A 71,410-nucleotide genomic window follows, 5' to 3' on the forward strand; every position below is an offset into this window, starting at 1 on the left:
TCTGCAACGATCATCCTTGAGGAGATGGTTTCTCATCTGGGATTCTCAGTTCCCTCATCTATGTTGGGGAAGTGGAGATAGTGACAGCGCCTCCTTGGGTTGATGTGAGAATTTACTGAGAAAATAGTTCTAAAGCACTTAGCATAGTGCCTGGCACATAGTCCGCAATACGTAAGAAGACATTCCTAATATTAGCTTTACATAATATAGTTACTATATAACATGTGTGATATATAATTACTATCAGAAATATATGATATTATAATAATATCCTATATTATTTACATATATTATAATTTTATGTACATAATTATATCTTGCCTATCTGGCATGGCCATAGAGCCCGAAAGACGCAATAAATGTAAAGGAGCTCACACAAACTAGTCTCTCTAGTCCTGCTCATTGCCCATTTCCTGAGTCAGTAACAGATTTAAAAATTTATTGGTGCACTGTCTTATGCCCCTCCCCACTTGCTGACCACCTCATCTCCCCTGCCTAGTATTACAGGCGTGGGTCCTATTTTGTCTGATGCTGACCACTCCCCCTTTCCTGAAATCCCACCACTCCTGGTTTTCTTCCCCGCTCCCTGCATAGTCCTTCTCGGTCTTCTTTGCAGGCTCCTTCCTCCTCAAATGCTGGTGTTCCTTGAAGCTCTGCTCAGACCTTCTTCCTCCATCTGAGCATCCTCGCCCCCCGCCTAACTACCACCCACAGACCCAGGGCTCTCAAATCTGTATCTCCCACCCAGTCTCCGTCTCAGTCTCAGACCTGTGGGTCTGCTGGACATCTCCACTTCTGTTTCCCATGAGCAGCTCAAATGGCACCAATCCTGAATTGTACACATCCTTTCCACCATGTAAATCTGTCACCCACCCCGATGCTCCATCCTGAACCTGGGATCTTTCTTTGTTTATTTTTTAGTTCAAAGATATATTTTAAGTGTACAATTAGTGATTTTTAGTGTATTCATGAATTTGTGCAACTGTCATCATCATCTAATCCCAGAACATTTTCATCACCCACAAAAGAAATCCCATACTCATTAGCTGTCATTCCTTATTTCCCCTCTTTCCAGCCTCTGGCAACCACCAATCAGCATTGTCACTACAGATTTGCCTATTCTGGACATTTCGTATAAAGGAGATCACACAATATGTGGTCTCTAATGACAGGTTTTTTTCACTTAGCTTAATGTTTCAAGGCTTATCCACGTGGGATAATTAATCACTACTTCATTCTTTTTTTAAGGCTGAATAATATTCTATTGTATGGATACACCACTTTTGTTTACCCATTCATCAGCAGATGGACATTTAGGCTTTGATCTTTTGGCTATTATGACTAAGCTGCTATAGATATTCACATACAAGCTTTTATATTGACATGTGTTTTCATTTCTCTTGGGTATATTCCTAGGAGTGGAATTATTGGGTCATATGATAACTCTATGTTTAACATTTTGAGGAACTGCCAAACTATTTTCCAAAGCAGTTGTACCATTTTCTAGTCCCACTAGCAGTGTAGGAGGGTTCCAGTTTCTCCGTATCCTCACCAACACTTGCTATTGTCTGTCTTGGGGTGTGAAGTGGTATCTCATTGTAGTTTTTATTTGCATTTCCTTAATGACCAATGATGTTGAACATCTTTTAATGTGCTCATTGGCCATTTGTGTCACTCCTTTGGAGAAACGTCTCTTCATATCTTTTGCTAATTTTTAAATTGGGTTACTTGCCTTTTTATTGTTAAGTTTTAAGACTTTTTAAAAATGTATTCTGGATACTACATCCTTATCAGATATATATGATTTGCCCATACTTTCTCTATTATGAGTATTGTCTTCACTTGTGGTGCCCTTTGAATCACAAAAATCTTTAATTTTGATGAAGTCCAATTTATACATTTTTTTCTTTTGTCACCTCTGCTTCTTGCATTATATCTAAGAAATCATTGCTTAATCCAAGGTCATGAAGATGTATGCCTGTGTTTTCCTCTAAGAGTAACTAACTCTTACATTCATGTCTGTGATCCATTTTGAGTTAATTTTTGTATATGGTGTGAGGTAGGGGTTCACCTTTACTCTTTTGCATGTGCCATTCAATTGCTCTATCAACATTTGTTGAAAAGATTATTCTTTCCCCATTGAACTGTCTTGGCACCCTTGTTGAAAGTCATTTGACCGTAAGCGTGAGTGTTTATTTCTGGACTTTCAATTCTATTCCATTGATCTATACTTTTGCCAGTCCCACCTTCCTTGTACCCTGCATCCGTCCATTCAACAGAATGAATTGTGTGTCTGTCTGAGACTGGTGCTGTGCTTCTTGGAGCTGGGCATACATGGTGAGCAAGATGGACACTGTCCCTGCCCTCATGGACCTGACATTCTTCTAGGAGAGGATAGAAAATGGATGAGTAAACAAGTTAATGGAAAAGGCAATTTCAGATAGTGGTTAGTGTTATGGAAAACAAAGAAGGTTGTGTGACATAGAGTAACCAGTGGAGGGTTACAGAGGGGTGCTTTTCTACAATGGGATGCTGGGGAAGGCCTCTCTGAGTGGGTAACATTGGAGGTCTGAATGAGAATTTAGTCATGCAGAATTTGGAGTAGGGAGTGCCAGGCAGAAGGGCAAAATTTGTCTGAAGATGAAACTGATATACAAAGAAGGGCAAAATAGAGACATGCAGAGCTATAGAGCCATAGCTTTGATTAAACCAAACCTGAATTCCATCTTTATCTGGACTCTAGTCATGAAACCTTTTCTTTTCCTCTGTTGTTCAAGCCTATTTGAATTGGCTTTTCTGTTGCTAACAACCAATAGCAACCACACTGAAGTAAGTGCTTGTCTCCCATACTAGACTTTAAGCTCCACAGGGCTGGGAGATATTTATCTAGTTCAAGTTTGCACCCAGATAGCTCTTATATGTCACATTTTTTTATTGCCAAAGTTTAAGAATAAGAGATCTCACATAGATCCAGATTTTTTGCTTTTCTTAAAGAATTGGAAGGCTTGGCACTACCATGCATGGCAACTGGGGTGGAGCTGAGAACCAATGGCCCTCTTTGGATCGGGAAACGGTTCTGAAGATGAAACTGACACACAGAGGAAGGCAGAACAGAGCAGGTTACCTTTTCCAGAAAAGTTTTATTACTTACCGTATGCTTGGCTCATTTATATTACCTGCCTGCCCCCTACAGGCAAGTGAGTTTGTGACCCCCCCCCCTTGGACACAAAATAGGCCCAGTGCCAGGAATGGGGGGGGGAGGGAGGGAGGAAAGGAAAGAATGATTTGTACCACTTCCCCAATTCTTAAGCCAGTACATAGCAAGCATGTAGTGTCAAATATTCGATTTCTCTTCTAAAGAAACATGAGTAGAATTAGATCGTTTTTAATATTGTGTGGATCTCAATTTAAACAAATATTTATGCACTAATTATTTCTGGTGTGCCGTTTATTTTTCTGCCTTAGCTGGGCAAATGGACAGCAAGGTGCTCAAAATCAGGGTTCTCTTTAAAACCAACCCTTTACATTTTCAGTCCAGCAGAGGGCAGGCGCAACAATGAATAGGAGAACTGTTACAGGGGAAATGAAGGTGGGATTCCCAGCAGTCAGCGCTTTCCTGGTATTCCTCCAGCAATGCCCAACCATGAAGACACAGGCTCAAATTCACGATGGGAGCCAATTTTCTTTTTTGTTGGTAATTTAATATTCTGAATAGATAATCCATTCACGTTGTTCAAAAATAAAATAATGAAATAAAAATATTTATAGTGAGATCTCCCTACCACTGCACTCCTTGTTTTGCCTGGCTTTCTGCTTCACCTCCTCCACAGGTACCGCTGTTGTATTTCTCTTATGTGCTCTTCCAGAGAGTTTTATGCATATATAAACAGATATGAATATCTACTTATACTCTCCCCCCATTTCACCCGTAAGGTAGTACTTTTCTGAACACATTGTTCTGTACCTTGCTTTGTTTACTCATGAAATATCTTGTAGAACGTTCCATATCAGTATATAGAGAGGGTCCTCATTCTTTCTTCTACAGCTGCATAGTCTTCTACGATGCACCGTTATCATTACCCATTTACCCAGCTCCCTTTCGATGGGTGCTCAGGTATTCCTAGCCTTGTATTGGAAATAAAGCTCAATGAATAGCCTTGAACATATTTTTGCACACGTGCAAGTGTATCTATAGCAGCGACTCTCAGCCCCAACTGTGCATGAGAATCAGCTTGGGGACTTTTAAAAATCCCAACACCCAGGGCGCACCTCAAACCAATTACATCAGAATCTCTGAGCATGGGACTAAAGCATCCTGGTGAGCCCAGTGCTCAGCCAGGCTGGGCACCACTGACTCTACGGGGGAAATTGATTGGTGAAGGGCACATAGATTTGTAAATTTGCTGGCTATTGCCATAGGGAATTGTGTCAACTTACACTCCCATCAGCAATGTATAAGAGAGCCTGGGTCTTCATAGCCTTACCAGCAATAGAAGTTTGTCAAAGTTTTTGATTTTTGCCAAACTGCTAGATTTTTTTTTTTTTTTTTTTTTGAAAGTATCTCAGTCTTGCTTTAATTTGCGTTTCTCTTATTAGGGGTTCGGGGTGAGCATCTTTTCATATGTTTAGAGCCATTTGATCTGTCCATATCTTGTATCCATTTTTTTCATTTTCTTTTTTTAGGTTGACTTTTCTATATGGTAGCAAGACTAATTCTTTGTTATTTGAGTTGCAAGTACTTTTTACTGCTTTGTCTTTTATTTTTACACTTTTCATGATGTGGTATGTCTTTTTTTTTTTTTTTGAAGAGGCTTTATATATTTGAATGTGTACATTTTTTTTAAATTGCTTCTGGATATTGAGTTACGGTTTGAAAGACCTTTCCTATTCCAGGCTTATTCAGGAAGCTTCCCATGTTTTCTTCTGTTACTGTCCTGGTTTTCTTTATTTACCTTTCAATCTTTGATCCTCTTGGCATTTACGCTGAGGAATAAATCCATCCTTGTTTTTCTTTCCAATGACCAATTGTCCCATTACCTTTATCAAGGAGAAAGATAGGAACCACTTTGGGCTGCATCAAACAAGAATTTCTTTGTTTTTGTCTTTTTATTTACAGCAACATCTGCTCTTATTTTTCTGAAACTGTAGTCCTGTCCACCCACCCATTCATCCACTCATTGATTGATGGATTCATTCATTCATGTTTTTGTTTTTGCTTGCTGAGAATTCTAATATTAATTGGACATTGTCCCTGACTTTTGGGCTTCTATTTAGGATTTGTTTTAATTACTTAATAACCAATGATGATAACCTTTTATTGAATGTCTAATATATTTGTTTACATGTATCATTTCAATCAAACCTTAAATCAAACTAGTGATGTCGCTCCTATTATTATTTCCATTTCAGGAAAGTAATCTCAGAGGGGTTTTGAGCCTTGCCCAATGGCCCACAGCTGGAAAGTGGCAGCGCTGGATGCAATTCAAGAGCCTGGTCTCCAGGGTCCCGCCTCAACACCCTAACTGGTCTTCGTGGAATGGCTGGACGAGGGAATGAATGAATGAGTCAGTGAAGGAATGAGGCAGACAGAATGAGTCAGCTCCTGCTCTCAGAGGAGCCCAAAGGGGTTGGTAAGATGTGGATGCAGATAACGAGGACACAAAGTGAACAGTGGTCCCACCAGCGTTCTGGGAGCCCTCCACTTTCTACCCCCTCCGATTTAAAGTGTTTAATTCTCTCCAATTCCTCCCCACTTCGAATCCACGGAGCCAAACACTGGGGTGGGGGTGGTGACCAGCCCATCTCCTCCGTTTTGATGCATTACGTCATCCGCTTGGAGGTCCCCAGTGGAGACCCGCAGCCCTGGGGGGGGGGAGAGAATGAGGGGGGGAGAGGCGGCCTAAGGAGAAGGGAGGAGGGGGCAGGGAGGAGGGGACAGGGAGGAGGGAGATGCAACGAGAGGGAGGGAGGAGGTGGGAAGAGGAAAGTAGGGGAGAGGGGAAAGGAGGAGAAGGGAGGAAGAGAGCTGGGGGAGAAGAGAATAGGGAGGAGGGAGAAGGGGTTAGGGAGGTGGGAGGAGAAGAGGGGGCGATGGGGGAGAGGGAGAAGAGATGAGGAGGGAACAGTGGGGGAGGGGAGGAGAGCGGGAGGGAGGAGGAGAAAGCGCCTTCTCCAGCCCCGCCCCCGTGGAGTTGCGCAACTCTCCCGGGCTTGGATTGGCCACCGGCGAGTGTGGACGCCCCGTCCCCGAGACCCGGTGGCCAATGGCGAGAGGGGGCGGGGCGTGCCAGGCCTGGGTCCCCGCGCGCGCCGGGTGCGCAGTCGGATCCGCGCTGCGCTCGGAGCTCGTGGTGGCCGCGCTCCGCCCGCGCGCCCGCTGCCCGCCTCGGCGCGTCCCCGTCGGCTCCGATCCCTGCAGCCCTCCCGAGGCGCGCTCGCTCGCTCCGGGCAGTGTCCCCGCTGCGGCCCCACGGCCATGGCCACCAAGATCGACAAAGAGGCTTGCCGGGAGGCGTACAACCTGGTGCGCGACGACGGCTCGGCCGTCATCTGGTGAGGAACTTTTCATTGATCTCCAAGCCCCGCTCCCCCAGCTCGCCAGGGGCCTAGTGCACCGAGCCGTTTTCCAAACGGGACGGACTAAGGGTCATCCCTCGCTGTCTTCTGCATCCTTATTCCAGGACAGCGTGGAAAGCCAGCGCTGGCTTCTCCTTAGCCAGAGCATCTGTTAGATTGTCCTGCTGGAAGCGCCGCACCGTGCGCCCACCAACGCTCATGTGTGTGTGTTTTTTCTTCTTCCAATCCAAAGGGTGACTTTTAAATATGACGGCTCCACCATCGTCCCGGGCGAGCAGGGAGCGGAATACGAGCACTTCATCCAACAGTGCACAGGTAGGGAGGCTTGCCTTCTAGGCGGGCTCAAGATCTTTTGGGAGATGGTCACACCCCGGGGAGGAGCAGCGGAGGCCAAAGTAGGAAGAACCGGTGGCCACGCTGGGCGCCACTGGTGCTGGGCGATGGAGGAACCAGATTTGAGCGTTCTAAAGGCTTCTCCCCTCTGGACGTTCTGAGCAGCGGCAGGGGCCAACCTGACTTCCTCGTTTGCACAGTCCCCTGTCCAGGCGGGACAGCTCCTTTGCTTCCTGTGGTTCACTGGTTTTCCACGGTCAACTCATGCAGTTCCAAGCTCCAGTGTTCAGCTCTTCCCATCTTCCCCTTTGATGGGTCAGTGAGCCCAAATAAAAACAACCTAGGGGTCTGCTTGTGACAAAGCCACACCCTCCTTTCTCCCACAATCACTGTCTGTGTGCTGATTACAGGAGTTTTTTTTTTTTTTAATTTCAAGAATAGAGCCAAATACAAAACAGTACACACTATCTGATTTCATTTATATGAAATTCTAGAAAAGGCAAAGCTTAATCTATGGTGTGAAAAGTCAGAATGGCGGTTGCTTTGTAGGATGGATAGCCACTGACTGGGAGGGGCATACAGGAGGCTGCTGGAAGCTGGAAATGTCCCATATTTTGGTCTGGGAGGGGGTTACATAGGTGTGCACATAACGGAAGAATCATCAAGCTGTATACATAAGATATGTGTACCTTGTGCACTTCCTTGTGGAGTGTTGCACCATGGAAAGAAAGAACACGTGGCATGAATAGCCATAAACCCTCAACAGAGGCAAAAGGCTCAGCATCCTTGGTAATGAGACCCTTTAAAGATACTGGATAACCTGACTCCCTCCCAGTCTCTGGTCTTTAGCTTGGATGCAAACTTTCAGACAAAGGCAGCACAGCCTGGAGGTTAGGGTGTGGACTGTGAGCCAGATGGTGTGGGTTTGAATCCTGGAGTGGCTATTTTCAGTCTGCGTGGTTTGGGGCGAGTTGCTTGATCTATGGGGGCCTTGGTTTCCTCCTCTGTAATCTCACAGGGCTGTTGTGAGGATGAGCAGTCAGTTTGGGCAAAATGCTCAGGAAAGTGCCTGTACAAGCCACATGATCATTTGTGAAGTAGATAGAAAGAACAAAGTTATGCCAGGGATAATGTGGGTACTTCTTTCTTTAACTGAATTATATTTTTCATTTAGTTCAATTCAAAGGATATTTGTGAAGGGTCTACTATGGGCTCGGTTATTAAAATTTTGTACCCAACTAAAATTTCTCCTTGAAAACTGCCTCTAGACATCCATTCATTGCTTTTCTAATTGGCTTAAAATATCAGCAGCATAAAGTACTACAACAACTCACTTTGAAATGTGCACAGGGCCATGGTGTGGCGAGGAGGTGGGCTCAGAACTTGAATCCAGGCTTCTGGCTCAGGAGCCCTGTCCCTCAGCCACCGTCTATCCTTTTGCCTCTGTGGCAAATGCTTTTGCAAGTGTAATATGTGCAGACTTTTAACTTCCCCATCCCCCCCCCCCTCAGTTTGGTGCACAACCAGGAAATTCAGCAGTATTTTTGCTTTGCCGGCTCTGAGCCTATGCTCTGCAGGCCAGCTTCCAGCCTCCCTAAATTCCCGGCTCCTCTCTTCCTGCTGGTCACCAATCACTCCCCCATCCCCCGTCAGACCCTGTTCTCCCTCTGAAGCTATTGTTCTCTCCACCAAGTAGGAGAAGGTGACCAAGGAAGAAAGATAGCATCCCGTCAGTAGATTCCTAACAGATGCTCTTGGCCTTTGGGCGTCTGGCCCACTCTAGTGTGGTCAGAGAACACTTCCTTCCTTCAGCAGGCTTTGTGGTTTTTCTGCCCAGACTTCCACCGCCCCACAACACACACACACAGGGGTGGGAGTGGGGAGTGTCTGGCTGGAGGGGAGCTAAAAGCGCTTCCTCCGCTGCTTGCTGATCCTCGCGAATGGGCTGAATGGGCCGTGGGATCCGAAGGCTCCGTGGGCTTCAGCTGGAGTCTGCTGTCTCTCCCCAGCCATCTGCTGTACAAACACATAGGTGAGCTAAGGTCGCTGTGTCTGCTCTTGTTCATCTCAAACAAGTGTGTTCTTGCCCACTGCCATGTCCTCATGACCCAGCGACAAAGGACTCAGAACACTGACTTGTGAGTTTGTCTGGCACTTGCTGTACACCAGCTGCTGCGGTTGACATGCCTTACCTTGGTTACACTTTAAAACAGCGCTGTGTGGCAGGCACTGAGATTGTCCCTCTATGGATGAGGAAACAAAGGAAGTGATTCACCCGAGATTCACCTGAGAGCTAGGAAGTGGCAGAGCTGGGCTGTGAACCTGGGCAGGCTGGCTCTGGGCCATGCCCTTGTCCTCTAAGGAAGTGGTTGAGGTTCTCACCTCTTGTGGGACTGTGTGCAGGTTAAGAATGACATGTTTACTCACTTGTGATGCAGGGAGGGCTCTTTTGTGGCCTTAATTCCCCGCCAGGTGTCCTGCCAGGCCTGAGAAGAGAAGCTCCCACTCTGGTACGGGCTGCCCTTTTCCAAACATCTTGCAAGGTGCACAGCATACCGGGGAGCCCAGAAACAGCAGCCACTCTCTTCCCCTGTAAACTGGGAGTGGGGGGGCCTTCCTCCAGGGCTTTCTCTGGTACTCAGGCACCCTTCCTCCTAAACGCTTCCTTCCCCTCCCCCCTCCCTTCAGGCTACTGTCTTCTCTCCTTCCCCTCCTGGTGTTTTCCAGAAGGTCACCGAGGTGTCACCGAGCTGCCATACCACCTCCCCTGTCCTCATCTTCCTGTTCCTGATGGCAGGATTTGGAGCCCCCTGCCCTGCCTGGCTCTCCCTGGCACTAGACTTGCCTGCTTCCCTTCCTTCTTCACTGACTTTCTCCTTTTGTCACTGCCTCTATGGTGGCTTCCTGCCCCATGGCACAGTTCGCGTGGGGTGGTTAGAGATCATTCGGGTGCATTGAGAGAAGCCCAATGCAGATTAGCAAAAACTCCATCAGTAGCTCAGAGCTGGAGACTCCAGGGGCTGCAGTGAGGCTGCCCAGACTCCGAATGGCCACCTCCTGCCCTGCCCCTCCTCATCTCCCTTCTTTGGGGCGGTAGGGGAGTTCTCGGGTGGTGATGTGGATGGCCATCACCTGCCCTTGCCTCAGTCCGTAGGCAGGGCTGTCCCTGTGCAGAGACAGACGAGCCTTTTTGCCAGTGATTTCAGGGATCCCTGACTGACTGCCCTTGGCCTGGCTGAGGTCCTCTGCCCATCCCCAAACCAATCGCTGGGACTATGGGTGGCCAGGCCTGGATCACATGCCTACCCCTGGACAATGGGGGAGGGGCAGCCTCACCCAAACCAGGAGATAAAATGGGGGAGGGTGGCAACCTAAGGGAAAAGGGGGGTGCTGCTTCCTTAAGAGGGGTAAACCAAAAACAGGCCCACTGCTCCCCTGCCCCCACCCCAGTCTCTTCCTCTTTACGGTAACAGTCTCTTAGCCCTTGATCTTTCTTGTTTTGTACGCATTCTGCCCCCATTGCTGGACTAAATCTTCCTAAAGCGCATCTCAAATCAATTTACTCTTCTGCTCCCTAACCTTCTAGGGACCCCCTCTGTCCACTGAATTAAGCACAGGTTATCTGATTGGCTTTCCAGCTGGTTTGTCCCCACTGACGTCTTGTGCACAATAGCTCTGAAACGCTTCTTTGTCACCTGCAGCCTGACACTGTAACACTCCCACTCTTGCTGCCTTTGATTTTGGAGGTTCCCTCCACATGGAATCCCTCCTCCCCATCTCAGGATTCGGCTGCCCACCCAGCTTAGCGTGACCCTTTCTTTATTTTAACTGCCAGGACACTTTGGAATCAGGAACATTGTAGATTCACATCCCAACTCTGCCTCTCACTCATTGTGTGGCCTTGGGCAAGTGCATCCCTTCCTCTGTGCCTTAGTTCTTTGGTTTGTAAAACGGGAATCCTGACAGTGGCTATCTCTGAGGGCGATTGGGAGGATTAACTGAAATAATACATCCAAAATGACAGCAAAAGCCCCAATACGTGTTGGCTGTTGCTCCCACTAGTTTTTATATAATTATTTTTACTCTGATGATGACATTGTGCTTTCTATTCCGAAGCTTTCAGTGCATGCCCCAGCTCAGCACACAGTAGGCGCCTGACCCCAGGCTGGCACGCAGTAGGCATTGCACCCCATGGGGGCACACATTTGACTGTAGGCCTAGGTCTGCATGCAGTAGCTGCTCCGTACATGCTGAGAGGTGGTCAGCACTGTGGTTAAGGGTTTGGGCTGCAGCGGGTGGCCTGGGTTCCAATACTTACCAGTCATGTGACCTGGAGCAGGTGAGTTGCCTGTCTGGTAACCCTTCTGCTACAACGTGGTCATTAGGAGGATTAAGGAAGCGAGCCCATGGTGCCTGGAACATAGTAAGTGCTCCATAAGTGTCAATCCTTGTGATCATTTTGTTTGTGGAATTTACTTATTTATTTATTTTTTTGACCTGTAAGGGTATCGCAACCCCTGGCACTGTGTGGTCTGCGCCACGCTCAGCCAGTGAGCGCACCAGCCATCCCTATATAGGATCCGAACCTGCGGCCTCAGTGCTACCAGCGCCACACTCTCCCGAGTGAGCTATGGAGCCGACCCTATTTGTGGAATTTAAGTCATGTAGAAGTAGGTAATTGTCTGAGAGCACCAGAAAGGTGGGAGGGTGAAGAAATGATGGGGGGAAACTGGGTGTCGAGATGGAATAAAGGGTGTCTGGTTCACCTGACAGAGCCACGGGGAGGCAGGAGGAAACAGGGCTCAGCAGCAGAGGTCGAGAGAAAGTGGCCATTTGCCAGACTGACTGGACTTGTGATCTATCTGACTGCAGCAGGAAGGGCTCACAGATCGTGAATATGTGATGAGGTAGTGGCTTGGGCTATCTGTGAAATCACATTTTCTTTTGCAACTTAGGAATAATACATATTTGTTATGGAATATTCAGAGACCAAGACAAAACAAAAAGAAAATAAAACCCAGATATAGTTCAGATATAATTTGTTCAGAGATTTCATTCATTCAGAGATTCATTCATTCATTCATCGATTCATTCATTCATTCAATGTACATGAATAGCTACTATGTGGGGCCCTGTTCTAAGGACTGAGGATAAATATAGAAACAGAGAAGGCTCTGTTTTCAGGGAGCTGACGTTTCATTGTCATCCCATGGGATGACAATGAAACGTCTCTTAACTGTGACTCCTGAACATCTTTCCAAACTTCCACTCTTCTGCTGCTGCACCCTTTAAAATGGTTACATAGTGTTCTCTCTTATAAATGTGACATTGTTTAACCAACCTTCTATTGATGAACCCGAAAGTACTTTGTTGCAAGCAGTTTTATTTTGGAAAGAATCCAGGCATCTGGGAATGAATTCAGTTTTCTGTTGGTGCAAATTTTAGAGCCAATCAGTTAAGAACATCATGGCAGAGCCAGTGTCTTGCCTTGAACAGTGGCCTTGCTGTGCTGTGTGAACTTGGGCAGGTCTTCCAGGTTCTCTGTCTCCTCATTTGTAAGATGGGGATAATGATTGCACATTATACTTAGGGCTGTTGTGAGGATAAACTGACATAGCACATAGAAAGCTTGTAGAGTAAATGCTCAATAAATAGTAAAAGTAGTTATTGCTAACGTAGCACCTTCTTGGAAGGTGTTGCACATCAATGGTTAGGTTGAAATAAACTTGGTGTGTGGGTTGGTTACTGGAAAATGTATGTTCATGGAAGGCAGGGTCAGCACAGTGAAGTTTCCTTTGGGGTAGGTGTCCTGTGATACTGGCTGGATGTGTTCTGGGAGCAGGTGATACTCTTGCAATGCTCTAGTCACTCTGTAGTGCTCAGCTCAAAGCATCACTCATGGAGAGATGTAGGGATTGATGTTTTTGTCTGTTTAGCATCCTGTCCTTTGCAGGAACTTCTCCCTTCCATTTCATAGTAACCTTGCTCAGCCATTGTAGTTCCCATAGGGCTGACCCTGCCCCTCCCCACTGGATGGACATATGACCCAGACGTGGCCAATCAGAGTAAGCCACCCCTTCCACTAACTGATTGGTTTGAGGTTGGGCTCATGTGTTACAAGTCAAGCCAGTCAAATTTCTCCCTGAGACTTTGGACAGAGTTGTTGGGAAAGAGTCCTTTTATCTTTTTCTGGAATTAGGACTGGTAAGAATAATGAAGGCTTGGACCTAACAGGGCTTATCTGCCATTTGTAGAGAGAACCTGTCTGAGAAGTCAGGAACAGCCAAAGGTGGAGGGTAGAGACAAGATGACATGGCTTAAACTCCTGCATCCAGCCATGCCTGAATCCAGGCTGGGCAAGGAATTCAAAATCTGTCATGTGGGAATTGACTGAGGATATTGGGCACGTTTCACCTGGAGGAGAGACATTTTGGGGGGACATGAGGGTTGTCTTCAAATGTTTACAGGGCTGTCATGTGGACAATGTGGATTTCTTCAGTGTTCCTACCCTCACCCCAACCCTATGTAGTAAAGAGGACCAAACAGGAGAAATTTCAAGGATAGATATTGGGTTGACCTGGAGAAGGATTGTCCTCAAGTTAGAATGGGCTGTCTCAGGAGCTGGTGACTCCCCTATAATGGGAGGTTTGTTAGGAGAGACTGACTAACCATGTGGCATAGATGTTTCAGAAAGGGATTGGAAGAGGTCCTCCTTGACCGTATGTTCTCCTCTCTCACAGCCCCATTCTCTGGTCCGTATGCCTCCAGGAAGAGTGACAAAATGTGCACTAGCAGAGGCCTGGGTGATGCTGATCCAAGCTGGGGTCTGCCCTACATGGATGACAGAGACTGAAAGTGGCAGAGGGGTGGTTCCCAGAAGGCGGGAGACGGAACACAAAGGAGACAACTGCTCTGGCTGTCCATGGCCCCGCACAGTAGCAGCACAGCACACATGGAACGGGCAATCTGTTTATTGTGCTGATTTACACTTGAATATTTTCCCCCTAGCTGCATGTGCACATGGATTTCAGAAGTTTGGGTGAGAAGGGAAGGAGAGAAATTGTCCCGTGGGTCGAATGGAATACGAAATCCAAAGGAAGCTTTATTTATTTTTAATTGTTTATTGAAACGTATTGATTGTACATATTTATGGGGTGCAGTTACATTTCAATACCTGTACACAATGTGTGATGATCTACTCAGGGTAATTAGCATATTCATCATTGCAAAACTTAATTATTTCTTTGTGATGCGAACATTTGATATCCTCTCTTCTAGTCATCTGATAACATCAAGTAGATCACTGTTAATTATAGATTCCTGTGTTGACTGTACCCCGATAGGACTTATTTTTCCTTTCTAGCTGTAATTTTGTGTCCATTAACCAGCCTCTCGGTATCTTCCCTCCCTCCCGCTTCCCCACCTGGAGTAACCACAGTTCTCTCTCCCAAAAGGAAGCTTTAAATCTGTGACAAGCTTTGGCTCCTGTAAAGTACTAAACAGTGTATCAATCATGCATTCAACAAACATTTATTAAACACCTATTAAGCACCAGAAACAACATTGGATTGTCATTCCGAGGGGTGCCCTGAAGGGCTCTGGGGCCCTTGCCCTTGCAGTCTGAAGCAGAGCTCAGTTTCCCATTTCCTTCTTTTCCTGTTGCTGAGTGTCCCAGAGCCACGTGCATGGCTTTTTTTGTGTGCTAAGGTGCACGGGCTTTGTGACAGTTCTTTTGGTCTGCGGCTTGGTGATGTTTGTGCTTGCTTTTATGCTTATGGCCGCGTCTCTCATGAGGAAGTTTGATTCATGTCCATTTTCTTGATGAGTAGGATGTCCCTTGTTCAGGAAAGGTGTTCCTTCAACACTGATTGAATTGAATGGAGTTTTGCTCTTTGAAGATCCTCAGGAGTTAGCGCAAACTGTTTGAAAGCATTACTTGTGGATTTTATAGATGTTGTAAGAACCTCGCCCTCTCCCAGCCCTTCCTCACCCTATTACATTCTGGTGCCCACCCACACCTGGAGCATGGGACCCCATGCCTAGGTCTTTGGTATCTTCTGGTTGCCGAATGGCCATTTTGTTGTCTTTGTCCCACGTCACCTCCCTACAGCATTGGTCAGTGCCATCACCTGCTGAACGTCCCCCCCACCCCCCACGGTCGCATGGCTGAGCCTTCACAGTTCTCCTTTTATGTCTCCTCTCACTCTCACTTCCTTCTGCTGGTTCTCCTTCCCCTTTCTACCCTGAAAGTGCGGGTATTTTCTAGGACTCCACCCTTGATCATGGCCTTGTCTTCTCTAGGACACTTGTTGAGTACCTACTATGTGCCAAACCCTTTGTCACATACTGAGCCGGACCTCACCCTAACCCAGTGAACCTGCGATAGTGGCCCTCTCTATTGCACTCCAGGTCACGTTGCCCCTGGAAGAATGTGCTGTAGCTTTCGCCTGTGAGGTCCAAATGCTTAGACGTGACATGAGATGCCTTATATGACAGATGCTGGCCAGCTAATCCCTCCAATGCTTGTCCCCAACACATAGGACTCTAACCTCATGGATGCCCCAAAGCCAAGCATGATGTGGGTGCTTTGTACGTATTAGCTCATCCTATTTCCCTTATCTATGAGGGAGAGATGAGAACAGGAACTCCTGCAAGTAGGAGTTATCTCATGACCCACGACGAACCTGACGTTTTCCTTGAAGAGCCCAGATCCCTTGCTGAGATGGTGCAGTAAATGGAGAATGGACTCTGGCCTCAGACCTGTGTCCGAGGCTCCCAGCTTTTTCCTTGCTCTGTGCTGCCCTGCCCCTGCCATCCTGTCCCTGGGGATGGTCTCCTGCCACCTGCGCTGTCTCCTTCTGTTTTGCTTTCCCGGAGGACTTCTGCACACCTGTCAAGGCACAGCGTGAGTGCCCCTCTGCTCACATGCCCTCCTTGTCTTCATGGCACTGACCGCATTGTGCAGTGGTTGTGTACATGTCTGTTTCTCCAACTCCATGGCAAGGTCCTACAGAGAGGCCTTTGTCTCTTTGGTGGTTGTATCCTCGGTGGAGAATCCCCACCTTCTTGGTTAGCCAGCTCCTAATTTCTTTTTTCCACACGAGTGTCACTCCCTTGAGTGGGCCCAAGTCATAGACTGTAGCCTGGGCTTTTCCCAGCAAGTGCTGGTTCTCTACCCCTTTGTCCCTTGCTTAGAGAAGAGAACCTATAACATCTGGCTTCAAATCTCAGCCCCTTTACTTATGAGCTGTGTGACCTTGGGCAAGTCATTTAATCTGTCTGTGCCTCAGTGTCCTCAACTGGAAAATGGCAAGTGTCCTCATAGTAAGAGTAGACCTCTGCTCAGAAAGCCCCTCTCTGATGGCCCTGTCTAAACCAGCAGCCCCAGCCACCCTCTCTGTCCACCTGCTCTGTTTTTCTTCCTGGCACTGGTCTTGGGTTGGGGTTCTCGCAAAGCCTACCCTGAGAGCAGGAGTTGGGTGCAGTAGGGCGTTTGGGAGGTGGACCCAAGAAGAAGGAGTGGGGTGCAGGGGGAGCGAGGTGGGAAGTAGGAAAAGCAGTAAAGTGTGTATCATCAAGCTGGTCACTGCTGTGGGCACCTGGGATGCAATCCCCCTGCCACCCTTGGAGGAGTATGTGGAGTACAGCCCCAGGAGGCTGGGGCATGTTGCCTCCACTCTTGTCCTCCGTTGGTTGAGGGGTCCTCCGGGGACTTTCAGGCCCCTGAACTCCAGGCTGGGCCTCTCTGGGGTCGAGCAGCTTCCAAGGTTTCAGAGAAAGGCCACAAACAGCAAAGCAGAGCCCTGAGAGATGGGATGTCATGGTATGTCCAACTGGCTACTCCCACGGCATTGAAACCAGAGGTGGTCTGTAGAGAGGTGATGCAGGGCCTGGAAACATCTCCTTGCAGCACTTAACAGTACACAAAATCATATCCACGTGTATATTCATGTACCTGTTTATGGTGTGACTCTCTTGCTAGAATCTGAGCTCTGTGGGGCAGAAACCTGGCCTGTTTTGTTCTCTGCTACATGGCCAGCACCTGGAACGGTCCCTGGTGTTCTGCAGCAAGGTTTGTTGAATAGATGAATGAATGACAGCCCCCTGAAGTGTTTGAGAGCTGAGCTTACACAGGAAGGCCCGCTGTCCCCTCTGCTGAAATAACAGTGCAGTGGCCCGTACGGAGAGTCTGCAGGCGCCACGCTCCCTGGCAGCCACTACTAGCCATGTGATTGCTCTGGCCCAGGTCCAGGTCTCTTCCTCCAGAGCCCTGTATCCTGCATTCCTCTACCACTTCATTGTATGCATCTTGCTTTTCAGATTCAGCTCAGTGGCCCCAGCAGTGGCAGGTCCCCAGAAACTTGTTTCAGAAGGCAGGGATGTCACTTCAGCATTTATATTTTATTTCATCAGTGCATTTTGAAATTAACCTGCCATAGGTACTGTTTTTACTTCTGTTCTTAGTTTCTGATGATCTTACTTTTTCTCATGCACTTATTTTATCTTCTATGCATTTATATAAGCTTCCTTGCAAATAATAAATAAACTAATTAATAGCAATAATAATAATAATGACTAACAATGGACCTTAACTATGCCAGACATTGTGCAAGGTCATTGTATTAATTTTCTATGGCTGCTGTAACAAATTACCACAAATGCAGTGGCTTAAAACAATGTAAATTTATCATCTGACAGTTCTGGAAGTTGGAAGTCTGACATGGGTCTCACTGGGTTAAAATCAAGATATGGTCAAGGCCATATTCCTCCCAGAGGTTCTAAGGGGGATCTGTTCTCTCCCTTTTCCAGCCTCTCAAGGTCACCTGCATCCCGTGGCTGGTGGCCGCTTCCTCCATTTTCAAGGCCAGCGATGGCTGGTGGAGCCCCTCTCATGCTGCCATCCCTCTGGCTCTGACTCTTCTGCCTCCCTCTTCCCCATTTAAGGACCCTTGTGATGACATTGGGCCCACACAGATAATCCAGGATAATATCCCCATCTCAAGATCCTCAACTTAATCGCACGTGCAAAGTCCCTTTTGCCATGTGAGGTCACATATTCACAGTCTCTGGGGTTAGGATGTTGATGTTTTGGGGGAGCCATTGTTTTGCCCGCACAGACATCTGCTGGTGATTTCATTTAGTCTACACCATGACCCAGTGTCATAGGCCCTGTTGTTATCCCCATTTCATAGGTGGGGAAACTGAGGCTCAGAGATGGGAAGGCACTTACCCAAGGCAGCACAGAAGCTGAGCTGCATTTCTTACCTAGCTCCTGGGCTCCTGACCCTCACTGCTTCCTGACACTTGCAACTTAAAATGTTTGTGAAACAGGAAGGGAAGGCGATGGGAGGCTCTTTTCTTGAACCATGAGGGACAGACCTAGTTCCTGGCTTCTGCAATGCTTAGAGGCAGTTCTTCTGCTTTTGTTGAAGTGGACAACCTGTGAGGGTCTCTGTGGAGCAAGGCTCCTTAATTCAAATGCTCCATCCTTCCCAGAATAAAATTCTGTCTTCGCTACTTTTGCCTGAAAGGATGTTCCTTGGAGGTCATCTGGTCTGACCTGGAAGTAGTTTTCTTCTCTTTTTTTGGCTACATCTCTGCCCTGTATGTATGAAATGGAGCATATTTTTTCATGGTTTGCGAATAAACCAGCTGCTGCCCGGCAGGCCAGGGGTCAGCTGGGGCTTTGGGGGAGGGCTGGAAAGAACTCATCATGAATGTAGGAGCCAGCCTTCGGGTGGCCCCTGTGTGACCCCCCGCGGCTCCCCACCCTACAGAGGGACAGATGAGGGCCTGTGCTCACTCGAGCTCCTGCAGCCTGACCTGAGAAGCCACTTGCTCTGCTCTTGATTTGACCAAACCCAGCTGCTGAGTGCCCAATTCTGGGAAACGATCTTCCTCTTTTCTTTGGTGATTTTGATCTGCTCATCTGTCCAACAAATACAAATGAGGACCTACTGTGCGCTGCATGCTCTGGTACCAGGAGGTTCTGTGGTGCGTCATGGAGCACAGCTTGTGAATATTCTAAAGCCACTGAATTGTACACTAGGAAAAGGTGACCTTTATGGTATTTAAATGATATCTCAGGTTTTAAAAATGTAAAGAAAAAAGGGGAGGAGGACACCCCGAGGTGGGTAGGAGGAGGGAGATAAAGCCAGGCATGGGGTGGGAGGTGGGCGGGGGGGCCACAGGGAGGATTCTGGATTCACTTGAGTAGCATACGTATTATTCCAGCTCCTTTTGTTCTAAGTCCTTCCAGAATTTTGCGTTGGCCTTTTCTGTGGCTAATTCCCAGCTCAGCAGTTTTCGTTTCACCACTTTTCCCTCCGGGTCTGAGCTGCCTTCCCTGCAGTGACTCGCCAGCCCTTCTGGCCCTCGGAACCCAGCCCTGCCTCCTCGCGCCTGCCCACTCCCCTTTGGAATGGCCTCTCCTGTTCTTTTTTCCCCCGCTGCCTCCGTTTGCTTCATGATCGTGGCCATTGTCATGGTTGGTCTCATTGTCCCCCCATGCTCATCATCATCATCATCATCATCATCATCATGTAATACTTTCTAACCCTTGTTATGTGCCGGACCTGATTCTGAGACTTTATAATATCCCCTGATTCTGTCGAGGATGAACTTGCATGTTACTGATGAGGAGACCATGAAGGGGAGCCCATCACATCCCCCGTGGCTTTCAGTGGCTCCCTCTCTCTTCCCGCTGGAGTGAGGGCTGTGATGAGCATCCTGTGGTACCCACGGCTGTTTCCATCTTCCTGATGCATAGGCTGGCTCAGAGATGCTGCTGCTGAGTGCATGTTTCATTGCTTTAAACACTTGGGTCACAGATGAGTACTTAGGAAAAGTGGAGGTTCTCTCGTGCATATTTGCATGGGTTAATAAGTGAGTGAGTCAGTACGGGAGTAAGATGAGTCAGCTGTAGGTGTGTGGGCTGGTGCTGGTGAGCTTGCAGGCTGGGAGTGTTGTTAACATCCATGGGGAAGGAAAACAGTCCATGGGTTCTGCCCCCCCCCCAGGGGCTCCAAGGCAGAGATGGAGAGGCTGTCCCCCAGTCGAGAGAACTGGGATCAGAGAGGGGAAGCCACTGGGCCATCCTTGCACAGCAGGAAAGAGGCAGAGCGGGAACTGGAACCCAGGTCTCCTGGTTGTCATCATGCTGCTGAGGTTTAGAATCAGCTTTGCTCCTCTCTGGTCCTTGGAGTTGTGTGTAAAGCTTAGAGAAGGAGCTCCCCCATTAGGCAGGCACCACTAATCCAGCAACATTGCATGCTGGTCTGTCCTTTCTGTGCACTTTTATTAAAGGGCAAATTTGTCAGAACCAATCGATTGTTATGTCTGTCCACGTGGGATCATTTCTGCCTGCCATGCATTCCTGCTCTCTGGGGGTGGAAGTCACACTTTTACAATCCCAAGAAGGGAATTGCAAAAGTTTTAGTTTTAGTTTTAGTTTTAGTTGGTTTTAGTCTTATAATAAAGTGGAAACCTCTTACTGAACTACAACACAGCTGAGACTTGGGAACTGAAAAGCCTCTGAGAAGTCAAAGATGATGTGCAAAGGCTCTTCATTTATTCAAGAGATACTGTACTTATTGATCATGTACAGTGTGTCAGGGGCCCTCTGGGTGCTTGGGATATAGGAGGGAACGAGCCATAGGAGCCCTCAGGGAAGCCAATCTGAGCCTTTAAACTCTTTTTTGACATGCAGTTATAATCCTAATTATGTGCCCTTCTGGCAGTGGCCAAGTCAGAGAGAGAGGAAGGGCTGGTAGAGGAAGGCATTTTGAATTTGCCAGCAGGAGCGGTTTCTTTTATCTGTGAAGTTCTATCAGAATCGATCCCTCAAATTGTTAACGTGAGTCCCCTTCATTCCTACCCTGTTAGCTGTATGAACTCTAAGTCAGCCTTCAAGACCCATATCAAACATCACCTCCTCTGTGAAGACTGCCTTGATCATGACCCCCCAGGCAGAGTTAATTTCCTTCTGTCTTTGCTGTTCCTGTAAGGCCCAGCAATAACTCTTTGCTATACCATTAATTTCATTGTATAAACACACTGTTTTTGTTTGTCCTGCTGGATTGTGTATTTTTTTTTTTTTTTTTTTTTTTTGGAGGGTAGGGGATGTGTCTTATTCAGCAAGGTCCTTGGATTATGAATTGTCAATAAGTGTTTGTCAAATGACTAACTTACGGCAGTGGCTGTGGAAGGCACAGCAAAAGTATAAAAAAACAGATACAAGAATACAGAGCAGTATGCGCCAGGGCTGTTCAAGGCTGGGGCAGTCAGATGCTGACTCTTTCGGGGCCCCAGAGTGTCTCACTGTAGATGCTGTGATCATGTACTCAGAGCCTCCAGACACTGATTAGAGCTGCTGTTCTCTAAGTCAGAGGTGGAGTCAGGTGTAACACACTGACTTCCATTTAAGGTAGTAAAAAACAACCATTTGAAAAAACACTGGTGCTTTGTCATAGGGGGAAAACCTTTAGCTCTCCTTATAATTTGGGTATCCAGATCAACTTATTCCCTGGTGGTTATACTGAAGTAATAATCTTTCTTTTCCTCTGGCTATCCTGTACTCCACTTTCCTGTGTTCTCTAACTCAGAAAGCTGGGTCATTTGCATTTAATGAAAACTCAGTCAGGAATCATTTGCAGAGTCTACTGCTTTGGGGAACAGGCAAAACAAAGTGTCAAACTGCATTTGAGTGTGATCTCAGATGCAGAAACTATGCATGTGCATAGATACACACACAGCATAGATCACATGCATATGTAAAGTCTCCATTTGCCTTCTATACGGAATAATCCAAAATGTAAACAGGGGTTTTACTTCTGGGGTAGTGGGTTTTCTTTATGTTTTATACTGTTTAATATTTTCTAAAATTTTTTTGAGTGGAACTGGGGTTTTTTCCTCCATTTTGTTTTTAATCAAAACCCAATTTTGTTTTTAATCAAAACCAAAGTGGCTATAAAAACCTCTTTTCCTGGGGTCTTTTTTTGGGCCCCTGGCAGGTAGAGGGATCCGAACCCTTGACCTTGGTGTTATCAGCACCGTGCTCTAACTAGCTGAGCTAACTGGCCAGCCCCAGGGACTTTTTAGTAATCAGAGCTCTCCCTTCAACTTCATGGGAGGAATCTGCCTCCTTCCAGCCTCGGCCTCAGTCCCCCTCCTTCCTGTACACATGGGCACCCACCGAGGCTTCTTCCTCTTTGGTGCAGAGAGGACATTTTCCCCTTCTCAAGGCCTTGCCCCATCCCTGCCTGAGCCCTTCAAATCAGCAGCCTGCCTGAAGCAGCAGCTGCCATGGCTACTGTCCAGCTGTCTCTTGCCCTGGGCAACAGGATGTTAGAATTCTTCCCATTTCCTTTCATACCCGCTCCAGCTCCGGCTCCAGCTCCCCCGGTGGGAGCTGACAGCTCAGCTTTTTGGTGTGTGGGTTGTTTTTTCCCTTACTGAACCTTGTTTGCATAACTTCTTAGGAGTCTATATAAGGTAAGGTCAGCTTTAGAGTGAGCTGCAATCTTGTCGGGCTCTGGGGCAATTTCCTCCTGTCTTCTCCTTCCTCCTTTCTTTTGTCTTGCTCTGAAGTTCAGTGATGGGTGGAAATTATGAAACCATTTTCTCTTTTTTTTCTTTGTGTTGGCTCACAGATAATTCATAGGGTGCCTGTGACATGCCTGGTGCTGTGATCGGTGCTGGGTTAAGAAGATCAAAAGGACTTGTGCCAAAATGTTCATAGGGCTTACTTAGGTGATGGGATCCTTATTTCTGCTTATTTTATCTCTCATGATTCTATACCTAGTATGTGTTTTGTGTGGAATGAAAAAAATCGTTCAAAGCATTTGCAAAAGTGTAGACAAATTGCATAGAGTTTGGCCCATAGCGGATCCTTATTCCTTGGGGTTTTTTGGTCCAGCCAGGACTTGTTTGGGAGAAAGGTGGAGGAGACTGGAATCCCTTTTGGGAGAAGGCAGATGTGGATTGGTGTCAGGGACGCCCTGGTGAGAACACTGCGTGAGATTGGTCAGAATCGGCTCCTCAATGACCTGAACGTCATGAGATTTCAAGTTTGGGTGGGAGGGGCAGGAGAGGGTATGGGGAGTCCTTGGGAACTTGGTGGGGGTTATATGCCATTCGTAGCTTTTGGGAAATTATTAGAGCAGCTCATCCTGGTGGATTTGGTGATTCCAAAGAATTCTGACTTCCCCCTTTTTTCTTTATGTCTCTTCTGATCCTTGTGTGGTCACTCCCCGATCCTTGCTGCCATTCTTTCATCTCCCGCATCCCAGTCACTCCCACTGCTCAGCAACTCCCACCTGGTCCCCCGGCTTGCTTCTCTTCTTTGCATCCTCTGGAGAGATCAGGAAGTGGGAAGAAATGGAAGGAGGAGACAGATGGGGAGGAGGTACTAGACAGGAGAGAAAGAAGGCAAACTGAGACCCAGGAGGTGGATTTGGAGAGAGCCTCAGGGAGGAAGGGGCTGCAGGGGAGAGGATGTAAAAGCGATGATGGCCGACCTTGCTCTGCATCCAGCAGTGTCTGGAGAACTTGACATGTGGTGATTCATCAATGGATATGACCCTACTCAGTAAGCAAAGGCCAGGAACTACAGCAGATGTTGCGACTGGTGTGGCCCAGGAGCTATTTCACAAAGATAACCCATCACTGGCCTGTGATGAGGCTTCATAGACGAACCAAAGGGTCAAATTCTTTTGAGGGTTGAGGTTTGTTAACGCTGTGTGAGGACCGTCTTTTCATGAATAAGTCTCACTGGGCACCTGCAATCCCTGAATCGGGAATGGGCAATGCACTATCAGCCTGGACTTAGCGCACACGGTGAGGCCAGAAGGAAAGGAGCAGCGGCACCAACAGTCCTCAAGGGTGGAGCTCTTGACCCTGCTTTGTCGTTGGTGACATGGGGCTGTATCTGATTTTATGGTGCATGTCTGAATCCTCATCGGGGATGGCTTATGTCAAATAAAGTGGTTTGAGGCAGCACAGAAAGAACTCAGTGTCATGCAGTACCATTGTGCAGTAGCTCTTTTTCTAACCTCGGCTCTTCCCCTTCTTCGGGTGTGGGAGTTGAGGGGAGGGAGAGTCACTGGGGGGACAGTCCCAGTGGTCTTCGATGGTGCAATGCTCAGGAACCACACCTAGATGCCTCTAATTCTGTAAATTATAATGTTGAAAAGACAGGCCATACAGGAAGCTTCTTTACATGATCACTTCCTCAAAATCAGAGGGGTGCGGGTGGGAAGGAAGGGGGTGGGGGCCGACCTTTGAGCACTTCAGCTTTTCTGCCCTCGAGGCTTGTTATCCTCCCCACCCCACCCCTCTGAAGGCCCCGCTGTTTCCTCCTCTTGCCTCTTTCTCTCTCTGAATCGCTGGTTCTCGAGCTTTGGCAGCATAAAGATCACCCAGGGTTTGTTGAAACACAAGTTCCAGGCCCCATTCCCAGAGTTTATGAGTCAGTAGGCCTGGGTGGACCCCAAGAATTCACATTTCTCTTGAGTTCCTGAGTGCTGCTGGGCTGCTGGTCTGAGGATCACCCTTTAGGAACTGCTGCTCTAGACTTAACCAATTCTCTAATAGGTGGGCAGGCTTCTTATCACTTCACCTCCCCGAGCCTCAGTTTCCTCATCTGTAACATGGGACTGTGAGCAGTGTGACCATAGAGAGAAGTGTGGATGAGGAAATGTACACATACATGTGGGTGCATTGCATATTGTAAGCGCTCAATAAGCTTTGGCCTCTGTTACTCCCAGGACCCTTGCTGTCTTATCTGTTTCGCCCGTGCTTAGCCTTGTGCTTGGCAGGTAATAAGCCGTCAAGAAATACTTGTGAATGAGTGACTCAGTGACTCTGTGTGTTCTGAGGAGTGCCCCCACTCTGAAACCCAGAGCATACAGCAAGTTGTCCCCATTCTACAGCTGGAACAACTGAGGTTCAGAGCATAAAGATACTTATCTGATGTTACATAGCCAGAAAGGAAGCCACTGGGATTCAATCCTGGCTGGCGAGTCTCTGGAATTTGTGCTCTTCTCAATACACCAGGTTGCCGCAGCAAACATTTATGTGGGAGGTGTGGGGGGTGCTAGGACATGGAGAGAAATGGGGGGCAGACTCTGTCTCACTGGGGAGATAGATAGTGATGACTTGGAAGCTGTGAGGACAGGGACTGTGACATCTAAATGCCCCAGTATTCTGGAGTTGGGGCTGAGATCTCCTGGGAGAGAGTGTAGGGGGAGGAGGGACGGGTTGGAACTTTGGGGAGTGCTTGTGTGGAGGCAGAGGGGTTGGGGAGCGAGCAACCAAGGTAGAAAGTGGGACCAGAGCTCTGAGAGCCAAGATGGCACCATGTCCCAGCTGCCATGGGAAGAGAGCATTTCCTGAAGGACCGAAAACGGCATGAGATGCCACAGAGCACTCCAGTGAGAATGAGCACAGAGAAGACACCCTCTGTAGGGTTTGGCAATTAGGAGGCCACTCTGGGCTCTGTGGGCAGTTTCACTGGGGAGGTGTGGTTCAAAGAACAGCGGTCATCCCCATCAGCCAAGCCCTTCACGTCCATTTTTTGTTTAATTCTCACAATCACCTTATGAGGTAGGTATTTGACCCATTTTGCAGATGAGGAAACCGAGGCTTAGAGACATTCAGGAATTTGGTCTAGGTCACAGAGCTGGTATGCAGAGGGGCTAAGTTTCTAATGGATTCCGGAACTTGATCTCTTAACCTGGACACCGGAGAGCAGAAGGTTGAGGTGAGCAACCGAGGAAGCAGCAGGTGTAGACTGCTCTGCTCTGCCTCCTGGTGCTTGCGTTTGGGTGAAGTCCAAGTTTCAGTTTCCCCACTGGGGTTGCTCAGCTTCCCTGTCTCCTTTGCACAGAGCTGTACCCTCAACCTCAGTCTGAAAAGATGTACCATGGGCCCCACTGGGGACCGAGTAGCACAGTGGGGTGGCGGCAAGGCCTAGTCCCAAGCTCCTTTGGCCAGTTTTGCCATCTCGTTGCGCATGCTCACACCGATGCAGGCACGTGCGTGAGGCGTTCAGCTGTGCTTTCCAGCCTGTGCGCAGAGCGATGTTAGCTGGAGGTGAGATGGGGTGGGACCCCTCCCCTGCTGTGTGGCGCTGTGGCTGCCCGTTGCGTTTGCCCCGCCCGGTTTGTTCCAAAGCGGCTCAAGTAGCCTCGCTGGGCACGGAGCACTCGCTTTTCCTCCTGCTCTGGCCAGCGGGAGGGTAAAAGGGCAGAACCTCCTTCAGCGTGGGCAGGGGAGAGGCCTCAGGCCTGCCGGGCCACCGTGGTGCTGGGACAGCAGGATTTGTGTCTCAACCTCAGCTGACTTCTCACTGTCGTGCCAAATCTCCAGCGGCAAACATTTGTAAGCATGGCGTGACTGTTGGATTTTCAAAAACATGTCCGTCAGCAATCTTGTTGACTAAATCATGGTCAGATAAGCACCGAACAGTCACCCAGGAAACCATGTCCCTCCTCCCCTCACCCCCATGATAATCTAAATGACATCAGCCTGTGTTTCTGAAAGGTTCCCGATGTCCTTGGGGTGGGGAGTTGTGACTTATCGTGAATCTATCTTGTGCCAGGTCCTGGGCTGGTCCTTGGGACATGGGGTTTAGTTGTGAGGATGCTTGAAGGACTCAGAGGGGGACGGTGCTGCCCAAGAAAAAACTGGGAAGACCTGAAAGAAGCGAGGAATGAATTTGGAGAGCTGGAGGTTGCCCGAGGCTGACCGACCGAGTGGAGACATCTGGCAGCCAGCAGAGAGGGCAAACCCTGGAAAAGGCATAGCGTTGCCTAGAGAAGAAAGCCAGAACCGTGGGAGGGGGTCATCGAGAAGAGAGCAAGAGGCTGGGAGAGCTGGCTGGACCAGAAGGCTCAGCCCATGGCTGAACACATGGTTGGGGTTTCCAAAGAAATGCATCAATCCAGAGTAGCCGGCAGCTCTCCCACATGTGGCTCTGGCCAGGGATGGGCGGTTTGGAACCAGATGCTGTCACTGGAGCCCGAGTGCTCAGGCTGACCAGTGTGGAAATGGGAAATAGAGTGGTTACCATGGAAACAGACTCATTTCTTTTTTATTTATTTATTTGCTTATGAAGTCCAGCTGGAGCCATCTCCGATGCGTGGCCCTGCCTCCCCCTCAGGTCGGGGCTGCAGTTTAATTAAACACTTTGGTGCTTTTTCTCTGACAACACTACTCAGAACAGTGCACTGGTTTATCACACATGATTGGGAATGCTAAGAAATGCTCTTGAACCAAAGGGTTTCTCCCCCAGGCTCTGGTCTGTGCCTGCCACGTGTGGCTGTGTACATTTCAACGGAAAAGTTCAGTGCCTCCGTTGTACCAGCCTCCTTTCCTGTGTACAGGAGCCACCTGGCAGCTCCACCCCATGGCAGTAGCTTCAGGTAGAAGGTTCTACCATGTTCGGCCAGGTGGGTTTTGTAGCTTTCATATTTGATCTTCATGGTCGACTGGTGAGAGAGGTGTGAAATCACTCCATTTTGGAAGCGACTCAAGATTCCATCCAACGATGAATGGATACACAAAATGCGGTCCATCCATACAATGGAATGTTATTCACCGTAAAAAGGAGTGACGTTCTGATACATATTACAACATGGATGAACCTTGAAAACGTGATGCTACATGAAAGAACCTAGTCACAAAGGGTCACATATTGTATGATTTCATTCCTATGAAATATCCGAATACGCAAATCCTTAGACACAGAAAGTAGATTACTGTTTGCCAAGAGCTGGGGTGTATGGCGGAGAAGGGGGTGGAGAACAGGGATTGACTGCTAATGGGGATGGAGTTTCTTTCTGGGATAATGAAAATGTTCTGGAATTAGATAGTGTTGATCGTTGCACAGCACTGTGAGTGTACCTAAAGCCACTGAATTGCATACTTTGGTAAAAATGGCAAATTTTATGTTATGTGACTTTTATCTCAATCAAGAAAAAACGGGAAGGACAAATGAAACACCCCGTCTTACAGATGGGGCAGCTGAGGGTCAGATATTTGGGAATGAAGTCAGTTCTTGGGGGTGTAAGGGATGGGACGTCTCACCCCTACATGGCCTCCTGTCCCCCGACACTCTTTCCTTACTTCTGATGTCCATTCGGTCACTGAGCCCCATCGATTTGCCTGTGAGGGGTCTCTGAGACCATCCTTTCTTTTGTCCCTGCTGCTTGTCACCCACTGACCCCTGGGTGTCACAGGGGGTGCCCACCAGATTCGCATGGCCACGTGGGGGCAGTCCCTAAAGGAAGGGGGCTGAGCGTGCAAACCCTGATGTCCAGGTCCTTGGCTGCTGGCCTTGCTGTGCCATTAGGTGCGACCATCACGTGACCCCCTGAGCCTCCAGCTGGTGGTGATTTGGATGGTGATGATGACGTCCCTATCTCGCCCACCTCACAGGATTGTTGTGAAGATGAGATGTGATAAAATATAAACATGTCTTATAAACTGAAAAGTGCTGTGCCCATGTGAGTGGTGACGATGGTCTATTTCCCTTAAGAAATAAATGCTGTGGAGTCACCTCACCCCGGGCTGCAGAGTGTAGGTCAGAGGTTCATGTCTGCTGAGAACTATGTTTCTTTGCTCCCCTGGGACATATGGGTTACTCGGTAGACAGAGCAGCGTGTTGTCGAAGGTGTGCTGCCAATCACTCCTTAGGCTTTGAGATAACCATCAGGAAGTGGACTTTATCAGCTCCAGGCCTGTGTGTCTCCTTTAGACAGATGGTTTGTGGCCTTTGGTTTTGGTGTTAACTTTGTGTGGGATTCAGCATGGAAGTACCTAAAAAGATTCTAGGAAGAAAAGCATCTTGGTTTTTTTTTCTTTTTCACTCCAAATGTCGTTCTTTGACCACCAGCAGCAGCAGCATCTGGGAGCTTCTTAGAAGCACAGACCCCAGTGCTCCATTGCAGACCTGCTGAAGCAGAATTTACATTTTAGGATGATCCCCCAGTGATTCCAATGCACGTGGTGTTTGAGAAGCAAACATTGCTCTATAATATCATTGCATACCTGAGAAATCCTGAAGCCAGCAGCTAAAAGCCCTGTGTGAACAGAAGAGTTTATCAATGTGGCTGGCACTAGATGATTAACTGCAAACCAGTAGCAGTCCTTTGTACTAGCAATTACCAGTTAGGAAGTGTAATGAGATCTCATTGATAATGGCAATTAAAATATGAAACGTTTATGCATTAAGCTGAGTAAGGATATGTGATTTCCTCAAGGAAGCACAGAACTTAGGTGGGAAACTCAGAAAGGTACTGATTAAATGGAGACACAAACTATATGTAGACCAGAGGTTCTCATCCAGGGGTGGTTTTGCCCCTTGGAGACATCCGGCAATGTCTAGAGGTGTTTTTGATTATCACACTGTGGGGAGCTCCTGTCATCTAGTGGGCCAAGGTGAGGGATGCTGCTAAACACCCTACAGTGCACAGGACACCCCCTACCCCAGAGAATGGTCTGGCACCACATATCAGTTGTGCTGAGATTGAGCAATCCTGTTTGCCCTAGTGGTGTACACACACACATCACTTTAAAAACTCAAGAATATCAGGCCGGCCCATGGCTCACTCAGTAGAGTGCTGTGCTGATAACACCAAGGCCATGGGTTCGGATCCTATATAGGGATGGCCGGTATGCTCACTGGCTGAGCGTGGTGCTGACAACACCAAGCCAAGGGTTGAGATCCCCTTACCGGTCATCTTTAAAAAAAAAAAAAAAACCCTCAAGAATATCAACTAATAGTTTGATTACACAGAGCAGTGGAGGATGGGGAACTTAGCCTAGTGGATTGGGAAAGAGATTCCAAAGTGATGATAGTGAAAACAGTGTGATATTGAAACAAAACTTCAATGTAGATCAGTGGAGCAAATTAGTACTCAAAGTCATTTTAATAAAAGTGAGCATATAAAATATAACAAGCATAACATACCCAGTGGAAAAATATTCAGGATTTGTTTTTGGCCTAATTGTCCAGCCATAAGCTAAACATCCCTGGTGGGTCACGAGCTGTATCCCAGGCCAAAATAACAGCCACTTTCTCTTTGTTGCCGCCTCATCCCCCACCCCTTCACAGTGTGGCTTTCTCATTCCAAGTAGGACCTCGAAGACTGAGGATAAGCAGTAATCCCACTGCTGGGTATATACCCAAAGGAATGGAAATCATCATGGCTAAGGGACACCTGCACTCCTGTGTTTATTGCAGCTCTATTTACAGTAGCCAAGAGCTGGAATCAATCTAAACGTCCATTGACAGATGAGTGGATAAAGAAAATGTGGTATATATACACAATGAAACACTACTCTGCCATAAAAAAGAATGAAATTCTGCCATTCACAGCAACATGGATAGGCTTGGAGAAAATTATAAGTGAAATAAGTCAGGCACAGAAAGAGAAATACTGCATGTCCTTACTCATAAGCAGGAGCTAAAATAAAGAAGGAAAAGAAAGAGAGAAAGAAAGAATCACAATAATACATTGAACTTTCAAAAAAAAAAAGAACAGAAGTGTGGTTATAAGAGGCGGGAAAGGGGGAGGGGGAGGAGTGGTAGCAAGAAATTAGTTAAGGGTCACAAAGATTGATTACATTTTATAAACATCAGCATACTAATTATACTGATTCGATTACCGCATATTGTACACATGTATTGATATTTAAATCTGTGCCCCACAAATATATATAATCAATTATGTTTCAATAACAGAATGGTCAAAAAAAAAATTGAGAATAAGAAAGGTTTGACAAATTTCTGTTCCCTAAGATCCATAATTGGAGCCTTGGCCCTATGAAGGTCATAAGCATTGCAGCCAGAGGGGCTTGGGTTCAAGCCCCAGCATGACCTTGAACTGCCTGCACAGCCTCAGGAGTGTCACATGACCTTTCTGTGACATGGGCAGTAAAGCCTGCAGAGCTCTTGTTGGGATTAAAGAAGAGACTGTCGGCCAAGGTCAGCATACAAGAGCTTCCTTCCCACCCTCTGCACTTTGCTCCCAGGGACCACGTTCCCTCCTGCCGTGCTGCTCCAGGCTCACTGGTGACTCATGGCCTCTCCTCAGGGGACCTGGTTTTGGGTTGTTTTCACTGAGCACCGTGCTCTCTTTTTGCGTTGGCCACAGATGATGTCCGGCTGTTTGCCTTTGTGCGCTTCACCACGGGGGACGCCATGAGCAAGAGGTCCAAGTTCGCCCTCATCACGTGGATTGGCGAGAACGTCAGCGGGCTGCAGCGGGCTAAGACTGGGACGGACAAGACCCTGGTAAAGGAGGTTGTGCAGGTAATGCTTCTGTGTTCTGTTAGTCTGGGACATCACCCCCCAGAAAGGGTCACCATCCATCAGGGACAGAGAGGGCTAGGTCTGTGACTTGGCTGTGACTTTGCACAAGCCATGCCTCTGGACCAGTAGAGCCATTGGTGAAATGTCACCGAAGTTTCTTTTGGGATGCGGCTAGGAAGCAGGAGACTGTGTTTGTGACTGGCCATCACGTGGTAGAAACATAGCGGCAGGGTGTCTACCCCTGTGGGCGGGGCAGGGGGATGACCAAAATGTCAACCACTACCTGGTAACATCATGAAGGACTTCCGGGGGTGGCTGTGAGGATCTGGTGGGAGAATTCAAATGCATCCTCTCAACAGTACCTGGCACTTGCTGAACGAATATCTGTCAACCTTATGAGGGATGGCAGAGGTTTTATAATGATTTCAGTGACTGTAGAATGACAAAGGCTGTATCAGCAATGGTGCAGACACCTAGACTGGGTGATTGGGTACCATGTTATCCATGGCTGACTTATACCCGAGTTCCTGTTAGACTAAAGGGGAAAAGGCAGGTGTACCCTTGGTTTTGTCTTTGAGCTCCTGAACGTTTCTCCTTGCAAGAGTTCTCTATTTTAACGTCTTTTCCATTCTAGCCATTAAAGAAAATTGACACTGTTAGAAACTTCCAAGGTTATTCATTTGGGGTTAGGGTATGGGGTCATCCTGAGAAAAGGAAACCTGAATTCCAAGAAGGTAAACAAGGAAAGGGTTGCTGAGAGAGAAAGCTCTCTCCTTACCCAAGAAATCCATTTTGCAAAAGGATTTCTCACAACCCACGAACTGAGGAATCTCTCCCTCTTTCAGTGTGTTTAGGCTGTTGTTCAAGCGACCAGAATTATTGTGTTACATGTCCCTTCAGCGTCCTGTCTGCTGCAGAGGGCAAGGGACACTATCCCCCCTCTCCTACCAAACACATTGTTTTAAAGATACAGAACAGTATAAGTTGTCCACAATAAATAAATGTTTAAAAGTAATGGGCTAATGATGGGGGTGGGTAACAGCTAAATTTAGGGTACAGCGTTTCTTTCTGAGGCTATAAGAAAGCCCTGCAGTTGACCATCACAGTGGTTGTTGTGTGTGTCGGGGTGTGTTGGGGTGTATGTGTGTGTGTTGTGTGTGTGTGTGTGTCGTGTGTGTTGGGGTGTGTCACGTGTCGGTGTGTGTGTTGTGTGTGTTGGGGTGTGTGTGTATCATGTATGTTGGGGTGTATGTGTGTGTGTGTTGGGTTGTGTGTGTGTGTGTTGTTTGTGTGTTGGGGTGTGTGTGTGTGTTGTGTGTGTCGTGTATGTTGGGGTGTATGTGTGTGTTGTGTGTGTCTCGGGGTGTGTGTGTGTGTTGTGTGTGTCGTGTATGTTGGGATGTATGTATGTGTTGTGTGTGTGCTGGGGTGTGTGTGCGTGTTGCGTGTTGGTGTGTGTGTCGTGTGTGTTGGGGGATGTGTTTGTTGTGTGTGTGTGTCGTGTATGTGTGTGTGTCATGTATGTGTGTGTGTGTCGTGTGTGTTGGGGTGTGTGTGTGTGTTGGGGGAGGGCAGGTAATATGGAAACTCGATACTATCTCTCGCAACTTGTCTGTAAGCCTAAAACTCTTTCAAAATAAATCTTCTACTTAGAAAATAACAGTAGGAAGTAATAAATTCCTGCTGTCCCACTGTCAGTTCCGCTGTCACTGCTGTTCTGGGTCTCCCCAGCAGCTCCCCCGTGCCGGGCTCCCCGCCACCTTCTGCATCACCGTGGTCACGGCCTGCAGACCTTGCCCTAGTCTGCTGCTGCTGCTGCTGCTGCTGTTTTTTGGGCTAACATAATTTCACAAGTTATGTGGCTGCACAGACTTTGAATCAACGTCTCTCTGGTAGCGGAGGGCCCCATTTCACAAGTGGGCTGTAATGTACTGAATGTTCGCCTGTTCTTGGCCTCTTGAGTTGCTTCCAATTTTTCTTTTTATAAATAATGTTCCAACGAACATTTTAATACACACAGCTCTTTTCTCTTTTGCTGAATTAGTCCTTTAGAATACATTCTCAGGAGGTGGGGTTTCAGAATTAATAGGCGTGATAATGATTTCTAAAAGGTATGGGTTGTCAGATTGCCTGTTGAAAGGGTTAGCGCTATGCCTGGAACTGAGTGAGTGCTCAATTTTAAATGTCACTGATTTCACATCTCATTCAGCATTACTGTTAGCCCTCCTGTCTGCACCCTGTCTGGCACTGGAACCCTTCCTTTGGAAAGCTGCAGCCCTACAGGCTATTTTTCTCCCAGCCAATTGGGTTTTAGTGGTTAACTAGCTTTCAGAGGTCTCCCTGTGGCAGGAGAATGAAATCTGCAAATGAGTGCACTTCCCATGGCCAAAGCTCTCCTGCTGAGTTCCGCCCACCTATGCCGTCTTGGGCGTGCCCAGGAGCAGAGGGGACAATAAGGGGGAGGCTGCTTGTTAGGATGCATCCAGTGGACACAGTCTTTGAAATCTTCACTTCCTTTTTTCTTTCCATTTTTAAAATTGTGGTAAAGTACAATAACATAAAATGTACCATTTTAATTGTTGTAAAGTGTACAATTCCATGGCATTAAGCACATCCACAGTGTTGTGCAGCCATCCCCACTATCTAGTTTCAGAACTCTTTCATCACCCCAAAGGAAACCTTGTACCCGGTAAGCAGTCTGCAGGGTTTCTTCCAATTCAGAACTCTTTTCAGTTTGGTTAAGTGGGCCAGTGACTGAGGGTGGTTTGGGGAAATTGATTCTCTGGTGGGAATCTTTAGGTGGAAATAGTAGTTATAATATGTTCATTTGCAAGCTCACATACATTGAAGCAAACAGGGGAATTACCAGGCTCTGGGAACTGAGAAGCGCAGAGGTTTTGGCTGTAGGCGTGGCTGGATCCAGGCTCAAGCACTATTTTCATCTCATCTCCCAGTTCTGTTATCCTTTGGGTTTGGCCTCAGGCAGCCTCTGCACAGCACGAGAAATGGTCTAGGCCATGGTGGTCCTTCTGGATCTGGAGCCCAGAAGAAGAGGGAGGCCTCTTCCCTCAGTGTCAATCAGTCCCTCAAGAGGGCCCCGATTGGTCCAGCTTAGGTCACATGCAGGGAGGCAGGGTTTCATGATTGGCGGCTCCAGCGTGACCCCAGCAGTTGAAAGAAAGGGATGTGACTAGATGAAAAGCACAGATGTCCACTCCGGTGGGGGAGCCTGGACGCTGTCCTGAATTGCAGGTGCAGTATTATATGCTGCCCATTATCTTTGCATTTTCCACCGCTACGCTTAAACGTGTTCAATATCTGAAGCTGCTGCAAGACCGCCACGTTTATATGACAGCTGCAAATAGAGGCATTTGGGTTACAAAGATGCTGGTGGCATGGTATCTTTCTACATGCTGTGACTGGCACCTGTATCAGCTTTCCCCTCTGTTTAAGGGGGACTCGGGCCAAATGTTATTCAGGGACCTCTCACATAGGCCATTCTGGATTCCATGTCTTGGGGACAAGATCACTTCCCCAGCGGCCTTTTGCCACTATTTCCACGTGGACAATAAGTGGATTGACTTTTAGTTTAAGATTATTAATAAACCCTCAGCTTTTATGGTAATAAAAGTAATACACCCACATCCTCATATGAAACATGGAGAGTGTAAATTCATTGCTTCGTTGTTGATGTAGAGTAGACAGAATCAAGAAGGGAGACTTTCATGCCACTAACTACCTACCTGACCATGAGCAAGACCCTCCCCCACCCCCTGGGCCTCAGTTTCCCCATTTGTAAAATGAGGAATTAGATGAGTTGACTTACTGTGTCATATTCTGTTTTGGCATATTCTGAAAATTTTTCTTTTTGTTTTTCTTCTTTAAAATGGGGTGATTTATTTATAACAGAATTTTACCTTTAAAAGAACCTTATTTTACTTTGACAAAGGGGAATGTAGTGCAGTGGTCTGGAGTGTAGACTTTTGAACCAGATGGTGTGGGTTCAAATTTCAGCTTCATCACTTACTGCATGGCCTTGGGCACATTGCTTACTCTCTCTGGGCTTTAGGCACCTGGTATGTAAAATAGGGGTGATATAATATGTACCTCTTAGGGTTGTTGTGGGGATTAAATGAGCAAATATAGGGAAAGTGCTTAGAACAGTCTGGTAATGACCCTGAATATAGTAGCTGTCATTTCCAGTTTTCCCTTTTACAGGCAATACCGTGTTGTGCAGCTTGCGCAGAAAACATTTAAACATTTCTTCATTGTGGATCATTTCCGTAGGAGATGGTAGACTTGTTGTTGAGCCCAGGGCATGGGGCATGGATCTCGTTCACCTGTCTTGCCTGCTTGTCTTGCAAATGGCCCAGGCCAAGGTCAGAGCCATCAGCAACACAGGGAGATCCTGGCCTTACCCACACTTTCCAGTGCTGACAACTTGTGCTGTATCTGTGGCCTGCCACTTAGATGCATTGGCATACAGGGAAACTGAGGCCCAGAGCAGTGAGAGGACTTGTCCCAAACCCACAACTAACAGTGGCAGGGCTGGGGCTGGAGCCGGAAGAGGTAGAAGTCATAGGTTCGGCTCTGAGTCTGTTGGGTCTGTATTCAGATCCAGGCTGAGAAACTGAGCCACGTCTGTGGCTTGGGGAACAAGACAAAACAAGATGAATGCCGGCAAGGCCACGGCAGCAGGGGCCACCGGGTGAGCCGGACTGGGCGGCTGTGTCGGCCAGACATGAGTCCAGGGAATGCGCTGAGTGCACAGCACGCTCGACTGCTTTGCCTGGCCGTGTCTGCTGCGGAAGAGCCTGGCTGCCTCCTGGGACAAAACACCAGCCCCATTGTTCTTGTGCCTCTGCAGGATTGTGGGCACATTGCCGTGGCCAGTGACAGAGACTGACCAGGGCCAGGGCCAGGCCTCTCGATTTAGAGCCAGACTTGGTCAGTGATGCATCATGCTTGTCTTGCAAAATGGTTTTATTCATGTGATTGTTTTATTTATTCTTTAACATAATATGAATGGTCACAGAGCCAAGTGATCAGAGGGTACATCTCAGCTTTTAGCATCAGGAAAAGAGACCTGGTGGAACAAGTTTCCTCCTAGGAGAAGTGGGGGTGGGAGGACAGATATCTTCCAGTGACGGTGTGGAAATACAGATGAGTGTCTATTCTGAGGCTTCTAAACCCCAGGAGCAGGACTGACAAGTTCTGTAACACCTTCCCCTCCCTCTGCAGGGCCACGTGTACCCATCTCTCACCTCTGAGGACCTCTTTAGTGTACCAATGTGGTAATACTATGAGTAACGGTAGTTTTATTGTGTCCCTACTCTGGGTCTAACGCTCTTGTAAGGACTGTCCACGTATTAAATCATCTATTCTTCATAAGGCCTGGTCCTCTCCCCATTTTACAGATGGGGATCCTGAGGCCCAGGGGAGTTGAGTCACACGCTCCCAGTCCCAGATCTGGTGGTGCTGTGGCTGCAGTCCAGGTGGTGTGGCCTCAGAGCTCGGCTCAGACACTTGCCCGCACCGTGTATTTCCCAGCGTCTTTCGGCACCGAGTAAACTGCTCTGAGGCCATGTGCATTTGGAAACTCGTTCTCTTGTAGATTTGCGCAGCACACTTATTTTTAAACGTACCGGTTCTCAATCTTTCTTGATGGTGGAAACTTTTTTAAAAAATGGAAACTGAGCATCGTTACTTTATACTTACTTTTAAAAAAAATACGGCTGTGCCAAATGGAAAAGGTCATGGGCTTTGGGGGAAGTGAGCCAAGTCAATATTCTAGCTCAAGTTTAACTCATAGTTTCAGGACCTTGGGCAAGTAATTTTATCTCTAGAATCTTAGTTCTCACTTAGAAAGAGAGGATGTAAATTTTCACAGAGTTGTTGGAAGTGTTAAAGAAAAGCAGCAGATATGAAAGGGGTCTCTCCATTTTGGTGCCTGGTGAACTCCTGTTCATACTTCAAGACCCTGATTCTTTACCCCATTCCCCTACCAGCCTCACTTGGAATTAATAGCTTCTGTAACTGATTCTATTACGGTCCAGACTCTAGGATTCATAATTAAGTGCCCAGCTAGAAAGTAATCTCCTTGAGGTCAGGAGCTGCAGCTGCTTTACTACGTAGTACTCCTAGTGCCTGGAAGAGTTCTATGCCCGGCACATAGCAAGTGCTAAAAAATGAAGAAGTGAACAGACTGACTTCTTCACATAGGCTCTTTGTGTATTCCTAGGACAGAAGCTAGTAATTGCTCACTAACTGTTCTTTGGGTTGAATTGGATTGTGGAAACCAGTTACACTCCAGGAGGGATTCAGTGATTGAATTGGAATTCCCCAAAGCCCTGTTTTTGTTTCAATGAAAAGCAGAAATGAGAGTTGGTTGGGGCAGCTGAGAGAACCTACATACCTCCACGTAATGAGGTTTATGGAGCCACTGCACTCCTCGCAAAGCATTGGTCCCACTTGGCACCTGGTACTGTCCCTGGACCCTGCATTGCTCGCCGAGGGCTTCAACTGTTTTTACGGGGAGTGTTTACGCTTTTTCAAGAGAGGGGTTCATGGAAAGGCCTGTGTTCTCAAAACCAGGAGGGCCTTTTTGTCCATCCTGAAGCCTTTCACCTGGCCCTGGGCTCAGGCAATAGAGCTTCTTGGTGCTCATGTCGTGTATTTTTAAAACACACGCTGCCTGATTGGAAAATAAAAAGCTCCCAAGTAGCTGTGAACGGGGCACCAAGTATCTTGTGTGGAGGTCCAGGCGTGTTCATCCGGGAGCCAGGTGCTGTAATTACCCCAATACACAGATGCGGAATCTGAGGCTGGGAGAGGCCGAGTCTTTGGGCCAAGGTGAGTGTCGAGGCAGAGGCGGGTGGCGGGGTATTGGAGACTGCTGTGAAGGTGGGGCTTTGTTGGAGGGCAGTGAGAGCCCTGGAAAGACTTTAAACACTCTGAGTTTGGGCCTGACGTGTAAATGAAGCCGCTGTAAGAAGCAAACACTTCTGCCTCATGGGCTGTGGCCTGGCTGCCTTTCACGAAACTCCAGATCTGGCCCCAGGCCTTGGCCAGCCTGCTGTGGCATGGTGCCAGCCTGGCTCACCTAGCAGCCACTGGCATCCTGCCGCCCGATGTGGTGATTCCTGACACAGCCAGACGGCATGCAGTTGCTGTGCTGTGGGACGCTGGATCTGAGCATGTACAGGGCTTCACTGGTGGAGCCTGAAGAAATGCATCTGGAGAGTCTTCATGTGTGAATGCGTTTCCCAAGAGGTTGGGGCAGGCTGCAAGCTCACTGTGCTCTTGAAATCTTGTCACTGTGAGATTCTTTCCTCCCTTTTGCTGCCTCTGCCTATACCACTGCCCCTCTTTGTCCTCCTCTGGCCATGATTTGTCCCTGGAAATTCTGCCTTTTGAGATTTCCTTCTGGAACAAGCTGCATGGTCTCCGTCTTCTCCCCATGGTGGTTTTTTTCTTTTTTTTTTTTAAATTCCTGGTCACTACGGTTTTTAAAAAGTGTTCAGACAAAATGAACTAAAGAATGATCAGCTGCAGTCTCCACCTCACACAGATTTCTGCTCACCTCTGAGCCTTTGCCTCATAGGTACATGTTTTTACACAGCCTTTACCAGCACAGACACAACTCATGTCCTTTCATCTAACATTTCATGCGCGTGTCCGTCCTCAGTTTTCATAATTTTGATGGCCAAATGCTACTTGGTGAGTGGATGTGGCACAACATAGGTAAGCCTATGTTACCCCCTGTGTTTGTGCATGTGTGCATATCTGCATGTGTGTGCACATGTGTGTGTACATGTGTGCATGTCCCTTCTCTTGAGAAAGACCTTGGCCTGAAGTTATATGTGTGACCCTTTTCTGGCAACTTTGCCTCCCTGAGCCTCAATTTCCTCATCTGAAAAATTGGGATGATAATATCTAACTTGCAGAATTGTCAAAAAAGTAAGAAGTGTCTGGTGTGTATAAAGTGTTCAATGTAGACACTATTTACTTATTCAACTTTTGTTGAAAAGCTCAAGCAATCTGGTATTTATTGATAGTGAGCATCTTTGAGTATATGTGCTGTCATTTTAAAAAAATTCTGTGCAATTATTTCTTTGGGAAAAATTCCCAAATGTGGATGTGGCCGAGGAACAAGACATCTTCATCTAGGCAGAGTTTTGGTTGGGCAGAAGTTGAAGACCTAAACCTGGATTTAATCTGTAGCTTGTCAACTGAGCAACAGGCAGGCACTATTTGGAGCTGGGGGTTAAGAAGGATTCTGAGGTTAGGTCTGGACTCAGTGGGAAAAGTATTTGTGATTTACGATGTCTGCCATGGATATAGGAGGGGAGAGTGGAGTATGCTTTCCACGTTCTTGTCTCCTTGATCTAGATGAAGCAGCAGGCAGAAATCAGGCAAGGTGGAGCTGGGACTTCTGTAAATGGCTGTGATCAGGAAAGTGGAGAGTCAAGAAAGCAGACTTCAGGCTGTTGCCCGAATGCTAAAGAGAGGGGTGGCCCTCAAGGGTCAGGATTCCAGGCATATGGCCAACTCTCCTTACTTGGTTTGGGCCCAAACCTATTCCTGGCATGCTGTTAGGGTGTCATGCCTTCCTGCCACCCATCTGCATTAGGTGATCACCCTGTGCACACTGCACTGTGGCCCTATGCCTCTGTCTTATCCTTTGTTCTCTCCTAGAGAAGCAGGGTTGTGCCACCTCTGAGCTGTAAGGGTGACGCAGGTGCCTTTGTTCCTGAATCTGTCAGGTGCTAGACCATACCATTTTGATCTGTTTATTCCCTTTCTCTGTGAGGACTCATGCCTATTAAAAGTGCCTGCTCTTTCCAAGTAAATTACACCTTGCCGATAAGACTTTTTAAACCTTAGTCTTGCAGCACTTTAGAACAGTTGTATGAGGGGAAGTGTGGGAGGCCCGGGTGGGTGGCAGCTGAGTGCCCAGCAGGTTTGGTGGTTGTGCATTTTCACATGGCTCTTGTTCCCTGGAGGTTGCCCTTTCTCCTGGCAAGATGCAGGATGCTGGGGACCGACTCCTTTTCTTCAGCACTCTGGGGTCTTTGGTTTATAATTAATCTTCACCTACTTGGGGAAAAGACACATTATTGTGGCCAGCATGTGTCTTGTCTACCCCCTGCCTCATTCAATGCATGTTGTGGGGAGAGATTCTATCCCCCATGCTGTTTTGCAAGGGATCGGGGACAAGCCTGAAGCGAGCACACAGCCTTCATTTTGAGAGCCATGCTGTGATCCCAAACTTGACTTTTCTGTGCCAGTTTTTCCCATAGCCCCTTGGGTTCTGGTGTCTGCAGTGGAACTTTGTCCAATGTCCATGTGCTTTAGAGGCTTAGGCATAGATCCCTGGAGGAAAGGCCTGGGGTGGGGGACAGGGAGACCCTTTTGTCTGGCCTTCTTTCATAGAGATGGAAACCAGAGCCCAGAGTCATTGAATGCTTCCTTCAGGGCATTTTAGAGCTCCCTGCTTCTCTTTTTCTGTTCTCAGACCCTCAGAGAGACCTGTAAGTACCAGAATTTTGACTTCTCAGGGCCTAGGAGAGTGTGACGTGTAATAAGTGTTCAATAAACACGTGTGTGTGAGAATGAATTACATTAGCTCTTTGAATACAATGAAGATTGCCTTTCTTTCCTGGCCCCACTCTGTAAAAAGTGTACATTCCCAACATCACAAACTTAACCATCAAAGACTTCTCGCTCCCTTTTTCCTTCCCAGAACTTCTCTGCACCCACATTTTCCACGTTGGTTAGGAACACTCCATAGTCCAAGCATTCTCAGCAGAAGACCTGACACTCCCACCGTGACAGGCGTTCTCTCTGTCCTCCTGTAGCTAACCTGTGGCCCAGATTTTGGATTTGCAGCTGGATTTGCATCTTCTCCCTGCAAGGGTGAGGACATGCCAGTATTGCTGCTTTAGTTATTCAGAGGAATTCCCAGGATTTCCCTTCATTAAAAAATAAACATCAGGGATGGAGAGAAGAGGAACCAGCCGCTGCCTGACCTTTCACTCTGAGCATTTCAGAAAACAACTTTGTATCTCAAACTCCCCTAACAATCTTGAGAATGAAGGTGAACTCATGATCATTTAAAATATTATCTGAGGCTGGCCAGTTAGGTCATTTGGTTAGATTGTGGTGCGGATAACACCAGGATCCAGAGTTCGATCCCTGTTCTGGCCAGCTGCAAAATAAATAAATAAATAAAATATTATCTAATGATTATTGAGCACTTACTCTGTGCCTGGCACACTCATCAAATGGCCAAGCCTTGTGCGAGCTCCTAAGATCCTCACAACAGTATTAGGACATAGGTGCTGTTATTGCTGCAAACAGGTTTGCAGATGAGGAGGGTGAGACTCAGGGAGGCTGAGCCCACGGGTGGCCCAGATGTGCTGGACAACCGTCCCTATTTGTATTTGGCCTAAACCTACTCCTAGCACACCTTAAGCCTAAAGCTGGGGTTTAAACCCAGGCAGTTGGGAGCCGTTATAAAAAAAAGGGATAATTTAAAACAAGGATAGAAAAATGTATATGTACTTTTTAAACCAGGCTTGCAAATACATGACTATGTACGGATCCCTGGTTCCTGACCCTCATCTCTACAATCGCCTTGATCGGGAAAACATACTGAGGTTTGTTTTACCACTTTGAGGCATCAACGTATGTGCACTTGAGAAAAGTCACAGGGACCAAACTTGTCCTCTCCTTGGTGGTTGCATGTTTCCAAGCCATTCTGATGGTAGCCTCAGCCCCTTGGAGTCAGACTCACCTGAATGAGGTCTCTTCCTTTGAAAAGTCCTGCTGTGGCAAAAAGAAAAGGGAAAAGTCCCCTGTCTGGGAGCTATCAGAGAGGACACAGTGTTTCTAGACAAAACAAAGATCTTGCTAGAGCCACAGGTGACAAGGACCCCAGACTGGCACATATTGTCTTTGACAGGTTGCTTCAGCAGCCTTGCGACTATTGATGCAGGAGGGACAGACAGTGTAGAGCAGTCCACAGAGGCAGGATGCAGAGGAGAGGGGACAGGCCTGGCGCCTCCAGGGACATGTCCTCAGGGCCCCCGCCATGAAGTTGCTGTGTGCCCTGGGACGAATTGCTTCCCCTCTTTGGGTGCCTGGCTGGTCCTCTATCAGATGAGGGTGTCAGGGTTTCAAGGGCTTTCTTTCAGTTCCATTTTTTTCTCTCTCCTTTTTTTAAAATTAACCAAAGTATAATTTACATAAAGGAAAATGCACAAATCTTAGGAGTATAGCTTGATGAATTTTTGTATATTTTGAATTTTCATCATGCACACCTGTGCAAACACCACCCAGACCAAGACATGGGACATTTCCAGGCCTCAAAGGGTCCCTCAGAACCCCTGCCAGTTACTCCCTGCTCCCCACTCAGATTGGCTCTAATGTTTTATGGTTCATGGTTCTCCTCGCCTGACCACACTATCCTTTCAGACTCTGTCATGTTCTGTCTAGACCTGCACTCTCACCAACCCACTGTGGCTCCTGAGCACTTGCAGCGTGGGTGGTCCACACGCAGCTATGTGCTGTGCCTGTGAAATACACACCAGATTTCTAAGACTATATGAAGAGAAGCATGTAAAATTTTTATATTGATTACATGTTGAAATGACAATATTTTGGATATATTGAGTTATATAAAATACTATTAAAATTAATGTCACCTGTTTCTTTTTTCTTTTGTCAGTGTGGCTACAAGAACATTTAAAATTCCGTAGGTGTTAGCGTCACTCCAGGCCTTAAAAGTGTCTTCTGAGTAAGGACTTGCTCCCGAGTTTTGCCATCTACCTCTCCCCTTATGGTTGTTTGGTGGCATGGAGTGTGCGGGGGATGGTGGCCGTGTGGGGGAGGTGTGTGCGTGGTGGGAGGGGCCGTGCTTTGCACAGACATGTTCTTTGTGGTTTTCAGCCTTGGGTGCGGGCAGACACAGCCGCTCCTTGCAGGCTCCTTCCAGTCTTGGGTGTTGCTCCCAGGCCAGGGTCCGCTGCCACAGAGCCATCTGTGCTTGATTTCTGCCTTTTTTTGAAAACATACAATTAAGCTCATTCCCCAGTGGCGCTGGCAACTCCCTTGCCGAGTGAAAAGCCTGACCGCTCCACGAGAACTGCTGGAGATGGAGAGGTATGAAGTCATTTTGAGCTGGTTTTTAGGTTGGCACCCAAGTCAGACATTTGGGGACATGTGGCAGACGGCATGCCCTGACTGGGAGTGTTGACTCACCTTCCTAAGCCTCTGGGGTTGTGAGCATCCTGTGTGAGGTGGAGGTCTGCTAGGCCCACCTGCACGTGGTCGCTGCTGGCTCCACCTGCCACGTGGGCCCCTGTAATAGGGGCAGGTGGGGAAGGGGCTCACTGTCTGGTTCTGGCTCTGAGGCCACATCAGAAACTGCCCACTATTAGCTACAGGCCCATCTCACCCACATGTCTGCATGGCGTCCTGGGGATGCACTCCATGTATACCCACTCTGTCTGAGGTGACAGGTGGGAGCCAATCCCAGGGGGTGGCTGGATCAAGGTGGGGACACCTTGTTTGGAAGGCACTGGGATCCCTGCCAGGCACAAAGAATGGGGAAGAGGTAGAGGAGTCATAGGAGCAGCAGGAGGAGGAAATGCATAGAGGGGAGGTGCCTAGACAGCACAGGGGGAAAGGTGAGCAGGCGCAGGTGGAAGGATGAAGAGCTGGGAGCCACCTTAATTTTGAACATTCTTTACTATTTTTTGTTTTTTTAAAAAAAAAATTCTAATGACCGACACAGGCACTTTAAACATTTCCGAAGCTACAATGACTATGGCCATGCTCTAGGTCCCATTAGAACAGCGTGACTGCTATTTAACTGGCTGCATGGGGGTGTCACTTGCTGAGCTCAGTTTCCCCTTCTGTGAATTGAGGGGTGAGAGGAGATGACCTCTAAGGACCTTCCAAGCCCTGCCATCTGTGGTGCTGTTGAGATGGTATGACCCAGAGGAAGCACATCCATCAGTGTCATCCATAAATTCCTTTTCCCGGCTCAGCTTTGGAGCAACGTGGGCTGCCAGGAGTTCCAGGTGATACCCCGTGGCAGGTACACGGCGGGGCTCTTGTGTGATGAGGGAAGCAGTGCCAAATGCATCGGTCATCAGCCAGGCTGAAGGTGAAGGGACCCAACAAGGCTCAAGTCAGAATAAAAGGTCATCCACCCACCCCCAGAGGCAGGACATCAGGATTCTCCCAAAGAGAGAATTTGGAGTCTGGTCTAATGGGACCTAGAGCCTGGCCACAGTCATTGCAGCTTCAGAAATGTTTAAAGTGCCTATCTTGGTCATTAGAATTAAAAAAAAACTAGTAACTAATGAGGTAGGACTCTTAATTTTGCACAAGCTAACTCTGGTGTTTTCTTGAGGATAAATAGAAACGAAACACTAGGTCAATGCAGGACTTGTAGGTGTAAGCCAGTTTAATGTGTTAAGACACTTGATCTGTAACCCTTCTTCTCTTTTTTGGCAGTAATCGGATTGCTGGACTACTTGTCTTTTAAGACCTCTCTAAGTAGTGACAGTAAAAGCATGTCTTCCATGGGCAGAAAAATCTCTATTTTCTACTGAGGCAGAGAGGAAAGGACATTCAGCTGATCCAAAAGTGTTGTGGTGACCCTGTTTATCTTGTTAGATGCAGTTTGCTTTAAACATTTTCAGAGATCATGTGGTTGCTTTTTTATATATACTTTTTGATGTAACTTGGACTCTTTTTTTTTTTTTCCCCTCATCTTTTGGTTTTAAACATGTCTCTGGTATGTACCAAAGGGTTTGAGGTTGCTTTTTTTTTTTTTCATTTTGTAATTTGAGATGTAACGTTTCTAAAGGTAATTTTATTCATTTACATTTATTGTTATGTCATGTTTTACTAGATTCTACAATTTTGTTTTGCTTACTTTGGTTATAATTTGATTTCTTATATACTTGTGGTTTTAGGTTGGATTCTGCACAGCCTCATGTACATTTCACTTTAGATTTCTTAGGCCTTATCAAGCTTATTTCTTCTTAATCTAAAGCTAATAGCTAACTGACACAAACATTAAGTGTTCATATTTCTTTAGATTGCCATATATAGCTATCACAGAGCAGAGGAACTTTGGACTTCCTTATATAGGCATCTTGGGCTGTTAGCTTCCTCCTCCCCATTGTTCTCTGCCCCTCCCCCATGCCACTGGGGCTCAGTTTGAGAAACACGTCAATTCTCAATTCTCTTTTCTGGCTCTTAGATCCAACTTATATTTTCTTATTGTACTCATCACATGCACATATGACTAGCAGCACAGTATGGTGAGATGGGAATAGAAAGGGTCTAAAGGATGTTTTGTTATTCTGGGCAAGTCTCTCCAAGCCCAGCCCATGGGTCTTATCTGTTAGAAAAAAAAAAAGGCTAATATACGAGGGAGGATTAAATGAGAAAATGCGTGAGGCTGTGCCTGGCACATATCAGCTGCTTGGTCAATATTAACCATCCTCGTCTTCCTCCCTATTAATGTTCTTACTGACTTAGCATGGCAAATGGTTTGTCTATACTATAAAATTGACCCGAGGGTTCTCCTGGTTTAGTCGTTCTTCTTGGTCATATACAGAACACTTTGTTTTGTATTGTTTTGTTTCTCAGTTGTGATGAAATTCTCTTAACATAAAATTAACCATTTCAAAATGTACAGTTCAGTGGAGTTTAGTATGGTCACAATGTTGTGCAAACACCACCTGTCTCTAGTTTGAAAACATTTTTATCACCCCAGAGGGAGACAATGATTCTTTACTCTTTGGAGACAACTGGACTTTCTAGCTGTGTGACCTTGGGCAGGTACTGTAATCCTCAGAATTTGTTTTCTTGTCTTTAAAATGGAAATAATATCAATCATCTTACAGGATTTTTAAAAAACAGCTTTATTGAAGTATAATTTATATCCCACAAAATTAGTTCATCCTGAGTGTATGATTCAGGGATTTTTAGTAAATTTGCAGACTTGTGCAATCATCACCACAATCCACTTTTAGAACTTTTCTATCATTTCCTGTTCCCATCTGCAACCCCTAGTAACCACTAATCTACTTTCTGTCTTATAGATCTTATAGATTTGCCTTTTTTGGACATTTCATATAAATGGAATCATACACTATGTGGCCTTCCTTGTCTCACTTCTTTTGCTCAGCAGCATGTTTCATGTTGTAGCATGAATCAGTATTTCATTCCTTTTTATGTCTGAATAATATTGTATGGTATGGATGGACCGTATATATATTTTTAATGAATATTATTATTTTTTTACATTCTATGAAGTTGTTGCGGAGCAGTTGGGAGGGAGGGGGAGAGGGGAAAAGGGAAGGAAATGGGACGGAAGAAGGAGGAAGGAGGAGGGGTGGGATTGAGTCTGTGGCACCGCCCTCATTCCCACAGGGGAGACCAGGGGGCTTCCAGCAGTGGCTTGGTCATTGCCCGGCTGGGTGCAGATGTCAGGGGTGTGTGGCAAAAGCCCTTGTCCCCCACCACCCCAGCTCGAGAACCCGGGGCACTTCCTGCGGCGGCTTGGTGGTCGTTGCTGGCCTGGTTGTAGGTATCAGGGGGGCATGGCCAAGAAAGGATCATATTTTACTCATCTACTCATCTGTTGATGGACATTTAGGTTGTTTCCACTTTTTGGCTATTATGAATCATGCTGCTATGAACGTTTGTGTACAAGTGTTTGTGTGGACATACATTTTCATTTCTCTTGGGTAGTACTGTAGGAGTGGAATTGCCGAGTCATATTAAAGGGTTTTGAGAATTACCTTTACTAATGTGTGTTAATCTCAGTACCACAGCACAGTGGCTGGTGCACAGAAGTGCTTACTAATGGTGGTAATTGTTCATGCCATTTCCTTATGGACTTTCTTTTGTGATCTTTGGGCTTGTTATTTGTATTTTGGGTAGCTTTCTCTGTATTCCTGTCTGTAACCATCCTGAAATTGTCTTTGTTTATTGAAGTCTTATGACCCACATATTAAAGTAACTGTTTATCTCTGTGGCTCAGGGTTATCATCACCTCCTTCACTCATTTGTGCCACAGACATTTACTGAGCATCGCATGTGTGCCCCACCTGTGGGTTATGGGCGAAATCTCTGTGCCCCAAGAGGAGACAGCTACTGCATTCGTTTTTCTCATCCTTGTAGCCCTTTTTAACCTGGCATGGTGTTTGTTGAATGAATGCAAACATAGCCCTTACCATCCAGTGACTGAGTATGGCTGGAAATCCCAGTAGATGCCCAGGCTGATCACTCAGACCCAGGACCAGAAGCTCCTGTGTCATTAGGACCAGTGGTGGCTGAGGCTAGCTCCTACCAGCTTCTGAGAGCCAACTGTGGCTGTCTCTTCTTCATGCCATGTATGGGGACATCATGTTGGTAGCTTGAAATCAACCATTGTGGGAATATATACACCGTGGAAATGGGCAAAAGCTACCAATCAGAGCTTTTTCCCTTATTTTCTTTTTTATCAGAGAGCCTGGTGTTAAACATTTACCAGCCCATCTGCCTACCTTTCCAACCTCACCTCCTGTTATTCTTTCAACAAGATGGTTTTTTACAGATGACGAAGTAGAGGCACAGAGAGTTGAAAGGACCTGCCCAAGGTAACACAGCCAGAAAATGACAGAGCCAGAATTCAAACCCAGGTCTGACCTTGGCCCATCTCTGTGGTCATGGGATGGCATAGTAAAGTTTACTTGGCATAGCCAAGTTCACCCACTGTCTGATCTCTAGTCATGTCTTTTCTTCAAAACAACTCTGCTGCCAAATTTTCATTTTGATCATTTGTTAACGTTTTAGATAGGTGCCAAGGCTTCCCAGTGTGTTGCCTGAGCAACACTTAGATCCTGTCCCTTTTTAACAGGAACTCTGTGTTTTCATTTGCTCTTGCAGAATTTCGCTAAAGAGTTTGTCATCAGCGATCGGAAGGAGCTGGAGGAAGATTTCATCAAGAGCGAGCTAAAGAAGGCAGGGGGAGCCAATTATGATGCCCAGACGGAGTAACCCAGCCCTCCCCTGCCCCTTGCCAAAGTCATCTGCCTGCTCCCCAAGGGAGGGGACCACCGGCCTCCGCTACAACCCACCAGCCCACCAGGGAGAGGAGAATCAATGAGAGGCAACGCCTGCCACCCCATGTCCATGCCCCACATCCCCTTTCCTGCTTCCCTCATGAACCCTGCCATGTCTTTTCTCATGAAGCTCATGGAACATCTTTCTTTGATCTCCTTTTTCTTTTTTCCCCCTTTTTTGTTCTAAAGAAAAGTCCTTTTGATGCCAAGGTCATGCATGTCATCAGATCTGAGGTGCCTCCCGTGGTGACCCCTTTCCCTGGCATTTCCGCCTGGTCTGATCCACTGTGACTTCGCGCTGCTCCTGGAGCTGGGGCCTGTGCTACCATCTTGGTTTCTTTGGTGTGCCCTCCTGTTGACCGCTAAGGGGGCAGCCGGGCCAAGAGCTGCACCCACCGGCTGCAGCCTTCATAAACATACACACTGATCCCATGGTCAGTCTTGGACCTCCCAGAACTTGCTGCAGGGTCCCTAACCCCACCCCCACTCAAAGTTGCCTAAGCTACATGTCCAACACAGACAGTATTACTCAGTGGTGAAAAGTTTGGGTCTGGCTCAGACTGAATAAGAAGAGAGAAAATTTGCCTTAAAACTTACCTGGCAGTGGCTTTGCCACATGGTCTGAAGCCACCTGTTCCTCCCCTTTTGATTGAAATCTTGTGGCATGAAGAAGAGGCAAAGGGCTGAGTCCAGGTTTGGCAAGAGAAACATTTCAGGGTTAACTTCAGGAACTCCCAAAGTGGCAGGGATATTAGGGAGAGAGGCTCAGGGTGGGGGATGGGAATTTAAGTAGAACTAGGAACTGATTCCTGACTTGCAGAAAGGTCCTGTGCGAACAGCGGGGACAGCATGGGGACAGCACGGGCCTGGGGCCTGCTCACCACTTTTGCTGTGTGGAGCTGAAGCCCCAGCATTCATGGCGACCAGAAAGTCTGTGGCTTTCATCCTAGGTCTGCACCACAAGTTAAAAGGATTGTTTTGTTTTTAAAGAAAGATGAGATTGGCTTGGTTTTTCATGAGCACGTTTTATATAGTTCTTTTTCTTTTTTTCCTTGCTCATTTCATTTGGGAAAGAAATCTGTACTGTATTGAGGTCGTGAAGGACATCTCTGCACTCAAAACAGTTTACAGAAATAAATGTTTTTTGTTTTTCAAAAAAAAAGTTGGATTTTCTGATTTGTCTTATAGGGTTTCTTTACTGTAAAAACAAAGGCAATTGTCATCCTAATCAGATTTGACAGGCATTTATGGAGCTCTAGGGACCGAGCACATTCCCGTTCAGTAGCTTATTTAATTCTTAACAACCCTAAGAAATAGGTGCTGCTTTTGTCCTCATTTTGTGGAAACTGAGACTCAAAGAGACTAATTCCCCAAGGTCACCCAGGTAGAAAGTGTCAGAACTGGATTTGAATGAGGTCTCCTGACGCCTCTGGCACTGCAGCTTGTGAGGGGAGTGGGGAAGCCCTGGAGTTTGGGACAGTGACGTGACAACAGGTTGCAGTACTTCTTGAGTGGCCAGAATCCTCCTGTCTTTTCTGGAAAGGCCAGGAGAAAGTCTCTTCCTTGGCTTGGTGGTGACATGCTCTCTGAGGTTGTCCTAGGGCTGAAAAATGGGACTTCCAGCACACCAGATCCTGTGGGAACTCAGAACCAGGCCAGAGGAGTTTCAAACACACACACACACACACACACGCACACGCACACGCACACACACACACACACACACACACACACGCACGCACGCACGCAGAGCTGGGCTTGGAGGAGCTGAGTGTGGGGCAGGGAGGGTGCAGGGAGAGGGCAGAGACCAAAATCATAGCAGGAAAGAATCCTACAAGGTGTAGGTTCCTGCAAGTCTGTGATTATGATGCCCAGTAGCATGGGGCCAAAGGTTGCCACCACCCCTGCTCCCAGCCTGCCCCAGCCATGCTGGATTTTAATACCAGCTCATCTATCACAGCTGTGTGGCTTTAGTCAAGTTAGTTAACCTCCCTGGGCCTCAGTTTCCTCATCTGCAAAATGAGTAGCCATATTGCCTACCCCATGGGAAGGCTTACGGAGCAGCAAGGATTAACATGTGTGAAGGGCATCCAGTAGGGGTGCAGCATTCTTACTACATCCTGCCACTAGGTCTTGTTAGCTCTGTGGACTTCTGTTTTTTCCTACACCTGGAACAGAGGGAGATAGGTCTCTTGCTTCCCAGACTACAGGCTTTTAGCTACAGTCAGAGAAGTTTGGCTTAGTAGGTGGACCTTTTCATTTCACAGCCATGTACCCCAGTGCCCTAGGCCTTTGATCTTCTGGAAAACCTGACCTGGAGCATGGCTGGTCTCCTGGCCCGACTCCAGGCTTGCCGCCCATGCTGCTCTGTTCCCCAGATGTCAAGAGGCCGACTAGAAAGAGTGAGGGGACCTCTCAGAGCTGTGCTAGGCCTGTGATCTCATCCCTGGCTGCAAATTAGAGTCACTGGGAGCTTTAAAAGCATAGATGAGACCTCCACCCCAGCCCGATGAAATCAGAGTGCTGGATTCAGGCAAATGCCACCTGCTCCTGTCCAGACAGTTGCAGAGGTGGCTGGATCCCAGACAGACAGGGCTGGAGGGGAGGCCTGCATCTGCCTCCAGCAGGTTCCTCTTGTGAGTGGAATCTTGAAGGGTGAGTGCAGAAAGATGTTTATTGAGCACCTGCTATGTGCCGGACACCAGGCTAGGTATGAGGATCCAGTGACAAACAAACTCGGACACAGCCCCTGTCCTCAGGGAGGCTGAGTCTGGTGGAGATGATGGACATTAACCAGTTTGTCCCACCAGTGGGCGCAGCAACAGACGAGAAGTCCACTTCCAAGAAAAGCCTATATTCTATGAGATGGTTACAGAAACCTGGTCAGGGTATCAAGGAGGGCTTCCCTGAGGGGGTAACACCTGAGCTGCAAATTCAAGGAGAGGAGGTGTGAAGCGGGCCAAGGGGGTGACGGGACAGGGGAGCATAGGAATGTTGCAGCGGACAGAGCAAAGGGTGGACGAGGGTCTGAAGCAGCTTGTTTGTATGTCAAGGAGCTTGGTTTTAACTTGGAAACTACAGCTTGGGCCTTTGCTGGGGGGGTCTGATGGGACTGTGAGATCTTTGAAGGCAGAGAAGGCTTGCCTTCATCCCCTCTCTGTGCCCTGTACCCAGGAGCTGCCCCACTGCTCCTGCCTCTGCCCGAGGCCTGGCCACCCCTGAGCTGGCCTCCATCAGGCCGGAGGAGTCTGGCATGTGGGTCTCTTTGCTGAGATACGCTCTGAATTCATTTACTCATTGCTCATTCAGCAGCTGTTGCAGTTACTATGCTGTGTAACAGATTACTCAATGAAACTTAATGGTCTCAAACAACCACCATTTTATTTTGCCCTTGATTTTGAGGGGCAGGCATTTGGGAAGGGCTCAGCTGGGCAGTTCTCACTGGTAGGGGCCTCTCATTTGGCTGAGGACAGATTGACTGGGCTGGACGTCCAAGCTGGCCCTCCCTCGGGGCTGGACGTCCAAGCTGGCCCTCCCTTGGGTCTGGCAGCTGCTGCTGGCTGGCGACCAGGAGCTCAGCTGGGCTGTGGGTCAGGCACCACATGTGGCCCCTCCAGCATGGTGACCTCAGGGCTGAAGGACTTATATGGCAGCTGGCCTCCCTGAGCGAGCGGCCCAAGAGGACCGGGAGGAAGTAGCATGGCCTTTCCTGACCTGGCCTCAGCAGTCACGTGTCACCATTTCCACTGCACTCTACTGGGTGAAGTGTCATAAGCCCCATATTCAAGGGGAAGGGACATTGACCCAGTGACTCAATGGGAGGCAGGCCAAGAAAGTGAGGCCCATTTTAAAAGCAACTCACTTTACTCTGACCTGGCGCTGAGCCAGCCTGGGGTAGGGGCCAAGGGACTTGAGTGGCAGTGGGGGAGGAGGACAGACCACCTGCCATGAAACATAGTTACAGTGCCTGTTTTCAAGCTCCTGGCAGGTCGCTGCTCCTAGCTGGTTGATCCCTGGGGGCGCTTCTGTTTGTCAACTTTGCCCAGCCTCCCTGCTGGGCACGTTATACTCTGCTTATACTACAGGGATTATCTGGGGCTGGCAAGGGGCATCCAGCCCCAAGGTGCCACCCGGGCTGGGGAGAAGGTCTGCTGTCCCTCTCTGGGTAAGGGTTGTCCTCATTACAGCCTCCCTGTTCCCCATTTCTTTGTGAACCAGAGAAGAGACAGAAAAAACAATGCAGAAAGGTCAGCTGCGAGGACACTGAGGAGCAGGAGGCAATGCGGGCGCGGCCGTGGCTGACCAGCTGAGCGGTCTTGGCCAGTTCCTCCACCTCCCAGAGCCTCCGTATCCTCCTCTGTAACACAGGACCATGATCATAGTGCTGCCCTCATGCATTTATTATGAGCACTGAACGGGAGGAGCCTCGTCAGGTGCTGAGTGTGATGTTATCTGTTAATATTATGATGCTTACTCTCTGCATTGTCCTGGGACCTGTCCTTGTTCTGGGAAAGGGCTGTGGCCATGAGCAGCTGTGGCCAAGGCCAAGGCAGTGGCAGAGCCATCGATTCTTCCACCGCACTGTCAACACTGCTGCCCATGCACCGCTGCTCGTGGGCCCATCATGTTGAGCACACAGATGCCTCTGGGATGTGTTTTGCCAGAGCAGGACACCTGGGTGGGGCTTGGAAGTGGGCAAAAGGCACAGTTCTTAGACCCCTGATGAGAAGGTTGGGGGTCTGGTAAGGAAGGCTGGGACTAGGAGCCAGCGCAGTATAAGGGAAAAAGTTCAAATCCCAGTTCCACCACTTACAGGCTGTGTGACCTTAGGTAGGACTCTTGACCTCCTAGCTTGGAGGAGTCTCCAGGGCAGGTCATACAGCCACGCCAGAGTTCAGGGGGCAGAAATGCATCATCTTCTCGCAAGGAGGTTCACCAAATATTTGTGAACAGAAATACAGCGCACCACACACACCTAGCAAGTGGCTGAGGCAGGATTTGAACCTAGGCAGTGGAGGGCTCAAGCATCTTTTCATTGGCCCATGCTGCAAGTCCTCACAGGAGTGAATGAATGAGAGAGCTCCAACATTCTGTGCAAGTGGGAGTGGAGGGTTAGCCTCACCTGGATCCCTAGCCACCCCCTTAGCCAGGACAAGCCCCCTAGGCAGGCAGTCCCTCCAGGCCGCAGGCAGGGCACAGCAGGAATTCCAGCTATTGGGCTGCCAGCCAAAGAAAGAGGAGTAAATGCCAGGCAGCCAAACCCTATCATGGCTGTGGCGCCATGATAGTGTGAAAGTTGCAGCCAGTCCTTCCTCCAGCTCCAGACAAGAGTAAAGGAGAACTCTGAAGGCATCTCATGGTGGGACCATGTGATGCCTCTGTCTGGGGAGCCTTTTGGACATGTGGGGCTCTGACAATGCTACCCTCCAAGAAAGACCCCGAAGTGTAACTCAGTCCCATCCATCATGTTGATTCTCCTCTCTTGGTCAACCCTAGAGAAAGTGGAGTGAAGAATTTGGCTGAAAGCTATGTGCAGATCTGGCCAAGCAAAGAACAGGTACAATGTGACCTTACTTAAGAACTTCAAGGAGAATAAAGTTAAATCAGCCTGCTGGATGGGCAATATGCAGAGTCCTCAGACAAGACTCAGCCATGTCGCCATCTAAGGCGTCCTCCCAGAACTTCTGATGCAGAGGAAAAAGCCACAACTGCCCCCCAAACCTCAGGAGACAGTTCCATCCTTATGGGAAAGAGTAAGAGAAGAGGCTGAAGGGATTTGGGCTCCAGGGCGCCACAGAGAGTCAGACGAAAGGAGTCCTGTCTTTTCTGCCTCTGTTTATAGTTCGGAGCTAATCTCAACAGTGTGTGTACACTTGAGTGTCCCCCCAGGGATTGCTTCTATCTCTGAGATTCCTCCCAGCCTGGAGCGGCCCAGGAACCAGACAGCCTAGGGACCTGCAGGGCTCCATTTTTGTTTGAATGTAAACAAATTCTTAAGTCATGAAACTGAGAGAAAAAGATTACGTGGAGCTTTTTTCCCTTACAGGATTATCTTAGTTTTGAGCCGTTTCTTGCCCATCAGAAAAGTTCCTCCTAAATTTAGCAGAGAATTTTGCTCTGCAAACTGTAGCTCCAGGTCAGCTCTTTGCTAAACCCTCTCCCCCTTGCCCCCATCAATGCCCTGTGATAGAGTTTAGACCCCTGCAGGGCTAGCAGGTCCTGTTTGTCCCTCTAGCCAGGACTTTGTCCAGTTCCCTTCTTGGGTGGCCCTCTCGGCTGTCCTTCCTTCACTTTTCTGAAGACCCTGCTTACTCCCTCCCTCTGAAAAGAGACTGGTCTCTACTCTGACCTGCCTCTTCTAGAAGGTTCCGCATGCCCTGCAAAGTGGGCTGAATGGTGGTTCCCAAATGATGTGTCCTTTTCCCAGAGCCTGTGAACGTGACCTTATTTGGAAAGAGGGTCTTTACAGATGTAATTAAGTTAAAGATCTGGACTTAGGGTGAACCCTAAATCTCATGACGAATTTCAGAGGGAGATTTGAGACAGAGAGACAAGAGAGGTGAGAGTCAAGAGAGAAAGCTAGGTAAAGAGGGAGGTGTCTACAAGCCAAAGAACACCTGGAGCCACCAGGTGCTAAAAGATGCAGAAGGATCCTCCCCTAGAGCCTCCAGAGGGAGCGTGGCCCTGCTGACTCCTTGACTTTGGACTTCTGGACCTCTGAACTGGGGGGAGAATAAACTCCTGTTGCTTTAAGCCCCACAGTTGGTGGCAATTTACTGGGGCAGCAACTAGGAGACTATTACACTCTCTTTCCTCTGCATTTGTTCCTCCCCTCCCCACTGTGAGCCTCTCCAGGGCAGATCCATGTCCCTGGTGCCTGGCATGAGGCCTTGTACATAGTAGATGCTCAGTAAATGGTCGGTGACTTGGGCTTCATTGGAGTCCCCCAGACTGAATGGGGACGAGGGGCCCTGCCCAGCTCTCCAAGCCCCACGCAGAATCCAGACCTGCTCAGACCAGGGTCAGATCTCGTTGTACTAAACCAGGGGGCTTCCTGGCTTTCTCCACCTGGGTGCTGGCTCCCACCTCTGGCTCTACTCCAGTCCCCTCTAGGAGGGCAGCTGTCCTGTGCACCTGTCCACTTCCTCCACCCCCAGGGGCTTGACTGCATTACCCTGACCCCTGCTCTCTTTTAATCCTCTCTGGAGGAGTCTTAAGATACCAGTGGGAGGGGGGCTGTGGAGGTTGGTGTGCGTTCAAGGGCTGGGGCTCTGCCAAGCTCTCTCCAGGCAGCAGGTGTGGGACTTTGGCTCCCTCTGGGTGGGGCAGGAGAGGCAGGTGTTGCCTGAAGCTAAAGGCACACCAGGAAGTCTGGGGCTGTCCAGACACTCAGCCTGCAGAGCCTCATATCCTCTTCCTGACTGGGAAGGGAACTGCTTTGGGGGAACCTCCCCTGCAGCTGGGGGACAAGGGAGTCAAGAGGCCCCTTTGAACTGAGGGCTAATGGTTTGCCATCAATTATTTCTGGTAGATCTGAGAGAACTGGAGTGCCATTTATTGTGCCTTGGCTGGTCCCCAGCGGTTCCCATATGTACTGTCACTGATGAGGATACACCAGACCATGGATGGCGTGGATAGGGTGCACCAGCCAGACAAACTGCGACTCTTCCAATAAAACCCAGAACATGAGGGTGGGTGTAAACGGCAACTTACAGGGCACAATGGTGACACCTGTGCATTGGCTATGCCAATACATACATGAGCAGAAATACGTCCAATGCATTTTGATGAATGGGGAGCCCTGGGTGGGAGGGAGAGAAGGAGGGAAAGACAGTGCTGGAGCTGAAGGAAATATATACAGTAAAAAGTTAGCATCTCTGTAATAGGTGGGTGGGAATTTGTTAATGTTTCTCTATTTTTATATCTTTTTAGAACACAGAAATTTAGAAATGCTTTTTAAACAGACAAGGGAATTCGCATAGCCTACCCAGCAACCAGAGGGAGGAATGTCAGGCAAGTCACCAGGTGAGCAGGTTAGAAGCACACCTGGCAGAAGAGTTGGCGGGAAGCTAGGAAAAAAGTAGTAAGGGTTCCTACAGAGGTCCAGTTGAGAAAAGAAGACACATGGTTGCTCAGTAGCATGAGTTTTGAGTTTGAGGATTTAAACACACTACTGAAATACTGAGTGAGAACCACATGGTTGGTCTGCAGGATCAAGAGGAAGAATGTCCCCAGAAGAGCTCCCAGGGTCCTCCTGCAGACTTCCTCCCTCAGGACCCAGGGACACCTCCTGCCCAGGCCCCCGCCTCTGCATCCCTGTACCGGTCTCACCGGCCTCCTCGGAAGCCTTCTGCCTGGGTGCTTGCAGCTTCTGTCACCTCCCCCTGCCCCCTGCTTGCCCTCAGTAGAGCTTGGAGGGCAGGAGCATGTCTTATGCATCTGTGCAGCTCTTCCAGCTCCTGGCCCAGTGCCTGGCAACAGCAGGAGCTCCACACATACTCAGTAAGTAGATGCTACCTAAATGGGCTTACACCACCAGGAGGTCAGCAACCCTTCAGTCCCACCTCGACTGTGAGCTTTCAGAGCCTGCTTCTCAAAGGGTGGCCCTAGGCTGCCTGCAGCAGAACCTCCTGGCATATTTACTGAAATGCCAGGTTCCCAGGCCCCACCCCAGACCCAGTGAATCACCATCTTGGGGATGGGTCCCAGAATTTGAATTTTTAACAAGTTTACCAGGTGATTCTCAGATACTCTTAATGAGACTGTCTTTACAGAGGTTAGAGCCTAATGATGCGTCTTCCCAGTGGTTCTGGATGTGTGGTTGGGGACTGCAGCATGAGCGCCACCTGGAAACTCGACTGAAAGGCAAACTCCTCAGGGCCCTCCCAGACCTACTGAGTGAGAACCCCCCCTGGCAGACAGCACTCTGCTTTCAAACACACCCTCAGGGTAATGCCACTGTGCGTTTGAACTTGAGAACCCCTGCTCTTGACAACAGCCCCACTCTGCTACTTTTTGCTAGAAAAGAAATTTTGATTCCATTTTAGAGGAATGTTTTGAAGGAACTTATTATTTTTTTTGTGAAGTATTACATGCCATCATAAAAACATTGAGGAAATACAGAGATAAAGAAGATGAAGATAAAACTGACCTGATACCCTACCTCTCAGGGGTAACTGTTTTCATACTTGGGGGTACAACCTTCCAGACTTTTTAATGCACCATGTACATCCTTATTTCAAACACTGAGATTATAGTCTGCATTTTTTTTTGTTTGTTTGTTTTGTTTTGTTTTTTGTGACCGGTAAGGGGATCGTAACTCTTGGCTTGGTGTCGCCCGCACCGCGCTCAGCCAGTGAGTGCACCGGCCATCCCTATATAGGATCCGAACCCGCGGCGGGAGCGCCACTGCACTCCCAGTGCCGCACTCTCCAGAGTGAGCTATGGGGTCGGCCCATACTCTGCATTTTTGTAACCTGCTCTTTTCACTTATCAATACATGGTGAAAGTTTTTTCACATCAATGAATACTATGCATCACTTTTTTTTTTTTTTTGACCGGCAAGGGGATTGCAACCCTCAGCACAGTGTGGTCTGCACCACGCTCACCACAGTGAGTGCACTGTGCCATCCCTATATAGGATCCGAACCGGTGGCCTCAGTGCTCCCAGCGCTGCACTCTCCTGAGTGAGCCACGGGGCTGGCCCTATGCATCACTTTTTGGTGGTTTATGTGGGGTACATGTACGATAATTTAGCCAAACCTCTATGGGTGGATATTTAAAGAGTTGGAATTGGCAAGCCGGATTCAGGCCCCCGATGTGATAGGACTGCACGTATATGGCTGTGCAGTGTGCAATGCACAGCTGCAGGGAGCACTGCACACTTAAACTAACATGAAACTGTGCCCCCAGACTTGTGCAATGCGTGACCTGCACAACAGCTCCCAGAGGCCCCACCCCAAATTTCGAATTGGTTGCCAATGTTTAATTAAACATGGGAAGATTCCATATAAAAATCCAACTCTCAGCTTGTCTTGACAAATACAAACATGTAATAACACAGGGTCTGTAACCCTGTTTAGTAACAAGGGGCTAGGACTGGGTACAGCTGCCTGTGCAGATGGAGGCAAGTTCTCCAGGGCCCTACAGCCCCCAACTATTCACTTCATCTTCCTACCATCCTTTTGTTAGCTCCTTTATGTTAACTATCTGGTTCCTATAGACATCTGAGTTTGTCACCGTGGATGACACTTTAAATATTTGTTGAATGAATATTTATTTAATGAATGAAGGAATCACTTTTAAAGCTACAATAGTCTAGAGACAGAAGATGCTGCCTTTGTTTTATTTAAATACCTCAGATGGGGAGTTGCTGTGGCAACTCTGGGACCATGTTGTAGACTGCTTGATCACAGAGCATCCTCCAAGAAGCAGCACCCCTCCCCCAGCCCCACGCCCACCCCGCATTTGCTGACTCCATGAGCAGTAACCTCCTTTATGAATACAGTTCCAGTTGCTATTGGATAGGAAATAAGCAGGCATGCTTGTAGAACAGAATGTTAGCTCTGAAAGAGAGTGCAGGGATCATTTGGTACCATCGATTCTGGTTCCTCCCTACAAAGGATTCCTTTTATTATTTACCTCCCCATGCATTCCATATTTTGGAACTATTGTCTGTCAAACAAACTGCATTTAAGAAACACAGATTTGTTTTCACATTGAAAAAGAAAATCAAAATGAATAGTGGCAGCTAATGTCATACTGTGGTTAAGTAAGTGGGTTCTAATCCTGGCTCTGCCATTCAGTTGCTGTGTGATCTTGGGCAAGTTACAAAACCTCTCTCTGAGCCCTGGTTTTTATCATCTTTTAAATAATAATAACAACAGTCTGCATATTATGAGGTTGCTGCAACATATCTGATGTATGGTAATGCACTGAGCACTCAGCATGGTGCTTGGCAAACAGCAGCCACTCCATGCAGAATGGCTATTAAGATTGTGATTATCAATAAACATCACAGGGTGAGCTTAGCAGAAGTTAATCTGTGTAGCCACACTGAGGTTAAAGCAGAGAAACTTGACTTCCATTACTACATTTAAGGACCCCTGAGGCCATCCAAGAAACCTTGGCTGGGGCTGTGTTGAGGCTCTACTTGCTCCTGGACTGTGAATGTGTCGTTGGAGCTCTAGCTGGATTCCACCCTGTCTCCCAGGCCCCAGTCTGGGTCCTTGACCTCCGGTGGTGTAGTCCTTGTCTTGGATAATGACTCTTGGTACTCAGCATTCATTCCCACTGTAGGAGTAGAGGGAAAGCTTTTCTTCTACACTCTCTGAGGGTTCATTGAAATGATTGACAGTAGACAGACCAATAGGAGAAAAAGGCATACGTATTTATTTAATGTGCATAAGCATGGGGGAATTGCAGGAGAATGATTACTCAATAACCCAACGAGGTCTGGATGCTTATATACCTTTTTTCATAGGGAAGGGGAGGTGAAGAGTATAGGAGAAAGTGATTTTCAGTGGAAATAAATGAGACCAAAGACCAATAGCCTGGGACAAATTTCCTCTAAACTCCAGGGGAGGTGCTGGGGAGGTGGGGGGGGGGGACTTTACTGGAACACAGGTTGTCATGTGCTGATGAAGTCTCCTGGGTCATCTCTGGTGCTGTCCTCTGAAGAACAGATGAAAAGTTTGGGTGTGGTGACAATTCCCAGTCTCTTCTCTTCTCCGGTGGTTACTCTTTCCTGATTATTTGATGAGATTCCTAGAGAGACTCTAAAGATAATTTCATTTTTTTTTTTTTTTTTTTTTGAAAGAAGCTTTCCTCCTCAGATAAGGAAATTCCAGAGAAAATTCCTTCTGGTGCTTTGGGAAAGAGAACCAGAGAAACTAGGGTGGAGGAAAGTCAGAGAGAGATCTTGATTCTGAGGCTAGTTTCTGATGCCTTTCAATTTTCTTTAATTCAAAACACTCAGCACCATGTTTTGAAGTATTATTTTCTGTGCCCCATACCACCTCCTTCCAGTACCACCAGCACTGAAAACTTAAAAACAAATTATCCAAAGTCTTTCAGAGCTAGGGTTCCAGGTGCAAATTTGGCTGTGCCAACTAAATGTGTTCACATGAGACTTGGAAGATGGACAGGAGACAGAAATGACCTCCTGGTGGCCTGTTTTCTCTTGGCAAGCAAGGTCACTGGAATGCTGCTGTCCAGTCTCCAGCTTCATGGGTATCTAGAGGCAGGTGCGTTGGCAGCCCTGGGGCCTCTGCTCCCTGGGTTGCAGCTCTGAGGGTGTGTTCTTAACTCAGCAGTTGCCATGGCAGCTTTCTGATTCTCCACCTTTGTGATTGTGGCAGCTCCCTGGGTGGGTCAGTTCTGCAGTATCTGGGGGCTTTACTGCAGTTGAGCCTGCAGCTGGCTCCTCCAGCCAGCCCATCTGTTTTGTAAGCACCTAATTAATACCCTGTATAAATTGATTTCTGCCTGAAATACTTAGGTAGGAGAAGAAAGGTTTTCTTTTTCCTCTATCTATCTTAGGTTCATGGGAATGAAAGGTAAGGGCTAGTTAGCATAGCTTCCTCTGGTGCTGTCCCAGGTTAATAAGGGTCTAGGGTTGTCACTGGTGATTAATTTCTGTCCTTCCGTGTAGAGAGAGAAGGGGGATACCTTTACAAATTTATGTCCTGCTTTTAGGCAAATGGGGGAGTGCAGAGCTTTTCATGTGTGTTTCTTCTCAACTGTTTTCAGCTCAAAATAATCCTTATGCCAAAGTGGCACATTTTGGGGTGGCATAGTCTGCTACCCTTCAGTAGAAACGAGTCATTTCTACTTTCTGCACTGACCCCGGATTATGCCACCTCCCTGGGACCCTGGTCCCTGCTGGCTGCCTGGTGTGTATGCCTGCCCTGCCCTCCCATCACCAGCAGGGTCTTGACCCTCAGCCTGACTCAGATCTCCGGGCTTCTGCTCACCTCCAGTGTAGACAACCTACTTTACACAGCAGTTCACCTGCCGAGAGGCTTTTGGGTCCCTCCTAGAGAAGAACATTGTATAGGGTGTCATTCCAGGTCCTCACTACACTCTGATTTCTGGAACCCCTCACTTACGAATGGGTAAGTTTGAGACTCACTAAGATATATTTCAAAACTAAAAATAATGAGTCCGGCTTGAAAATTACTCCCATTGCCATTGTGTGTGAGGGTGGACCAATTTTCCTTTATGTACCTTAAAAATGTAGTGATTACATTGTGAGCCTTTTTCTTATTAATGGTTTCATGTTTTTTTAACTGCAAAAATGATATGTAATCTATGTAACTAATTGTAACAACATATATAAAATAAAGAGTGAAAATTCTTCCCACAACCTCATTCTATTGAGGCTCCCACTATTTATAGTTTGGTCTATATTCCTGCAGACTTTTCTCTTCTTTGTGCATATACAAACACACATACAAATACAGGCATGCATAGATATGATCTTTTTGATAAAATAAAATTTTATATATGTAGACATAAGTGAAATTGTACCTATGAGAATTTGGACGTGTAGTATACACACAGTTTTGCAATGTGCTATTTTCTCTTAACAGTGCATGAAGGAAAATGTTCACATAGAGATATCTCATTTAATTTAAAGGCTCTCTAGTATTGAGATCATGGAGGTATCACAGTTTACATCTAGTCCCCTAAGGATGGGACTGTGGCAGGCAGGATTCTGTCACAACCCCTATGATAACCCACAGCCTTGTATGATCCCCTCCCCTTGGCTGTGGGAGGAGCCCATAAATATGATGGGGTAGCAGCGCTCTGTGATTAGGGTATGCTGTATGGCACCGTAGACTTTAAGAAAGGGAGATCATCCCTGGTGGGTCTGACCTAATCAGGCAAGCCCTTACAATGGCAGGGTTCTTCCTGGCGAGCAGATTCCAAGTATGAGAGAGATTTGACCCAAGGGAGATTCTCCAAGGGGGGACTGGCAAGGGGGAGTGGGTGTGGAGACCACAGAAAGGGCCTGAGAGAGGTGTCCAGGAGCTGAGGGTGACTCCTGGCTGACCGTCAGCAGCATCACAGGGACCCTGTCACCAAGCTGCGAGCAAAAGGATTCTGCCGACATACTGAGTGAGCTCTGAAGAGGGCCCGGGCTCCAGGTGAGTGTGTGGGTGCTGATGTCTTGATTTTGGCCTTGGGACACCTGAGCAGGGAGCCCAGCCACGCCTGCGCCGACTTCTGACCTACACAGCTGCAAAATCAGAAATGTGTGGGCATTTTGAGGGGGAGGGAAGGGTGTGGTTTAAGTCACTGAGTTTGTGGCCACTTGCTACACCACAAAAAACTAATATGGCACTTCCACCGGCACTTCAGTTGTTTCCAGCATTTGTTTGTTTGCTTTTAATTAACCTCTCGGTCTTGATCCTCCTTGTGCACACATCTTCATTCCAGAATTTCTGTGGGATGCTGTTCTGAAAGACTTTGGGGCTAACCATGAAAATCACGACGTGAGCGACCACCTGGCCCTCTTGGTGCCACACGCGGGTCCACGCTCCTCCCCACCTCCCATGCCCTGGCTGAAGCCGGATATCGTTCACCTTTTTAATTTTTTGTTGTGGTAAAATATACAATATTTAACATTTAACATTTAAATTTAAAATTTATCATTTTAGCCATTTTAAGGTGGTCAGTTCAGTGGGATTCAGTCCATTCATAACATGATACAGCCAGCATCACTCTGCAGTTCCAGAACCTTCCATCACCCTGGAAGGAAGCCTCGTTCCCATGAGCAGGCACTCCGCATTCCACCTCCCCGCCCCCAGCACGCACACCTCTGCTTTCTGTCTCCTGTTATCCACCCATTTACCTTTCGCCAATCAGCTCTCCAAATGGGGGTGTTCGTCTCGAGCTGCTCTCATGGTTGTCGTCCTGTTGGACGTCTTGTTGGACTGGGAAGCCCCTCTCTCCTCTTGGAGCCCAGACTTGTGTGCTCGGGTCACCGACCGGCTGGCCCCATGGGATGGGCTCCGTGATGCCCCTCCACTCCTCCCTGTCCCCCTTTCCCCATCTCTGTCAGCCCCATTTCATCATGAGTCCTGACTTCTCTGGCTTGAGACCTCAGCATGTCCTCCTCCTCCCCCTGTCCTTGTCCCCATGGCCTGCTGATTCCAGCAGGAGGGGCCCCCTGCAGCTCATCCCGGCCCCCCACTCGGTCTAGAACATCCTCTGCCGTGGGGGTGGCCTCCTCCAGGCCTCTCTGGGCAGGGGGCTGAGGAACCAAGGCCCCTGGGGCCTGGCAAGAAAAGAAAGGGGGGATGGGGGCTGAGAGCCAAAAAGACATCATGGAGAGGGGGGGACTGTGGCCAAAGGGAGGGCACGTGCCCTTCCAAAGAGGGCAGCTGCCACCCCCACTCTGATGGTGGTCGTGTGTTCCCAGAGCTTCTGATTTTCAAATGAAGTCCCTAATGTGGATATTTACACAAAAGCGATTGGCGTCTCCTCCACAGAACGCGTTCTCATTGTTCTGGCCAGCATGGAGGAAGGGCGGTGGGGAGCAGGGAGCCATTTGCCCCCCACATAGGCTCCTTTGCCAACAGAGCACGACGTGTGGGGACAGCAGGTCTCCAGGTTGCCGGAGGCTTGGATGCCTGAGACAGATGCACCCAGCTCTGTCTCCAGGCCCACTTGCTTCTGCCAGGCCCTTTGAGTTCCAGAACATTCTCTTCAGCTGCCTGAGTCCCTGTGCCTGTTTCCATGGCAATGCAGCACATTGGAGGAAAAAGCAGGCCTGTGTGTTGCTTTCCTTGGAGCATCTTGAGGCCCCCTTTTGGCCAAGGACCCCCACCCCGTGGGACATGGAGACACCCTAGGCCTGGGATTGTTCTAGTGGATTTATGATCACCCGGAGCAGATGCTGTGGGAGGGTCCTGACCTCCCCAGCGGGAGAATTGTGTGAGGTGGCGTCGGGGACTGGGGCTGTCGCTGGGTAGAGAGAAAGAAAACCCCAACCACAAAGCCCAGCCTTTGGGAGCAGGCTCGGGGCACACCAGCTGTCAGGGAGGGGACAAGGGGACAGGGTGACAAGGGAGTGCTGCAGAGTGCTATCAGATAGAGGGAAATGCTAGCCCTAAGAAGCCCTGGGGGGCTTAGAACCTGGACACTGCTTGGGAGCTTTTCTAAAAGGCTCTTCTCAACAATAGCTGTAGGGCCAAAGGTCAGCTGTTATATTAACTCAGCATCTCAGGTTTCATTTACATATGGGAGGGCATGTGCCCTGGGGAGCTACAGAACCCTAAGGTTAGGGGTTAGGGTTAGGTCGTCTCTCAGGCTCTTTCTACATGCACCCCCCTCCCCACTCTGCCCCCAGCAATGGAGAGTCTCCCTTGGGTCAAATCCTTCTTACACTTGGAATCTGCCCGCCGGATAATAAACTCCCAAAAGAGAAGGTAACGGCAGGGGCAAGGGCGCCAGGTCAGGAGGAAGGTGGTACAAATGCTGTTTGTTCTACCCTGGGGACACCTGGCAGTGAGGATCTACCTCTGCACAACCCAGAAAGCTCTGGAACCCCCCCGGGGATCCATCATAAGGCTCTCATTGTCCCCGGGATTAAAGGTCAATGTTCCTGAAAGGTGAAGGATTATGAGACAGGTGATTTGTGTGGTGATTTCAGGGTACACAGAGGAACAGTTATTTTTTTAATTGCTATGTAATTATTGTAACATATTGAAACTTAGAAGCTAAAACTTCCATCAACTGTTCTGAAACTAGAGCGTGCACAGAACCGCAGAGGGCAGAGATCTGAGCCCACCTCTAGCATTTACGACCCAATAGGTCTGGGTGGGGCCCCAAAATTTGCATTTCTAACAAGTCCCCAGGTGGTGTCGATGCTGCTGGTCCCAAGACTCTAGGCTGCCTGTGAGTGGAGGGTCATTGCCGCATGTGGGTGTCCAGGAGGAGCCCGCAGGTGAGGATGGCTCCCCTTGGGCTCCACAACACTCCCTTGAAAGGGAGATGAGCACCCCTGAGTCCAGCCCCTCATTTCACAAAAGGCCCAGAGAAGGGGAGAATCTTGTCCAAGGTCACACAGCAAGCCATGGTGGGACACCACCATAGTTCACCCACCTCTAATTCTGTCTGACCCCTGCCCTGCATATCACAACCTGAACGCTGGTGGCCTCTCCTGCCACCACCCTCCCGTTGTTTCTACTACAGGGTCTCAGATTCTTCTTAACACAAGAACCGTAGATGGACGAGTAACAAGTTCCTCTGGCAAACAGGGGAAAAGGCCAAGGCTCATAGCTGCTCTTGGGATTTTACTAGGGGGATCTGCCCAATTAAAGGAAGTTGCTGATGGACTTTTTTTCAAAACAAGGAAGCTAATAAAACATTGCCTTTAGGAGGAAGGTTAGTACGCCCCTTCCTAGTCTATTTTTCAAGAATCTTGTTATGGAGAGAAGCCAGATCTTCTCTGATGTTGCTTTAACACACAATTTCTTTGAATTACAGAAGTTTGGGTTTCCAGGCAGCCTAGACCATAAGCTCTGAATTCTTTCAAATACAAGACCCCTGCTTAATGTAAAAATGGGAACGATCTGGGCAAGCTCAGAGGGAAAGGGGGGATTTATCATAAGATCCACGGCGGACTCATGCTGACCAGGGGCAGCGGGGCCTCACAAGGGGTCAGAACTGGACAGAAGACCATCAGAGACCCTGCATATCCCTGCTATCACTCTGGTTTAGTCTCCTCTACCCACATGGCAGAGAATGGCTGCTCCCAGCACCTGACATCAGGCTGCTGAGTCAGGTGACCACTCCTGGTGCAAAACGAGAGGGGCTGGGTGTCCAGGACTGCAGACATATGTGCCTATGGGGACCAGGCAATAGGGTGACGCAGGCAGACTCTGTCAAATAGGGAGGAGGTGCCCCTGCCCCCCAGCTAGGTGGGCAGGGAGGCCAGAATCCAGCCTTCCCTAACCACGTGGGAATGAGGGCTCTGGTTTCTGGAGCTTCTGATTTCTTAAGAGAAACCAGAACTTTGGACTTTTTAATGTTCACAGTTTGTCATACTTGCTTTTGTCATTGTAAATTATTAAAGTGTGACATCCATGCCAAAAAAGGTGCTTGAATCAAAAGTGTATGGCCACGTGGATTTTTGCAAACTGAACACCCCATATAACCAGCATCCAGATCAGAGCATGGCCAGCCCCTGAATTCCCCCTCCCCTCCCCTGCCCACCACCACTGCCCCAGTGCCCAGTTCCACCCCCTCCTCAGAAGTGACCAGTGGCTCAACTACTAACCTCTAAGCTCAGCTTTACTTGTTTGTATTAACACTTTCCATACGGGGTGGACCTTGTGTCTGGCTTCTGTCTCTCCACATTGTGTCTGAAATTCATCCAGCTTGGGTGTGGCTGTAAATTATTCATTCTCAATTCTTCATTGGCGCGGTCCACGCCATGGCAGGACCCTAAAGGAGTCAGCTTGGGCTGCCCTCTCCGAGTTGGCAAGGCCGCTGGAGGGAGAGCTGCTGGCAAGGCCGCAGCTACGAGCACTTGCTACAACCATAAGGGTTCCTGCCTCGGCTTCGTGGCTTTTGCCTTCTCTTTCGATATTTTGGTTAGCGTGGCAGTTCTCTAAATTCCCAAAAGATTATAAAAATAACACAAATAATTATACGGTCATTGAACTAAACATTCCCACAGAGGATCCGAGTAAATTGGACAATTTAAAATTATCCCTTTATGATAAATAGACCACACCAACATATTTTCCAAAAGCACCGCTCATGACTTAAATATGAGCTGCAGCCTAATGTAAGTTGGCAAACATCATTTACTGGAGGTTATATTAATGGCAAGAGAATGGTTGGTATTAATGGGAAATTATATGATTGGGATAAAAATATATGCTGTAAAATTATTAAACCTGCAAAATTAGATCTTAGAAAAATAAGAGAGTACACCTAGTTTTGTGAGGGATGGTGCTGTGCACAATGACACTTTAACATTTAGATCAAGATTATAGGGCCACAGCGAATGCATAACCTCAAGATGTGCATGATAATGCTGCTCAAATATCCACTGTTCTTTTTCCATATGAACAGTAGGTTCATTCCATTAGAACATAAGATCATTACACCCCCATTAGAATTTAAATGTTAGCATTGTTCCTTTTAGCAAATTTGTACTTAACATTTAGCAATAGACATAGGTCATATGATAGTACTGTCTATCACTTTGTAACTGCAATAGTCCCACCCTGTTAATAGGGTAGATATTAACCACAGCTAGCCAACCGGAAAAGGTCACAGGTTAACTTCAGGACAATGAGAAGATGGTCCCAATCTGAAAGATAACATGATACCAAAAGGAAGAAGCACCGAGCTAATCACCTGAGACGTGCTAACGAAGGAAAAAAACTGGCTTCCCCTGTCCTTTTTAAATTATTAATTCAAGCTTGCTGATGTAATAAAAATGATACCCAAAAACCCCCTGCAGAGAAAAATCTCAATAAAAAGCATTGTCTCATGCTCTACTGTGCTCCAGCTGCAACACGCTGACAGCCCGCAGAGAGAGAACATACATACTGATGCATTGAGGTCTCTGTCTGTGTTTTTTATTTTCGCCGGCTTCCTCATCCCTCTTTCAAGGACCCACAACTCGACTGGAGCTGGTCTCTGGCACTTCTCGGTGTAAACAAACCACAATTATTTATCTGTTCTCCTGTGACGGGCTTATGGTGGTTTCTTATTTGGAGCTGGTGAACAGGGCTGCTCTGAGCACCCTTGTGCACGCCTTTGGTGTTCTCATGTGCACGTCCCTGCTGAGCATATCCTAGGAGCAGAATTGCTGGGTCATAGGAAAGCCAGTGTTCAGAGAAAGATGGATTTTTTAATCTGAAATTACCCTATTCTATAGCAATAGAAACCAGTACGTATTTTCTTTTAAAGAACAAGGATTCAGCCAAGCAAAACATTCCTCAGGCAGGTTAGGTCTGCTGGGGCCAGTTTCGATCTTTAATCTAGATTGGACGTCGCATTCTCTTATAGTCTATGATTACTCTCATTTGTATTTTATCTTGCTTTTTACTTTTTTTTGGTGGCTGGACAGTATGGGGATCTGAACCCTTGACTTTTGCTTATAACTTTTTTCATTATAAAAGAACTATAACCACGTTATAGAAAATGGAGAAAAGAAAAAAAATATCACCAAGAGTTCAGCCCCCTAAAGCAAACACAGTATCTTTGTATATCTTGTTCTAGTGCTTTCTTCATGTATACGTATATATATATATTTAACAAATTTGCAATCTTGCCCTGCATACATTATATATACTACCTTTGACTTAATCATGTTTGCATTTGCATGTTACACAGTTTTGCATCCAACTATGGTTGGTTTTAGATTCATTTAATTTTCTGGGTAAAGAAAACAATTTCTGTCTATTTTTAGATTTATCATTAAATCTATAAATACAAGGCTGCTTGTATTTATAAGGCCCTTGTAAGAGGGCCTTTTCTCCTATGATGATAAGCCTCTATTCAAGGCATAAGAAAGTGGTGTTAAGAGCATGGAGCCTGCAGCTACATGACTTGGATTCAGAGTCCCAGCTCTATTGATTCTTGCTGGGTGACCCCTCCAGGCTTCAGTTTGCTTCATCTGGAATATGGGGATAATAAACAGCACCTGGGCCACAGGTTGTTGTGAGGATTAAATGAGGTGACACGTGATGTGCTTAGAACAAGGCTTGGCACTTTGTAAACACATAGCAAGGGCTAGTTATTTATTCTTATTTACAACAATAACTTTTGTTTATTTTCCTCTCTATAAAAGTAATATTTGTTCATTACAGAAACTTTAGAATACCCAGAGAGAGCCTCTGTGAAAATTTATGGCTATATTCTTGTTGGGAAAATATAAGGAAAATGGTCAGGGTCCCTGCGACGTTTGGAGTCTTGCCGAGCATCTGAGGTGGGTATGTGCATGAGCACAGGTGTTCTTTGTTATTGTCTAATGTGATTGCGCATGTGCACCCAGGTTTTTTTGGAGTGTGGACTTGAGTATAAAGGACGAACAGCACGGAAGCTTCTAGAGGATGCTCCAGGAAGCCATGTTAGGTTGGCTGCTTCTAGCTCTGAATAAAGCCTATTATTTCTTCACCCACGGCTCCAAGGGCCTTTTCCTATTACCTAGCTTGTAGATCTGCATGTGGAAGGTTTGTGACCCAGTTTGGACAACGTGCTCGACGGGTCTGTGAGACCTAGCCTTAGCTTTACAATCCTGCCAATCTTTTATTAGTTCTATGTGATAATATGTACTAGTATATATCCAGTATTGAAAATCACACATATATACTGCTCTGTAACCTGTCTCTCGGTGACCCCCAAATTTCTTCCTGCATCAATGTTGGGAAACAGTTCTCCATGGGTCTCTCAGGTTTCTGCACGACTTGCAAGCAGAAGCATTGACTATCTTTTAAAGCATGCTTTTTGTATATAGCATGTTTGTATGTTGGTATAGACATAGTGTCTCCTCCCAGAGCAAAGGGCAAACTTGTTTTTTGTCCAATGTAATACAGATGTCTCCCTCCAGGGCAAGGATCAGGCAGGCTTCCTGCCAAAGATTTGGGTTCCCTAAACTCAGGGATCCTCAACCACGGGAGGGAGGTGTGCCTCCACATTGCCCCCACAGGACTTTGGGGCAAGAGGCACCAATGCAGACATGAAGCTCACGCTGCCTGTTGTGCTGTGAGAAAGTCATTTGTTTCTGACCTGGGAGTCTCATGTTTTCTGCAGCAGCCATGAAACTGTGGCAGGCTAACTTGTTGGCTTGCACCTAGTGTAGAATCGCAGATTGTTCTCAGTCCTTGAGAGTCAGGAAATGGTCTTCTGCAGCATTTCTCCCGTTGCTGCACAGTATGTCCTCATTCGGTTCTTCTACCACTCTTTGGGCTAATCTTCCATTGTGGGAAGCATAGTTTTCCATTTTTTCACAATTTTCAACAATGTTGCAATGAGCAATCTTGTAGCTAAACTATGCGACTATTCTCATACCATAAATCAGAAATTCTGAGTAGAGTGACAGGACCCCTGATATTGGCATATGAAGGCTCTTGATGTCCACCATACATTGAGGCCTAACTTCTCCTGAGCCACTGGGGGTTTGCCTCACCCGATTCTCCACTGGCCGGTCTCCTTGGACCTGTAGAACCTTCCCAGCTTCTCCTATCCTCTTGAATCTCCCTGGGGAGCATTTGACACACTGGATTCTAGTTGCAGATTCATCTCTCTTCAGATCCTGACCTCTTTGAGGGCAGGGACTTCCTTATCCTTGAGTGTCAGGTACCTGGCACATAGTAGGTGCTAATCCACTGCTGGCTGAATCTGAACAGGAGCTGGAGATAAAATTGATGGGATGCAAAGGCACCATATTTCATGGTACTGAGCCTGCTGGTTCTCTCTGATCATGATTGTGCTCCAAGAGGTATTCTGAGTGTCACAAAATCACATCTACTGTTACAGGGCAGCAGACAAGGAAAATTGAGGACTTAAAGTAGGGACTGCCTTGGGGTGGGCACCAAGTCAACTCCTTAACCTCCCTAAATCTTCTCCACAGTGAGCGTTTGAGAAAGGTTGATTATAACTGTTTTCTTTTACTTTTTATTGAGATATAAAATATATAGAGAAGTGCACATATCTGAGGTGTACAGCTCAATGAATACTCACGCTGAACACAACCATGCAATCAGCATTCAGGTCAAGAAACACACAGAGCAGCCCCCCATCTGAACCCCACCTTGTGCCCCCTTGAGTCACCCCCCACTGGTAAGCATTGCCCTAACTTCTAACAGCAAGGACTAGTTTTGCCAGTTTTATACATGGATCTATACACTATGTACTCTTTTGTGTCTGGCTTCTTTCATTCAGCATTACGTTTGTGAGAGTCAGCTGTGTTGTGTGCTGTTTTAAGTCATTCTTTTTTCTGAGTGGTTTTCCATCATATGGATAGACAACATTTGTTTAACCATTCTACTGTTGATGGACATTTGGGTAGTTTCCAGTG

General features: G+C 47.6%; 1 protein-coding gene across 1 annotated transcript; it reads left to right on the forward strand.

The window, feature by feature from the left end:
* Nucleotides 1-6,344: 6,344 nt before the first annotated feature.
* Nucleotides 6,345-49,424, forward strand: COTL1 (coactosin like F-actin binding protein 1). The gene is made up of 4 exons (XM_063112507.1): nucleotides 6,345-6,552; nucleotides 6,809-6,891; nucleotides 31,068-31,225; nucleotides 48,185-49,424. The coding sequence occupies exons 1-4, from the start codon at nucleotides 6,476-6,478 to the stop codon at nucleotides 48,293-48,295; spliced, it is 429 nt and encodes a 142-aa protein (XP_062968577.1). The 5' UTR covers nucleotides 6,345-6,475; the 3' UTR covers nucleotides 48,296-49,424.
* The last annotated feature ends 21,986 nt before the right edge of the window (nucleotides 49,425-71,410 follow it).

This window comes from Cynocephalus volans, chromosome 10 (assembly GCF_027409185.1).
Source record: "Cynocephalus volans isolate mCynVol1 chromosome 10, mCynVol1.pri, whole genome shotgun sequence".
NCBI classification, from domain to species: domain Eukaryota; kingdom Metazoa; phylum Chordata; class Mammalia; order Dermoptera; family Cynocephalidae; genus Cynocephalus; species Cynocephalus volans.

What these genes read in the sequence shown, in the direction of transcription:
- COTL1 (XM_063112507.1), top strand. Translation starts at nt 6,476, where the DNA reads ATGGCCACCAAGATCGACAAAGAGGCTTGCCGGGAGGCGTACAACCTG. An exon ending in GACGGCTCGGCCGTCATCTG is followed by an intron (nt 6,553 to 6,808) that starts GTGAGGAACTTT and finishes TCCAATCCAAAG; the next exon opens with GGTGACTTTTAAATATGACG. An exon ending in CTTCATCCAACAGTGCACAG is followed by an intron (nt 6,892 to 31,067) that starts GTAGGGAGGCTT and finishes CGTTGGCCACAG; the next exon opens with ATGATGTCCGGCTGTTTGCC.